The sequence below is a fragment of the Vespa velutina genome, chromosome 6 (assembly GCF_912470025.1).
Source record: "Vespa velutina chromosome 6, iVesVel2.1, whole genome shotgun sequence".
Lineage (NCBI taxonomy): Eukaryota > Metazoa > Arthropoda > Insecta > Hymenoptera > Vespidae > Vespa > Vespa velutina.
Window position 1 is genome coordinate 1,560,845 of NC_062193.1, and position 63,954 is coordinate 1,624,798.

A 63,954-nucleotide genomic window follows, 5' to 3' on the forward strand; every position below is an offset into this window, starting at 1 on the left:
AGTTCTTTAATTACTTTCCTACTAATAAAGTAAAAACCTGGAGATTTTTTAGTTTTTATTGTATTTATCAATTGCTTCATTTCTTTTTTTGTAGTCTTGTATATCAAGTTGTTTTGATCTTTGCTTTCAATATTATCGCATACAGTTCTAGCATTTACTGTCGTAGCCATCCTATTTGGCTGAAAAGTTTGATACAAGTGATTAGCAAATGTCTTGGCTTGTTCCATGGACGTTTTTGCCCAAAATCCGTATGATTTTCGTAATACAGGAGTCTGCATTATTGGTTTTTTTAATTTTTTTATTGCCTTCCAGAGTGAATAGTTTGTATCTTCATTTAGAGTAAAGTTTAAGAGATATTTGCTAAACCCGGAATTACAGTATTCTTTTATCATTATTTTAACCTCTCTTGTGAGTGCATTTAACTGCCTTTTATTTTCTTCTTTTTTATGCCTTTGGTAATTGTATTTAGCTTTTCTTTTTTATTTAATTTTCTGCAAAACATAAACTGGGTATGGACAGCTCGTTTTATTTTCTTGTATATTAGAAGTATAACCATGCTGACTCTTGAATTATTTTTGTTATGTAATCCACAGCATTCTCAATATGTTCTGATGTTTTTAGAGAGATTTTGCAATTTAGTTTTTCAACAATAGTTGACCTAAATTTATCCCAGCCTGTATTTCTATTGTATAATTTGGATGTAGTTTCTACGTGGATTGATTTTTATAGAAATTCTATCAGTATAGGTGTGTGATCAGAGCTCAGTTCTGTGTTTGAGATTAATTTGAAGTACGCCTTGTTCAGTCCTTTGGTTATAGCAAAATCTAGAAGATCTGGTGATTTATTTCATGCCGCTGGCCGATAGGTGGGCTCCCCGGTTGATAGTGGTGTTAATAATTTCTGTGTGATTTCGAACAGTTTTTTACCCCTAGGCGAAATTCTTTTTTTGATTTTTCCAATATTTGTAGTTAGCATTGTAGTCTCCTACTGCTATAAATTTGTTTGCTAGACATTCAAAAAAATTTGAATATTGCTCTTAAGTAATTTTATGTTTTGGTGGTGAATATATAACCAATATTTGTCTTTCTTCAGTTATAGTTTCTAGTGTAATTATTGTTGCTTGTAGATAGTCAGGTGAAGTGTTGGCATATAGATGGTATTTAATATTATTTTTGATGATAATCGCAGAATCCCCGTGTGCTTTTCCCGATGGGTGTTTGATGTCATATACACTGTAGTGTGGTATTTTTATATAATTTTTAACTGTTAGATGAGTTTCTGAAATTGCCATAATATCAATGTTATGTGTGCAGATGAAAATTTTGAGTTCTTGAAATCTTTGTTGTAACCTATTGCTGTTTCAAACAGCTATTCTGATTGATCCATCCATTATTTGTAGATATTCAAGAATTTTGTTAATTTTGTTAAACATGACGGTTATTTGGCATGTTTGTTGTTGTAACAGTAATGTTTGTGTTAAGACCATATCTGTTATGAGTTCCATATTTTTAGCAGATTAGATTAAAAGTTGTTTAAGTTCTGTATATTTATTTCCAGGAGAATTTTTTAGGCAAGTAGGAGGTGTTAAGTTTTGTTGTTGCGAGATCTGTTTGGCTGTTACTTGTGCATAGGTTTTGTTATTCTTGTAAAAGTGTTTAGTATAGTTTTGAGAAATGTCTATTTTTGGATTGTATTCTGTAATATAAGAAATATGGTTATTGTTAGTTTCAGATAGTGTTCTTCGTCTTAGTGGAGGAAATGTTTTATGTTATAGTTGTTTACGTACCAAACAACTTTTATAACTTGCTGGATGTTTACCTTGGCAATTAAAGCACTTTACGTTTATTAGTTTACCCTATTGTGAGTAAAATATATTTAAGTAATTACCTATTTATATATCTAAATAATTGCACATTTAACACAAGCAGGTAACCTATTGCTGTAATTCTTCATATGACCGTAGGTTTGGCAGCGATAGCATTGAGGTATGTCACGTTTCGGTCTTAGAGATTCGAATTTAATTAATGTGTTGAGTAGTTTTTCTATGCTATATATGTTCTTGTTATTATTATTTGGTTGAAGTTCAATAGCAAATAGAAGTAGTGGCTATTTAGTATCATATTTGACTAGATTATTAATCGACCTAACAACGTATTTGTGTTGCTTGAGTTCGTCAATGATTTTCTGTAAATTTGTTTTTGGATGAATTCCACGTAAAATTACTTTGTACCTTCTTTCAGCTTTAAGCTGATAGGTGTGAAAATTTGCGTTTTTGCTTTTCAACGCGTTTATTACTTTCTTATAGTGATCCGAGGATGATAACTGGATTTTTGTCTGATTATCTTTGAGTTGCTTTAAAGTAAAATTGTTGTTATCTGCTTGTTGCACAAGTAATTCTATCAGCGATTCAATTATTTGAACCTGAATGTAAATAGGAGAAGATTTATTTTCTTCATTTGTTTTGGTGTCTTCATTTATTTTGATGTTACCATTTATTTTGATGTTGGTGTAGCATTAGGTGTCTTCAAATTTTGAGATTTTTAGCTTTATTGGTGACATATTTGAGCCAGCAGCCATACGATCTACGCTTACTGTCTCACCGCGCCGAGATAATACAAGAAGTCGTTAATGTACACTATAAGAACTATAAACAATTCGCGAGTGATAGGAAATACGTCTATCCCGTATTAAGTTAGCGAGCAAACTGTTCTGAACTTAGTCCTGAAATTTTTTTGGTTACTTTGATTCTTACCTGCCTGAGTAAAAAATCACACGTTTTTATGATATTACGCCAATTCTTCGTTGCATTATGTATTTTTCCTTCGCAATCAAGCCGTATTCTTGTTATCTTAGTTAAGCTGCGTTGATAAAATCCATTTTCGGTTTAATCGGATGAGAATTCAACTTTCCCAGTTTCAACAATAGGCAAATAGAAGAGAGTAGGTTTAAAACGAAATAAAATACTATGAAAAATCTCCAATCCGGTTCATCAGAGACTTGTTTATTTTTTTTCTTTTTTTTATAATTTTATAATTCAGTCTACTGAATATAATTCAGTCTGCTTCTTATTTTATAATTCATTCCACTGAATTGTTTGACAACATTTCATGATCTGTGGCACAACTGCAGGAGTTATTTCGATACGCATATATCACAAAGAAGAATGACACGTTTTTGTTATTTTACTCTATTTTCCGTTGCAGCATGTATTATATCTTTGAAATAACGTTATATTCTTATTAACCTAATTAAGCTACGTCGACATAATTTGCTTTCAGAGGAATTAAACAATGTCTACGATTTGTCCTGTTCAGATTATTGGCAGAAAATGCGAGAATAGATCTGAAACATAAAAAAATATTATCGAAACGACTCCGCTTCATCCGATACTTGTTTCTTATATTATTCATACTGCTGAATAGTTTTGCAACATTTCTTATGGCACAGCTTTTTTCGGAGTTATTTCAGATCATACCGCTCTGTGTCAAAAATTACACGTTTTTCTGTAGTTACTCCAATTCTCCGTTGCAACACGTATTGTATCTTGACAAACATGTTACATTCTTATTACTCTAATTTAACTGCGTTGAAAGAATCCGTTTTCGGAGGAATCGGAAGAGATTTCTGCTTGGAATGAGCTGATGATAGACATATACTGACGAAAAAGAATAATTCTTTTCGAAATTATTCGTTTCGTAAAAAACTTCAAATCCAATGAAAACGAAAAATAATTTCTATGTAATGCAGTTTGCTGAATTGTTTGATATCGTTTCCTGAACTGTGGCACCACTTCTTTTTGAAATATTTCATATCTTTCCAATCTTGGCCAAGAGTTGCACATTTCTATGATATTCGACGCAAATTCTTCATTGCTATTCGTATTGTATCCTGGCAACCACATTATATTTTTATGGCTCTCTTTATTCTCCGTTGATAGAATCCGTTTTTGAAGGAATCGGACATGATTTCAACATTTAATTTTTCGACGATGGCCATACGGGTAAGAGACCTAAAACGTACTGAAATGATTTCAAAAACTCGTATCTGTTTAAAACGAGACTTGATTCTTATGTAAGGCAGTCTGTTAAAACATTTGGTAACATTTCTCTGAACAGTGGCATAAGTTCTTTCGGAGTTATTCCAAGTCTTACCTATCTGTGATTACATTGTCTTCTATTTTTCGGATATTTCAAGCCAATTTTTTTTTGTTCTTATTAAGCAGTGTCGATCGAATCCATTTTCGGAAGTATAGAACGAAGTTTCAACTTTTCATGTTCCGACGAATGGCGTAAACGAGAAAACAGATATGAAACGTAACGAAATACCATAAAAAATCTCCAATCCGTATCAACCGAGAGTTTTTTCTTATGTAATTCAATCTGCTGAATCGTTTAGTAAGATTTCCTAAATTATGTGGAAAAGTCTATAACTTCTGTTATAAATTTTTCGATTCAAACCTCCCTGAGAGTGGAATCGCACATTTTCCTCGTATTACATCAATTTTCCGTCCTAAGTACGTTATATTCTTACTGCTCTCATTAAACTGGGTCGATAGAAACCACATTAGAAAGTATCAGACGAGATCTCAACTTTTCATGTTCTGACAATAGGCTGAAACACGAAACTAGGCATAAAGTGTTACAAAATGCTATCAAAAACCTCGAATTATTTTCAACTGAGATTTGTTTATTATACAATCTAGCCTGCTAAATCGTTTGATAACATTTCTTGATTTATCACACACCTTTTGTAGAATTTGTTTCGATACGTACCTACCTAAGTAAAGAATCACATATTCTACTGATGTTATTCCTATTCTCTGTTGCATTACGTATTGTCGCAATCAAGTAGTATTCTTGTTCTTCTCATTTAGTTGCGTCGGTAGAATCAATCTTCATGGTTTTAACTTTTCATGTTCCGACGAATGGCGGAAACACGAGAATAGTAGTAAAACGTAACGAAATTTTATCAAAAATATTCAATCCGTTTCAACTGATACTTGAATATTTTGTAATTCACTTAGCAGAATCGTTTGGTAACATTTTCTGAACTATAGTACATCTGTCTGAATTATTTCAATTCGCAACTATCAGAGACAAGATTCTTACTTTTCTGTGGTATTACTCACTTCTTCCTTGTACCACGTATTATATTTTCGCATTTATGTTATATTCTTGTTATTCTAATTATGCTACTTCAATAGAATATGTTTTTAAAGGAACCAGCAAAGGTTTCAATTCGTTATATTCAGATTATTGGCAGAAAATACGAAAATAGACGCAAAGCGTAACGAAATACAATCAAAAACCTCAAACCCATTTCATCAAGTACTTGTTTTTTATATAATTTATTCTGCAGAATTATTTAGTAACATTTCCTGAACTGTGACAAAACTTATGTCATAGTTATTTCGTGTCTTTACTTTTACTTTTTCAGAGTTAATAATTTTACTTTCTCTGTTATTACATCAACTCTCACTTACTACAAGTATTGCATTTTCGCAAGTACGTTTTATTCTTGTTACACTCATTCAGCGGCGTCGATAAAATCCGTCTTCGTAGTTTCTGGACAAGATTTCAATATTTCACATTTCAACAATGAACGGATATGTAAGAATAGAAGAAAACGTAACAAAATGATATCAAAAACATCGAAACCGTTTCAACCGCGACTTATTTTTCTTTTATAATTCAGTTTGTTGAATCGTTTGTTATTATTCCTGAACTTTATCATAACTTTTGTTGGACTTATTTCAATTCTTACGAATCTGAGTGAAATTCTCGGAAATTACGAAATTCTTTTCTACAAATTGTATAGCTTCCTTGTAAGCACATTTTATTCTTGTTACTATCATTATGTTGCATCTAAACAATCCGCATTCGGAGAAATCGAACGAGGTTTTACCTTTTCTTGTTCCGACAATTGACGGATACGTGTGAAAGAACGAAATACGTAACGAAATGCTATGAAAAACATCGATCCTGTTCAATTATGGCTTGTTTCTTATGTAATTCAGTCTGCTAAATCGTTTGGTAACATTTCCTGCACTATTCGACCATTTCTGTAAGAGTTATTAACATAATTCGCTATTACAATCAAGAATCACACGTTTTTCTGATATTATGCCAATTCTCTATTGCAGTATGTCTTGTATCTTCGCAATCAAGTTATATTCATGTTACTCTCATTAAACTACGTAGATATTCCGTCATCCGATTAACCGGACGATATTTCAACTTTTCATGTTCCCACCATTTGCGCAAACACGAGAATAGGCATATAACATACAGAAACGCTCTCAAAACCCTCGTTTCATCTAAAACATATCTCTTATGTAAAATCAGTCTACTAAATCATTTTGTGACGTTTGCTATACATTGGTACAAATTCTATCGGATTTATTTCAATTCTTACCAACCGGAGTCAAGAATCGCACGTTTCTTTGATATTAAACCAATTATCCATTGCAACACTTATTGTATTCTTGCAAGCACTATAATTCTTATTACTATCATTAAGCTGCGGCGATAGAATTCGTCTTCAAAGAAATCGGACGAGATTTCATCTTTTCATATTCAGATAATATAATAATATATTCAGATAATAGTTAAGAGAAAATAGAAGTAAAACGTAATGAAATGCTATGAAAATCATCGAATCCGTTTCAACTGTATAATGTTTCTTGAGTAATTCAGTTTGCTAAATTGTTTGGTAATATTTCTTGAACTATTGTACAATTTCTATCAGAGTTATTTCGTTTCTTTACTACCGGAGTCAAGAATCACATTATTTTATCGTATTACGCAAATTCTTCGTTGCAGTACGTGTTGTATATTCAAAAAAAAAGCTGTGTTCTGTTTACCATCATTAATGTAAGTCGATAGAATCCGTTTCGGTGGAATCAGACAAGATTTTAATTTTCATGATCTGACGATGGCTAGATACTAGGGAATAAATGAAAAACATAACGAAATGATACCAAATACTATGATATCGTTTCTACTGACACTAATTTCTTATGTAATTCAGTTTGCTAAATCATTTGATATTATTTTCTTAATTAGGCACAACTTGTGTTGGAGTCTTTTCGATTCATAAGAAATTAAATTAACAATTACACGTTTTCTTATATTATGCCAATTTTCCATTGCAATACATATTGTATCTTTGCATAGTCGTATACTTGTTACTCTCATTAAGCTACGTCGATAGAATACGTCTTCGGAGTAACCGGATGAGATTTCAACTTTTCATGTACCGACAATGTGTGGAAACATTAGACTAGATGTAAAACGCAACGAAACGCTTTCAAAAATCTCGAATCTGTATGATCGGAGACATGTATCTTACGAAATTTAGTTTAATGAATTGTTTAGTTACATTTCTGGAACTGTGACACTTCTTCTGTCAGAATTAATTCAATTCTTACCATCTTGAGTCAAGTATTCCATGTTTCTCTGATATTATGCAAAATCGTATAAAATCCTACAAGCACGTTTTATTCTTGTTACTCTCATGAAGCAGCGACGATAGAATCCGTCTTCGAGAAATCAAAAGAGGTTTTAATTTTTCATGTCTCAACAATAAGCGGATACACGAGAACAGAAGTAAATTGAAAGAGAATGCTATGAGAAACATCGAATCGTTTGGTAACATTTCCTGATCTGGAACACTACTTCTGTCGAAGTTACTTCGATTCTTTTCTATCTTAGTCTAAAGTCGCACATTTCTCTGATATTATATAAAATATTCGTTGCAGATGCTATAATGTCTTTGCAAGTAGGTTATATTCTTATACACTCATTAGATTGCATCGATAGAATCGGTCATCGGAGGAATCGGATGAATTTTCAACTTTTCATATTTCCGTTGGAAACGCGAGAGAAGAAGCAAAACATAACGAAATATTATCAACCTCGAATCAGTTTCTACTGTGATTTTTTTCTTATGTAATACAGTTTGCTGAATCGCTTGATAATATTTCATGAACTATAGAACAATACCATTCGATTTTATTTCGATTCATAACTATCTGTGTCAAGAATCTCACGTTTTTCTGAAATTACTCCAATTCTTATTTGCAACACGCATTGTATCTTCGCAAGAACGATATGTTCTTGTTACCCTAATTTAGCTCTGTCAACTGTATCTGTTTTTAGAGGAATCGAACAAGGTTCAATAATGAGCAGAAATGTGAGAATAGGCGCGAAATATAACGGTACCAAAAATCTCGAATCCATTTCTACCGAAATTTGTTTGTTATGTCATTCAGTCTATTGAATTGTTCAATAACGTTTCCTGAATTCTGGCTTACTTCTGTCGGAGTTATTTCGATTTATCCCTATCAGAGTCAAGATTCAAATCTATTTCTTATTTTACTCCAATTCTCCTATGCAGTATTGCATTTTCGCAATCAAGTTATATTTCTGTTAATATCAATGTGTTGGATCGATATAATCTGTCTTCGGAGTAATCTTACTAGGATTCAAATTTTAATTTTTCGACGATAGGCAGAAACATGAGAATTGGCGTCAAACAAAACGATATGATATCTAAAAAATCGAATTATTTTCATCTGATACTCATTTCTTATTTAATACAGTCTGCATATTTAACTATTATTTAACACAATTGTTTGGTAACATTATCTAAACTATGGGACAACATCTATTGGACTTATATCGATCCTTACCGACCTGGTTCGAGAATAATATTTTTCTCTGATATTACAGCAATTCTCCTTTGCAACACGTATTGTATCTTCGCGATCAAGTTTTAATTTTTTGACCCAAATTAAATTGCATCGATAAAATCCGTTTTCAGAGCAATCGGACAAGGTTTCAATTTTGCATGTTCCGACAATAGATGGAAACGCGAGAATGGGTGCTAAACTTAACGAAATGTTACTTAAACCGTGAATTCGTTTTAACCGAAATTTGTTTTATTCTTATCTAATACAGTCTTACGAATCATTTGATAATATCTCATAAACAGTATCATAACATTTGTCGGTATTATATCGATTCGCTCCTATCAAAGTCAAAAATCGCATGTTTTTTCGATATTACTCCAATTCTCCTTTCGAATACGTATTGTATCAAGTTATATTCATGTTACTTTCAGTACATTGGGTCGATAGAATGTGTTTTCGAAGGAATTATACTAAATTTCATCATCTCTTGTTCTAAAAATAAACGGAAACAATAATAGGTGTAAAACATAAAGTAATATTATCAAAAACCTCGAATCCGTGTCTACCGAAATTGTTTACCAAAATCAAGTATAACAAATTTCTATGATATTACAGTGCTTCTTTACAGCACGCATTTTATTTTCGCAATCAAGTTATATTCTTGTAAGTTTAATTAAGCAGCAACCATAAAATCCGTTTTCAGAAGAATCGGACAAGGTTTCAGCAATTCATGTTCCGTAAATTGGCGGAAACGCCAGAATAAGTGCGAAACTTAAAGAAATAATGGCAAAAATCTCAAAGCCATTTCAACCAAGACATGTTCTTTATGTAATACAATGCTAAATCGTTTGGTAACATTTCTTGAAATGTAGCACAACACGTTTTGCAGTATTGTATATTACATCCTTGTTACCTTAATTAAGATTTATGGATAGTATCCGTTATCGGAAAAATCGGGCAAAACTTCATCTTTTCATGTTCTGATAATAGGCGGACACATGAGACATGCGTAAAATATAATGAACTATCAAATACCGCAATAACTTTTCCACTGGGAATTATTTCTTAAGTATTCAGACTGTGGAAACGTTTGATAGCATTTCCTGAACCATGATACAACATTTATTGGAATTATTTCGATTCACTTCTATCAGATTAAAGAATTACAAGCCTTTCTAATATTGCGCCAAATCTTTGCAGCACGTATTGTATCATCACAACCATGTTATATTCTTGTTATCCTGTAGAGCTGTGGTGATAGAATCCGTTAACGGAAGTATCGAATATGGTTTCATCTTTTCATGTTCCAACAATCAGCCGGAACGCAAAAAAGACGTAAAACGTAACAAAATGATACAAGAAATCTTGAAATCGTTTCAACCGAGTGTTTATTCATATGTAGTTCAGCCTGCTGAATCGTTTGGTAACATTTCCTGAATTGTGGCATAAATTTTATTGGATTCATTTCTATTCTCACCTACCTGAGTCAATAATTTCACTTTTGTCAAATATTACGTCAATTCTCAGATGCTGCACGTATTATATCTTAATAAGCACGTTATGTTCCTATTACCGTAATTTCTATTACTCTGATACGATTGTGTCGATAGAGTCTGTCTTTAGAATAAGATTCCATATTCTCATGTTCCGACGATGGGAGAAAATGCAAGAATAGACGCAAAATGTAACGAAATACAATTAAAAACTACGAAACCGTTTCTCCAGGTACCTGTTTCTTATGTAATTTATCCTGGTCAATCGTTTCGTAAAATTTCTTGCACAGCGGCACAACATATGTCATAGTTATTTCATGTCATTATTATCAGAATCAAGAAATTATTACCCTAATTAAGCTGTTTGGACAATATCCGTTATCGGAGGAATAGAAAAATGTTAAAATTTTTCATGTTTCCACGATTGGCTCATACGCAAGAATAGATATAAAACGAAATGCCATCAAAAACCTCGAATCCCTTTCTACCGAGACTTGTATTTTATGTAATTCAGTCTGCTGCATCGTTTAGTAACATTTTATGATCTGTGGCACATTATCTGTCCGTGTTACTTCGATTCGCTACTATCAGCGTCAGAAATTAGATTTTTCTGATATTATGCCAATTCTCCGTTGCACGTTATATTACTATTATCCTAATGAACCAGAGTCTACGGAATTCGTTTTCAGAGGAATCGGACAAGATTCCAACTTTTATTGTTCTGACGATGGGCAGAAACTTTCGAAAATAGGCGCAGAACGTAAGGAAATACTATCAAAAACTTCGAATTCGATTCAACCGAGACTTGTTTCTTATGTTATTCAATCTGTTGAATCGTTTGAGAAAATTTTATGAACTGTGCCATAACTTCTATTCGAGTTATCCTTACTTTATATATATATATATATATATATATATATATATATATATATATATATATATATATATATAAAGTAGTTATATTTCTTATATAACTACATTCTCCGTTGCAAATCGTATAGTATCTTTGCAAGCACATTATATTCTTGTTACTTTCGTTAAGCTGCACTGATAGAATTCATTATCGGAAGTACTAGAAATGGTTCTTATGTTCGACAATCAACGGGTACGCATAATAGACATAGATGAATGTAATGAAACGATACCATAAATCTCTAAACCGTTTCAGCTGAGAGTTGATTTGTATGTATTTCAGTCCGCTGAATCGTTTGATAACATTTCCTGAACTGTAGCACAGGAGATAGCACTATTGGAGATATTTCGAATCTTTCCTTTCTGAGCCAATAATCTCACATTTTTCTGGTATTACGTCAATTCTCCGTTGCTGCACGTATTGTATCTTCTTAAGCGCGATATATAATTGTTACCCTAATTAAGCTGAGTCAATAAAATCCATTTTCAGAGGAATAAAACGAGGTTTCATCTTTTCATATTCCGTCAACGGGCATATGCAAGAATGGATGTAAAACGAAGTGCCATAAAAAATCTCGAATCTCTTTTAATCGAAACTTGTTTTTTATCTAATTCAACCTCATGAATCGTTTGGTAACATTTCATAAACTTTGACATAATATTTGTCGATTTTATTTCGATTCGTAGCTACCAGAGTCAAGTATCATACTTCTTTCTAATATTACGTCAAGTCACCGTTGCAGCACGTATTGTATTTTTCCAAGCACGTTTTAATTTTGTTACCCGATGAATTCTGTTTTCAAAAGATTTGGACAAGGTTTCAACATTTAATGTTCCGACGAATAGCATAAACGAGAGAATAGGCGCAGGACGTACCGAAATACTATGAATAACATCAAATTTATTTCTACCGGATCTTGTTTCTTTTGATATTCTGTCTGCTGAATAGTTTTATAACGTCTACTGAACTGTAGCAGAACTTCAATTTAATTATTATCTACCTGAGTCGAAAATCACACGTTTTATTGATATTAGTATACTTCTCTGTTGCAGCAAGTATTGTATCGCAAGCACGTTATAACCTTGTTACTCGCATTAAGCTGTCGTTTTCGGAGAAATTGGACGATAATTAAACTTTTCATGTTCCGACGATGGGCGGACATTTCAGAATTAGTGTAAAATATAACGATATGCTATCAAAAATACCTAATCCGTTTCAAACGTAACATGTTTCTTATGTAATTCAGTCTGCTGAATCGTTTGATAATATTTCGTGAATTGTGTCACAACACCTAACTGTGTTATTTCGATTCGCAGCTTTTAGAGATTCAAACGTTTTTTCTGATGTTACTCCAAATTCTCCATTCCACCACGTATTGTATCATCGTAAGTATGTTATATACTTGATAAAATTAGTCTTCGGTGTAATCGAAAGTGGTTTCATTTTTTATGTTTCGACATTGGGCGCATAAATAATAATATGTTTAAAATAAAGCGAAATGTTATGAAAAACATCGAATCCCTTTCAATCGAGAATTATTTCTTATGTAACTCAGTCAGCTGTATCAACTGAAAACATTTACTGAACTGTGGAACAGCATCTGTTGAATGTATTTTAAATTCTTGCCTAATTGAAACAAGAATCACATGTTACTCTGAAATTATGCCAATTTACCTTTACGGCACCTATTATATGAACACATTCAAGTTATATCATTGTTATTCTCAATGTCTTGCATCGATAGAATCCGTCTTCAGAGGAATCGTACGAAGTATCAAATTTTCGTGTTCTGAGGGTAAACGAAAAAGCGAGAATAGACATAAAACATAACGAAATACTATCAAAAACTTCGAATCCGATTCACCCGATAAACGCTTCTTATGTAATTCGGTCTGCTGAATCGTTTGGAAACATTTTGTGAATTGAGGCGCAAGATAATTCTATATTATTTCGATTCAATGGAATCAAAGTCAAGATTGAAACATATTTGTATGTTGCTTCAATTCTCCGTTGGAACACGTTTTATATTTACGCAAGCACATTATATTCTCATTAGCCTAATTAAACTGCATTTATAGAATCTATTTTCAGAGGAATCAGACAAGGTTTCAATTTTTCATGTTTTGAAAATAGCTGATACGCCAAAATAATCGTAAAACGTAACGTAAACGTATCAAAAACCTCGTATTTGTTTCAATGGAAACTTGTTTCTTAAGCAATTCAGTCTGCTAAATTTTTTGGTAACATTTACTAAACTGTGGTACAACTTTTGTTGGAAATATTTCGACTCATACCTATCTTTGTCAAAAATTGCACGTTTTTCACATATTACTCCACTTCTTCATAGAAGGACGTATTGTATCATCGAAAGCTCGTTATATTCTTGTACTCTTATTAAGCTACGATATTAGAATCCATTATAGGAAGCATCAAAAATGGTTTCTACTTTTCTTGTTCAAGATGAGTACGCGAGAATAGATATGAAACATAAAGAATCGTTATCAAATATGTCGAATCCGTTTCATCCGAGACCTGTTTCTTATATTATTTAGTCTACTAAAACGTTTAATTATATTTCCAGAACTGTGGCACAACTTTTGTCGGTGTTATTTTGATTCGTAACTATCACTGTCAAGAATTATAGGATTCTCTGAAATGACGCAAATTCTCTGTTGCAAATCATATTGTATCTTAATAAACACGTTATATTCTTGTTTTCCTCAATAAACTATGTCGACAGAATCCGCCTTCGGAGAAATCGGACGATGTTTCAATTTTTCCTGTTCTGACGATGTTCAGAATAGGAGCAAAACGTAACGAAATACCGTCAAAAAAATCGAATCCGTTTCAATCGAGACTTGTTCTTTATGTAATTCAGTCTGCAGAATCGTTTTGTAACATTCTTTGGACTGTGACACAGCTTCTGTCGGAGTCATTTCTATACGTAATTATAAGAGTTAGTAATCAGACGTTTCTGTAGCAAAAAGCCAATTCTCCGATGCTGATCATATTGTATCCTCTAAAGCACGTAATATTTTTGTTATTCTCATTAAGTTATATCGTAAGAATCCGTCTTTGGAGTTATCGGATGAGGTTTCTACTTTCCATGTACCGACGATGGGCGGATACGCGAGCATATATGTTTAAGATAACGAAATGATATCAAAAACCTCGAATACGTTTCAACCGAGAATTGTTTCTTATGTAATTTAATCTGCTGAACAATTTGATAAAGTTTCCTAATCAATGACACAACTTCTATAGAATTTATTTTGATTCGTAAATATCGGAGTAAATAATCGCTCATTTCTCTGATATTCCGCCAATTCTCCGTTACAGCAGAGATTGTATTTTCGCAAACACGTTATATCCTAGTTACTCTTATTAAGTTCTGTCGAAAGAATCCGTTTTCGGAGGAATCGGACTAAATTTTAACTTTTCATGTTCCGATGATGGACAGAGAAACGAAAATGGTTGTAAAAGTTAAATAACTGAAGTTCAAACCTTTCCCGATTCCTCGGAAGATGAATTCTATCGCGGCAGCTTAATGAGACTCATAAAAATATAACGTGATTGCAATTTCTGTCAGTATACAGATCTGCAATAAAAAATGTTAAATAAACGTGCAATTCTTGACTCAAATAGATAAGAAGCGGAGTAACTTCGACAGAAGTTGTGCTACAGTTCAGAAAATGTCACCAAATGATTCAGCAGACTAAATTATATAAAGTCTGGTAGAAACGGATTCGAGTTTTTTAATATCATTGTGATATGTTTTGTGTCTATTTTCGTAAAGTAAAAAGTTGAAACCTCATCTGATTCCTTAGAAGATGGATTCTAACGACACAGCTTAATAAGACTAAGACGGATATAACCTGTGTGAAGATACAATACGATCTGTAACGGAGTATTTGCTTAATATCAAAGAAACGTGCAATTTTTTTCTGAGTAACGAATAAAAATAAATCAGACCGAAGTTGTGTCACAGTTCAAGAAATGTTACCAAACGACTCAGCATGCTGAATTACATAAGAAACAAGTCTCGGTTGAGAATTGGCATAAAACATAACGAAAGTTATGTAAATATCACAAATCTAGAAATCGTTTCAAACATTTCTTATGCAATTCAATATGCTGAATTAATATGTAACATTTTCATAACATTGTCAGAAATTGTATCGAATTAATACAATTCTTACACATCTAAGACAAAATGGCATATGTGTCCTAATGGGTTGTTCGGAAAGTAATTTCGTCTTTTTTGTGAAAATGAAAGACAATTTTCGTACAATGAACAAATATTTTATTAAATTATATTATTGGCCATTCTGATCCAATACTTTTTGCCATCTTTCTGGTAGTGGAATTTGATAAATTTAACCTCTCACCGATCTCACATGTTGTTATTCCCCGGTTTACATCAACTAATGCCTTTATCGTGTCTTTATTAGCTTCAACCGGCCTTCCAAAACGTGGTGCACCTTCGATATCAAAATTGCCGGATCGAAATTTTGCAAACCAGTTCTGGCATTGGCATACTGTCAACACATCTTTTCTATACACATCGGTTAATTTCTTTCTGTCTTGAACAACATTTCTACCTTTTCTATAGTAAAAAAAGTGAAATATGACGAAAATGCTGCTTATTGCTCTCCATATTTATTAAAAAGGGCACCAACCAAAAACTACTGCGTAAAATCAATTGGACTTTTTCACACACAAGCCTTGCTATATCAGCTTTCAAAACATATAATGATTATGCGACTTAAGTGTGAAGTTGGGTGAAAAAAATACAATTAAATCCTCTGTCGGGAAAAAAAGAAATTACTTTCCGAACAACCCAATACATTACGCAAATTTTTCTTGCCAGCTCGTATAGTATCCTCGCTTGTACGTTATACTCTCAATGTACGTTAAGCCGCAATGATAAAAACATATTTTGGAATAATCGGACGAAATTTAAAATTTTTATATTTGTTGACGACCTAATACGCCATAATTGGCTTAAAACGTAAAGAAAGAATATCAAAAATTATATAATTAAAGTCTTTCAAATTAATTAATAAAATTTTCATAACTATGTCACTTAACTTGTCACATAACTTCTATCGGAATTATTTACATTCTTACACATCTAAATACAGAATGGCACGTTTCTTCGACATTACGCAATTTCTTCGCTGTATCTGAAATAGTTTTCTCGCGAACACGTTATATTCTAGCTAATATCGCTAAGCTGCGTCGATCGAAACAGGTTTCGTAGAAATCGGAGGAAATTTAAACTTTTCGTGTTTTCCGACATCCGCTTAGGCGAGAAGAGTTGTAAAATGTAACGAAAGGATATCAAAAATAAAAATAGAAACCGTTTAAACATGATTTATTTCTTATGTAATTCTATCTATTAATTCGATAGGTAACATTCTTATAACGTGTCACAAATTGTTTCGAAGTTTTTTCCATTTTTACTTATCTAAGAATGTATTGGCACGTTTCTCCGACATTACGCAATTTATCCGTTGTAGCTCGAATAGTTTTCTTTTATGTACACTACATTCTTATAACTCTCGCTAAGCCACATCGACAGAAACATCTTTCAAAAAAATCGAACGTTTTTCAGCCAATTTTTCGTGTCCTGTCAGAATAATTGTGAAACGTAACGAAAGAATATCAAAAATCTCGAAACCATATCAACCATGATTTATTTCTTACATAATTCTATCTATTTATTCTATTGGTAACTTTTTCATAACTGTGTCACAACTTCTGAAGGTGTTATTTCCATTTTTCATAAGTACAGAATGACACTTTTCTCCAATATTACGCATATTCTTTGTTGCAGCTTGAATAATATTTTGACTTACATGTTGTATTCCTAATATTCTCATTAAACCACTTAGATAAAAACATATTTCGGAATAATACGATGAGATTTCATATTTTCGTATTTGCCGAAGAATGCATACGTGAAAATTAGCATAAAACGTAACAAAAATATATTAAAAAGCTCAAATTCATTTCAAACAACAGTTTTTTCTTATGCAATTCAGTCTGCCGAATCGGTAACATTTTCATTACTGTATTATAACTTCTATTAGAATTACTTCCATTTTTACCTATCGAATAACAGAATGGCATGTTTGTCCATCATTACGCAATTTCTCTGTCGTACCTCGATTCGTATCCATGTTATATTTTTCTGTATTTTCATTAAGCCACACCGAGGGATGCAGATTTCGAAGATATCGGACGAGATCCAGATTTTCATGTTTTACCGACAACCGCTTATGCGAGAATCGGTTAAAACGTAATGAAAGGATTTCAAAAATCTCCAAACCATTTCAAACATTGGTTGTTTTTTACATACTTCTATCTGTTGAATCGATTGGTAACATTTCTATTAATGTGTTATAACTACTATCTGAATTATTTCTAATCTTACCCCTTTAAGAACAGAATAGCAAGATTCTCTAATATTATGCAAATTCTTCGTTGCACCTCGATTATTATCCCCACATGTACGTTATATTCTTGTTACTCTCACTAAGCGACGTTGATAAAAACAGAATTCGTAGAAATCGCACGAGATCTCAAATTTGTGTGTCTTGTCGACAGCCGCTTTCGTTATAACAGACGTATAACATGACAAAACGATACCAAAGACTTCGGAAACGTTTCAAACATGTATTGCTTCTTATATAATTCAGTTTACCGAATCAATTAATAACATTTTCATAAGTATGTCACTATATCTGTTAGAGTTATTTCGATTATTTTCCATGTCAGTACAGAATGACATGATTATCCAACATTACGCAATTTCTCCGTTGCAGCTTGAATAATTTCCTCCTGTGCACGATATATTTTCGTTACTCTCACTAAATAGGCCGAGATGTCAACTTTTCGTATTTTGCCGACGGCCACTTACGAGAGAATAGGCGTAAAACGTAACGAAAGGATATCAAAAACCTATAATTCGTTATAAACAAAACTTGTGTCCTATGCAATTCAATCTGCCAAATCAATTGGTAAAATTTTCATAACTGTTTCATAACTTCTACTAGAGTTATTTCCATTCTTAACCATCTAAGTACTTTATAGCACATTTCTCCGACCTAATGCAAATTTTGCGTTGCAGGTCGAATAATATCCTTGCATGCACGTTATATTATTGCTATTCTCGTTATGCTGCGTCGAATAATCCAGGTGTCGAAGGGATCGAATAAGACTTCAAATTTTTTTTCCTACGCCCGCTCACGTGAAAATAGACGTAGAACATAACGAAAGGATATCAAAAATCTCTAAACCATTTCAGACATGTCTTGTTTCTAATGTAACTCAATTTGACAAAACGATTGGTAAAATTTACATAACTGTCTCACAACTTGTGTCGAAGTTATTTCCATTCTTACTCATCTAATTACAGAATAGCACGTTTCTTCGACAATACGTAAATTCTTCGCTGTGATTCGAGTAGTATCCCCGCATGCACCTTATATTCTTGCTATTGAGGTAATGTCGTAGTAAAATATGATTCTAGACGCACGTAAGTAAGGATCTGAATAACTCCAACAGACGATGTGCCACAGTTCCGGAAATGTTACTAAACGTTTCGATAGTCTGAATTACAAAAGGAACAAGTGTTGTTTGAAACGTCTTGGAGGTTGTTGATATACTTTCGTTACATATTATGCCGATTCTTGCGTAAATCTCCGTCGACAAGACTCAAAAAATTGGAATCTCATCCGATTGATCCGAAACATAAATCTTTCGACGCGGCTGAACGAAAGTAATTGTAACATAACGTTCCTGCGAAGATACTATTCAAACTAGAACGGAAAATTAGCGCGATGTCGGCAAAAAGAACAATTCTGAACGTTCTTAAACGCAAATAGATAAAAATCGAAATAACTCTGACAGAAGAGTTTCCACACTTCTCCAAATATTACCAATCGATTCGGCAAGCAGCATTACGTAAGTAACAAGTATTGTTTGAAATGGATTTAAGGTTTTTGATATCCATTTGTTACGTTTTACACCTATTTTCGTGTAAACGATCAGCACGAAAACGGTGAAGCACGAGAAGGTGAAATCTCGTCCGATTCCTCCAAAATCTATTTATATGAGCAAGGCTGAAGGAAAGTAACATGATTATAAAGTACATGTGAGTATACTATTCGAACTGCAACGAAGAATTCGCTTCATGTTGGAGAAATGGGATATTCTAAACATAAATGAGTAGGAAAGGAAATAACTCAGACAGAAGAAGCGACACAGTTTCGATTATATTACTAATCGATTCACCAAACTGGACTACATAAAAAACAAATCTTATTTTAAACAGATTTGATGTTATTGATATCAATTTGTAACATTTTGTCCGAATTCTAGCGTAAATGGCCGTAGGTTGAAATCTCTTCCGATTTTTCCAAAACTTTTTACAATCGTCACGACTTACAAAAAGATCAATAATATTACGTGCATAGGAATATACTATACAAACTGCAACGAAAAATTTACGTAATGTTGGAGAAACATGCGATTCTCAATTCACAATTATGTAAGAATCGAAATAACTGCAGCGGTTCTAGAAATGTCAACATTTGATTCGGCAAACTTAATTTCATAAGAAAGAAGAAAACTTGGTAAAAAATTATTCATGAGTTTTTATATACTTTCCTTAAGTTTTACACCTTATCTCGTTTAAGCGGTCATCGTCAAAACATAAAAAGTTGAAATCTCGTTCAATTCCTCCGAAATCTTAATCTCTCGACGCGACTAAATGAGAGTAACAAGAATATCACGTGTTTGTAATGACATTATTCGCACTGCTATAGAAGATCGACGTAATTTCGGAAAAGCGTGCGATTCTGGACGCACATTGGTAAGAATTGGTATAAATCTGACAGAAAATGGGCCATATTTCTATAAATGTGACCAATTAATACAGCAAACTGAATTAAATAAAAAAGCCCTTTTCTTCCCTTAGGAAAGGGAATAAAAAGAACGGAATTGAAATATAATCTGGATTAAAGTATGAACATAGAACGGGAAGAAAAAGATGCCTATTTGTCGGATTTGGGTTAGGATAGTTCGTTAGAATATTTAAACAATTCTATGTGTACTCTTTTGTTCTGATGATCGTGTAGATTAGATTTTCTTTTTTTTAGTAGACTAGATGGTGTTATGGATATTTCAAGGCTAAGGTATGCAACCCTTAAGTCGTCACGCCTAAACATCTACTTTCACTATTCATTTATTGGCCGGCTCGATACATTATTAAAAACTAAGTACTTTATTAAAAATGCCTAAGTTCGGACAAAGATGGCAAAGAGTTTTTTATCTATGCGCTTTCTTAGCAAGTATCCAATGGTATAGTGGGTATCCAGATATTTCTAATAGTAATATATGTGCCTTAGGAAAAAGTACTATGAACAATTGAGGAACGCACACGTGCGTCAACACAGAATATCTCTGACAGAAAATGTGACATATCTGGGTGTATCACCAATCGATTTGAAAAACTACATAAGATAGGAGAAATCTTAGTTGAAACACATTCGAAATTTTTGAAATATTTTCGTTACGTTTCACATCTATTTTTGCGTAAGCAGCCGACGAGAAAACACGAAAAGTTGAAATCTCGTCCAATTCCTCAGACACCTAAATTCCTCGACGCGTCTTAACGAGACTAATAAGAATTTAACATGCTTGTGAAGATGCTATTCAAACTGCAACAGAGAATAGGCGCAATGACGAAGAACCGTTTAATTCTGATCGCAGATAAGTATGAATCGAGATAACTTCGTCAGAAAATATGTTACATTTTTGGAAATGTCAACAATCCATTCGGCAAACTGAATTACATAAAAAAACAGAAGTCTTGATTGAAACATATTTGTGATTTTTGATATATATTCGTTAGGTTTTACACCTATTCTCGTGTAAGCGGCCATCGACAAAACACGAAATGTTGAAATCTCGTTAGATTCCTCCAAAACCTGTTTCTATTGATGCGTTTTAACGGGAATAACAAGAATATTACGTGCATCTGAATATACTATTCGGACTGCAATGGAAAATGGGCACAATGCCGGAGAATCGTATGATTCTAGACGCAGAAATGTAAGAATCGGAATAACATGTGCCGACAGAAAATGTGCCACATATCTGAATATTTCACCAATCAATTTGGCAAATTGAATTACATAAGAATGGAGAAGTTTTAGTTGAAGCACATTCATAGTTTCTGAAATACTTTCATTAGGTTTTATGTCTATTCTAAGTGGCAGTCGGAATATCACGAAAAGTTCAACGCTATTTTTATTCCTCTGAAACCTGAATCAGTCGACTCGGCTGAACGAGAGTAACAAGTATATAATGTACATGAGAGGATACTATTCGAACTGCAACGGAGAATTAGGGTAATGCCGGAGAAATGAGCGATTCTGGATGTACATAAGTAAGAATAAGAATAACACCGACAAGAGATTGGCCACATTTATGGAAATGTCACCTATCGTATCAGTAAACTGACTTAAATAAGAAATCAGAAGTCTTGTTTGAAATGTATTCGAAATTTTTGATATCTTATCGTTAGTTTTGATGTATATTCTCGCATAAGCGGCAATCGGGAAATCACGAAAAGTTGAATTCTCTTCCGATTCTTCCGAAACTTGAATCGCTCGATTCGGTTGAATGAAAGTAACAATAATATAACGTGCTTAAAAGGATACTATTCTGATACTAACTGCAACGGAGAATTTGCATAACATCGGGAAAACGTACGATTCTATATGCAGAGAGTAAAAAATCATATTAATTAATAAACAAGTCTTGTTTGAAACAAATTAGAGAATTTAAAAATTTTTTTTCTTACATTTTACGGTATTCTCGCGTAAGCGGCCGTACGTCGGTAAAACGAAAAATTGAAATCTCGTCCGATTCCTCTGAAACCTGTTTTTATCGACATGGGTTAACGAGAGTAAAAAGAATATAATGTATTAACGAAAATACTATTTGAAGTGTAACAGAGAAATATGCAATTCTTGACTCAAATCTATATGAATCGAAATAGCTCAAACACAAGTTGTTCCACTGTTTTGGAAATGTTGCTAATCATTAGTGCAGACTCAATTACATAAGAAACAAGTCTTGGTTGAAACAGATTCGAAGCTTATGATATTCTTTCGTTACGTTTTATGTCGATTCTCGCCATATATGGCCATCGTCTAAAAATAAAGAGATGATATCTCGTCCGATTCCTCCGATAACGGATTCTATCTACGCGGCTTAATGAGAGGAACAAAAATATAACTTGCTTGCGAGGATAGTATTTGTACTATATTGAAGAATTGATGTAATGTCGGAAAAACGTGCAGTGCTCAGATGAATTGAAATTGCTCAGACATAAGTTGTATCACAATTCTGAAAATGTTACCATTCGATTGGGCGAACTCAATTACATAAAAAACAAATCTTGTTTGAAACGAATTCGAGTGATTTGATATATTTTCGTTAAGTTTTACTTCGATTCCTGCGTATTTTGGCAATCGTCAGAGCATGAAAAGTTGAAATCTCATCTGATTCCTTCGAAAACCAATTCTGTTAACGGTTTAACGAAAGTAACAAGAAATTGTTACTTAGGATCGTAAAGCGATGCGTGGAATTTATGAAGATGGTATACTACATGCACGTCATATCTTCGGCATACATTAAAAGAAAAGTAAAAGGAATTTCGCTCGTGCGGCTCGTTCTCATCGATAACGATAATGAGAATTTGGAGAATATTATCTGTGTGGCTCATTCTCATCGGTAATAATAAAAAAAAAAAGAGAGAAAATCACTGGTGCGGCTTATTCTTACTGATAGTGATTGCCCGTGCGGTTATTCCGCACTGATAGCTTTAGGAAATATTAGGTATGGATTAAGATTTATAGGAGTGAAAGTAGTATTACGTATAGAATTTGTCGATTGTGTCACAAAAACTGAAATTCTGCCTAACGGAATTCAATTGGATAGTTGCATTAAATTCTCAAGTCGTAGATTTAAGAAAACGTTGCAGTTCTAATCTGGACTTACTTAGAACGATTTAAGAACTAACGCGGTTCAAGAAGATTTCACCGTTACTACAAGTGCAACCGGGATTATTGAATGAACTCGAGTTAATAAGAACTTAAATTTATTATTTAAAAGAAAGAAAATTATAAGGTTCACAAAAATAAAAAATATTCGCAGTTTTTATGTTGAATAGTCGGAACAAAGTTAACTCGTTGAAAAATCGAATGCAATAATCGTGAAGGAGCATTGTACAGCTGCTTATATTGAGTCCGCTAATTAATCAGCGTGAAAAAGATGAATCCTGCGTTCCCATTGGCCCTCTACTCCAGGTGAAGAGAGGACAGCTAATAAGATAGCGTTAGTCCGTGCTACTATTAGTCCAAGTATCGTGCATAGAACTACGGCGCATCGCATTGTTAGAGGATGGAGTTGTTGCATATGGAATCGTAGGAGAGCCTATGTAGCATAGCCTATGTTGTGAAGCGTCCTGAGCAAGGGCGTAATTGCTTTTTCTTACTTATTATTTGATCGAGATACCGCATGAGATTTTTGGAATTAGCGGTGAAAAACACATAGTAACGTGTCTTGTGTTTTTTCTTTGTTACTTGTTCTTCGGTGATGTAATCACGTGATGATGTATCTTGTTTGTCCCTCCGTTACCTGCGCTTTATAGATGGAAAGACGTGATGGCACGTCCCGCTTCTTCCTTTCTATCTGCTTTTGATGACGAAAGCGCGCGTTTACCTACTGTTTATTTTATTGACGCCAATTATCTGGTCAGTATCAGCTGTTTTATAACGTTCTTGTATAGTGTATTCGGAAAGATACAATAAGTCATTCGAAAGTAAGATTTTGTATTAATAAATATATATAAATATATAAGTGTGTACAATGATGTTAGTTAATAATTACTAATATTATGTATGATTTCAGAAGAGAATGACTCCCTGTATAGTGAGATGAGAAAAGTTGTATGATATTGATTAACAAGTTGATTTCCTATATAACAGACGCGTGATAAAAAATTATACTCGCTATTTACGTAAATGTGAGAATGGCGTTGAACATATAAATTGATAACACTTCCAAAACTAGGGTACAACTTCGATTTTTAGATATTTGAGTCCAGAATCGCTTTTCTGACATTACGCCAATTCTCCGTTGCAGTTCGAATAATATCTTCGCAAGCGCATCATATTTTTGTTATTCTCGTTAACCTGCACCGATAGAAGCCGTTTTCGAAGAAATCGGATGAGATTTCAACTTTTCATATATTGATGACGGTTATATATACGAGAAAAGAGGTAAAACGTAAGAAAAGAATATCGAAGACTTCGAGTTCGTTTCAAACAAGAATTGTTATTTATGTAATTTATTCAGCCCTATCAACTGGTAATATTTCTAGTACTATGGCACATCTTCTATCAGTTATTTCAGTTCTTAATTATCTCAGTATAGAATCGTTCGTTTAACTGACATTACGCAAATTCTCCGTCAAATTTCGAATAGTATCCTTGCTAGCATTTCATATTCTTGTTTCTATCATTATGCCACGTTGATAGAATCCATTTTCGAAAATATCGGACGAGATTTCAACTTTTCATTCATTAAAGACGACCGGTTACGCGAGAATCGACTTAAAACGAAAAGATATGAACAACATCGTATCTCTTTCAACAAACAATATTTCTGATGTTATTGAATCCGCCCTGTTCTAATGCATTTTATTTTGGTAGAAAAGTGACATAACTTCTGTTGGTTCTTACCTATCTGAATCCAAAATAACAAATTTTTCCGACATTAAGCCAATTCTCCGTTGCAGTTAAAATAGTATTCTCGTTAGCACGTTATACTCATGTTTCTCTCATTAAATCCAGTCGAGAAAATAGGGTTTTGTAGGAATCAAATGAAATTTCAATTTTTCATGTCCTGACGACGTCTGATTCCTCAAAATTGACGTAAAACGTAATTAAACGACATCAAAAACTTCGTTTCCGATTCATCCTAGACTTGTTTCCGATTTAATTGAATCTGCACTATTGATTGGTAACATTCTCGGAACTGTGGCACAACTTCTGTTGGTGTTATTTCGATTCTTAACTGTCTGAGTGCAGAATCATAAGTTTCTCTGACATTACGTAAATTTACCATTACAGCTCTAATGGTATCCTCGCTATAGTCAAGCTATATTCTTATTACTCTCATTAAGCAACGTTCATAGTATCAGATTTCGAAGGAATTAGACAAGATTTCAACTTTTCATGATTTGACGACTATCTGTTATGCGAGAATCAACGTTGTTGCGTCTTAATGGCGTAACAACGAGAGCGTTTCCAGTTATGTGTTTCGCATCAGACTAGCAATGTTAATCGATTTGCACGGAGAAAGTTCCCCGACTCTTTCTAATAGTCAGAGTTACGGACCCACTGATCATGATGAATAAGGGCGATGTATTCCCGCAAATTAAAAGGAGAACGTGAATTCTTTCGAAGGATCCCGTGGAACTCGTGAGATAGATGCGAGACAGTAGATATAGTGTGAATTGTAGTTATTACAAAATATTTGTCGTAGTATGATACAATTATTAACGTGTTCTTGTATAGTGAATCATATTGGTTATTTCTGAGCCAGTAATGTAATAAGACTTCGGAGGTCTGGATGTTGTGAGTCTGAAAGATATAGATTTGACTGCTACAATTTAATTTCTGGTAGATACTTCTTGAGGCATAGCCAGTGATATTAGTAAGACTCGGATATCTTATTGGTGAATGCGATTGTATATAGATTTTTCTCGAACTATCCATGAAGGCATTAAAGGATTAGGAAATGGAAATGGAAAGGAAGGAATTTAAATAAAAGTATTTGGAACAGAAATGCAATATTCTTATTGGTAGTCGGTTGCGTCTGGGTTACATCTGGATTCCACCCTTCGATTAGTAACATTTTCAAAACTGTGGCATAACTTCTGAAGGAGTTATTTCGGCTCATACCTATCTGAGCTCAGAATTGTACTTTACTTCGACAATACGTCAATTCTCCGCAGCAATTCGAATAGTGTTCTCGCTAATATGTTATATTTTTGTTACTCTCATTAAATCTCATCGATAGAATCCAGTATCGAAACAATCAGACAAAATTTCAACTTTTCATGTATATACAAATGCCGACAAAAAAGCAAGAATCGACGTAAACCGTAACGAAACAATATCAAAAATTTCGGTTCTGTTTCAACCGAGATTTATTACTTATGTAGTTGAAACCGCCATTTCGATTGGAAAAGAGAGAGAGAGAGAGAAAGAGAGAGAGAGACAAAGAAAAAGAGAAAGAGAAAGATAGTGAGAGATGAAGAAAATAATTTGTGCTTTTGTATTTTATTCATTTTTAAGGATTTTAAATATTAATTTTCTCAATGAATAATTTCGTGCATAGAAGAGAGATGTGAGAGAGAGAGAGAGAGTGACAGAGATATATATATATATATGTATATATATATAAAGAGAGAGAGAGTGAGGGTTATTGAATGATTGATTAGACTTTATTTAGCTTTCTCAACTATTACATTACAAATTAATATAAATATATTATTCTAGCATTCTTTTAGATTCTCGCATTGCTTAATTTCAGCTGGTAAAATGTTGTATATTATTGTTCCATCATAAAATAGTTCTTTTGCGCAATCTCATACGAAATTGCATAGTCATGTGTGTCTTCCGTTTTCATTACCTACTATTTCTAACCTATTATTTAATTACCTAGTTAATAAATTCCTCTTCATCGTAAAAATAAATATACACACATTATAGCATAGCCTCTGTCTTATTGATGTTAACTGCAACGCTTGCAATATATATTCCGCTTTGTATCTATTGCATTGTAACACAACTCTCATTGCTCAATATTGCGCTATTTGCAACTTATCCAGTTGTCTCTCCCATATCCATGTTGCACAACAAAATCCATAATAATGTTGCACAATATTCAAAATGCAACGTTATAATGGATTTGTATCTAGTATATCTTGCATATGCTATTAGATAATTGCTTATTCTATTTGGAATTTTAATTTTTTTACTTATTCTAATTTTTGGAATATATAATCATGTTTCTTAAATCTCTGGTTATCATCTACAATTACTCCTAAATATTTTATTTTCTTTACGTTCTATCTCGATTCCACATAAGGATTTCAAAACAGTGTTTCCTTTCTCTTTTCTTATACTTCTATCATGTATTTTGTCATTTCTGAATTCATTTTTAATTTATTCATATTCATCCATTCTTCTACTATATTAAACGCCTTATTCATTTCTAAATCTAACTGCATCCTTCTGGGCATATTGTAATTATATCATTCATATATAGAATAAATAATAAGGATCCCAATACAGATATTTGCGGCACTCCGTATTCAATATTAATTAATTCAGATCATTTATCATCGAAAAGAACTAGGTTTTATTATTTTTATATGATTTAAACCATTCTAAAAACATCCTTCTAATTCTTTCTAAAACCTTCTGTCTATATTGATATAATTTTTCTGTTAACCTTTTTCTGTCTACTATTTCAAATGCTCGCTTAATATCTATGAAAGTAACTGCTGGCATTTATCCCTCGCTAATTACTAATTTCCATTCGTCAACAACTGTCTGTATTGCCATTTCACAGGAATACTGCTTTCTAAAATCTAATTAGTTCCAAATACTCTTCAACTTGTTTTTTTATGACTAATTCCACCACTATCTCATAAATTGGTAGCATATTAATCGGCCTATGTTTACTTGCTTTTTTGCTTTTGCTATTTTTAGAACCAGTACTATCGCTAATGTTTTCCAATTCTCTCGATAGCAATTCTCTCGATTTCAATTCTTTTTTCAACGAGTTATTTATTATTTCCACAAACTTCTCTTTATTGTAGAAAACATCAACTTTAATATACTAATCGTTATTACCTCTTCAGTTTCTTTTTTCGCAATTTCATAACAAATTTCTTCTAAATCTTTTACATTAATCATTGTAATGTTCTTTATATTAACCTTTTTTTTTATTAATATACACAATTTTTTACCCATGCACTTTGTCTTTTCATTATCTTCAGATTTACTGTTATAATAAATAAATAAATTTAATGTTATTAATACTTTTTATGTAATATACGTTAAATTTATTAGATAAATTATATCCATTATTATCTAAAAACTCAAAATTTATTCTATCTAGATTTTCCTTGATTCTCCTCTAATAATTTCTTTCGAAGTTCCCCACATTTTGGTAAGATCTTCTTTATTATTATCTATCATTTTTTCATTGTATGTTTTTTTTATTTTTTTTTATTAACATAATCACTGCACTTCTTCGAGTTTTAAATTATAGACAATTCTATTTCATTTACCCGTATATTGCCTTCTTATACGCTTCATCTCTTTTATTTGTCACCATTCTCATATCTTCTGAAAATCATTTCCCTTCCCATACCTTTAAGATTTATAACTTTTTCTTCGATGCTATGCTATTCAATGCCTCCATTATATATCCACAAATTTTTTAGCTTCTCTATTTATTTCAATATTCTGGCCTTATTTTCTATTAACCTAAAAAATTTATCTGCACTAAATTTTCTATAATCTCTAACAATGAATCCTTTACATCTATTTCCAACTTTGATCGTGTATCAGATCTTAGCCACGCATGTCTGTTATTTTATGCTTATGAACTACTTGTACTTGTACATTATTATTAGCAAATAATAGATCTATAATTGTTTGTTTGTCTTTTGTAAATCTTGTCGACTTATTGACATATTTGTTTCATACTTAGAGAATATTCATTTCATACTTATGTATGACATTGATTTTTGTAATTTCTTTACATAGAACAAATCTACCATAAAGTCTATATTAAAGTCTTTCAATATCATACATTCTCCTTTTATAGTTAGAGCCTGTGCTACATGCTCTAAAAAACTCACAAAATTACCATGTAATGCACTCGATGAATGATATACTACCATTATCGTGTCTTTACATAACTTTTCTTTTAGTTCTATCGCAACACACCAACTATTCGACACCATTTTTTTTGTCATTACTATTTTATACTTAACATCATGTCTTATATATAAAATTGTTCCTCCTGCATTTCTATTTTCTGAATCGCATTTGATCATATTATAATCCGACACATTCACCCTTGATGCTTAAAGAACTAAGTAAATCATAATTAGATTGTATGTACATATCATATGTCATATAATATTAAAAGATATTATTTAAGGTCTCTAAGTTCGAAAGACACTATTGCTATGTCGGAACTTCATCTGAGAAATGCATTAAAACGAAAGGATGATTTAATGAACACTTAGGCTTCGAAGACGGTATCGGCTATATTAGAAACTAGTCGACGAACTTGTCCAAAAAATTTTCTTTCTTGTGGACATTGAAGAATCTTATTTTGGGTTAATTGTCTTGGCTATTATTTACCTTCTGAGAACGTGGAAGATGTTACCTGTCATCTGTTAGATGCTGGCCGACGTTTATTTCATCCTTAGTAATTTTCATAAATCATTTTTCTTTTTTTTTAGTTTTATTTTCTTTTAAGGTAGAACGTTTATTAAAAGATAGTATTTACAGAGAGTAAATTTGTTGTATTTCCGTTCAGATTAACAGCTAAAGCACAGGTAAATTGGGGTGCGTCTAGGTTGCGTCTGTATTGTCTACTAAAATGATAAATAAAAAATATAATCAACAATATTTTCGTTAGGAGAGTTGGTAATACTGAGTTGTTACTTATTATCAAAGAGGAATGGAAAAATAATATCATAAATGCAACTGCTAAATATGCTTGAATGGCCAAATTAAACAGACAAAAATTACCTCCCATCTTCTACAAATGATCGCTGATAATAACTATTTGTTTAAATTCTGACCTAATTCAGTTTAAGATTATTATCACAAGATTATTATTAATTGTATTGTACATAACATTCATTCTCTATAATTATTTATTACAATGAATATTAAATAGATAAGACGCCTGTTTATAACATTTCATACTCCATCGGTAATTAATTATCGACCGAATACAAAAAGTAGTCTATTAACAGATGCGAAGCAGGAAAAAAATCAGCTGCCAGATTGACTACAACTTTCTCGTCTTTTCTATTCATTAATTCAGAACCTGAACGAGCTAAAACTTCGATGAAAAGTACTATTCAAACGGCTGATATCGATGGTGGACCAACGATAGTCTTATTCCAGGAACATCACATGACAGAGAAAGAAATGTCTATCTTGGTCAGTGTTATTGTCGCGAAATGTAAACTTCCGGGACTTTTTTCAACCGACGAATTGGATGGTATGATAGCATCATTCATAGATTTGTCAAAGAGAGATTTTCCTGGCACTTTGAAAGAATATTTTTATTATCGTAAGTAGTCCATTAAAATGTCTCGAACTTTTTAATGGAACATAAAAAAAAATAAAGAAAGGAAAAAACAAGATTTGATCACATCTGAGGTATCCGCAATTATCTTTGTATAGTCATAATTTGAAACAATGGAGACATAAAATCAACATTATTATCATGTTCTGAATTATTCAGATATTGTGCAATTATTGGTCCAAGTATTGGGAGTACCATTGATTGAATTAGCAATTAAATATAATTCAAATTAATCAGAAACTTCTGAAATATTATCTACGGACACACAAATTATGATTAAAGCTCATCTTCAAACTCTTAAGCAGCAGCACATTCTAAACAGTTTTTTAGTGCTACCTTGTACATTCCAACATTTTCGTGAAAGTGAACAAGTTGAAAGTATACTTGATAGTCTCGGCGCTGATATAAGTAAATTGAGAGAAACCGGCAAATATGTCGCTAAATTGGAGGACGAAGCTTCTCAACAAAGACAAGGTCTTGAAGTGTTAATCTTTGTTTCCTTTTGGTCTCTTTTTTCTTTTTTTTTTCTTCATCCATTTATCTCATTAAAAACAGATTACATTTCCTCGAAAATTACGAGGATGATGATATAAGAATATACAATTCTAATTCATTAGATCGAAAAAGGAAGAGCTAATTCGGCTTTAGAAAAGATTACTGCAACAATGAGAGGTACTACAGAGCAATATGGCGAGAGGACTAATTTAAAAGCTGAGACCGAACGAGAAAACGCTGAGATAGCATAAAGAAAGCTAACATTATTCGATCTTTTCGTGTATCCTTACATATAAAGAAAATTTGACGATAAAAATTATATTTTTAAAAAAGGTTGATATAGAAAAGGAATTGAGCAAGGTTGAGCCATTTATTAAACAAGCGTCATACGCTGTTGCTGATATCAGTTCCAATGCTCTTGCCGAAGTTAGATCATTAAGAGCACCAAAGGTACTTGTAAGAGACGTCCTTAAGACTTATGGGTATCAAACATATATCTTGGAACAGTATGAAGACTTTTTTGGCAAAACGTGTGATCAAAGATGAAGTTAGGTAAAAAGTTTTATATTAAAAAAAAGTTGTCTGATAAATAATTCATTTTTTTTTCTAATCAAAAAATCTGGAACGCAAGCAAAAATACTTCGGTAAGTTTAGAAACGGTTGAGAAATCCGGTCAAGGAAAATCTCGACAGTTTTGAAGAGAAAATCATTGGCAAGCTGAGTACTTGCTAATTTACAAAACAGACAAATTCTTCAACAGGGTGCATGATTGGAACGTGAACAATGTTTATTGGCCTAGTATAATTTCCTCTAATAATTAAATTTCTATTTCAGAATTCAATTTTATTATGAATATATTATATTATAAAAGTAAAAAAAAGAAAAAAATATAAATTGTTTATAGACTATTATGAGCTGCCGAACTACAGCTTGGAAGATTGGCGGCTAGTCTGAATACCGTGAAAAGTCATGTTGCACAGCTTCAAGAATAGGCTGAACATTCGCGCAGTGCCGCGACTTTGCAACTGAGGACGAAAACAACCGAGGCTACTTTGACTACGGCCAGAGCACTTTTGTCGAAACTTGACAAGAAACAACGTGATTGGTAGGGACAGTACGAGGAATTGATTAAACGTAAAGCAAGATTGAACGCCGAAATTGCCAATGTCGCATCATTTTTGATCTATCAAGTAAGTATTGTCGATTTAATGTCCTATATACATATATATATTTATATAATTATATAAAAAGCAGGAAAAAGTAGAATAACTTAACAAAATTAAAATATATTTCCTTTTAGGATCCGGAAAGAGGCGACAAGTAGAAAAGGTCGGCCGTTGAGTTATTGATTAGCGAACGAAAAAAATTACTTTGATGAATTCAAGGATTCTCAGCGGACACAGAAAATCTCGTTAATGCTGTATGGATTCCTTTGGAACTTATCTTTCTCGATCCATCGGGAGATGCAATCATTTGATTGAAATCAAATCTGGGATTGAAATTGAAGATAACAAATGCTGAGGATCCTAAGTTATTTACCGCTTTGGAATTAGCTGTAAGATTTGGGAAATCCTTTTTGGTCGAGTTAATAGTTGAATTTCCTAATATTCTGTTGCCACGTTTACGTAAACGACCTTTGAGACTCGGCAAACGTATTTTGCCAGTTCAACAAGACTTCAAATTCTTCTTAGCAACGAAAAGAAATTGATTGGATAATATATCGCAGAAACCTAACACTTTTCTGTTCAAAATTGCTCTTGGCGTTGGAACGAGAAGCTTGACCGAGAAACTCGTCGATAAGATCAGTTTTATAAAAAATATAATAATATAATAATATAATAATAATAATAATTTGATTCTTTCAACGATAATTTAGACAATTTATTTTTCTTTCCATTATTCTTTTTTTATTATTTTACAAAACATTATTTAGATAATCCAGTTTCTATCTCTCTCTCTCTCTTTTTTGATATTACCAAGAGTATAAGAATTTTCTTTAACTTTAAACTTATGATACTCGATCTGTTTTATTTTTTTGTTTTATATTTCTCAGGTTTTGTTAAAGGTAACTCTAGGAATCGACTAAAGAAAAAGAGAAGCTTTAGAAAGAAAAGAAAAATTTTCTGGCGAACGAGATGCTGCTTTAGTAGATTTATTAGCGCAATTGGTTAGAATCAGAGAGCAAAATCTTTTGCAAAAACCTCTAAACGACCATGATGGCGGCGGTGGTAGTAGTGGTGGCGCTGGTGGTGGCCTTTTAACTTCATTGGAAAATACTCAGACAAAGACCAAGGAGATTTTAATGGCTCTTGAAGAAAGTTAACATAGCCTCGAGGATATTTCTAAGTAGACTTAAAGCTCTCTTTAAAATTTTCTAAATATATTGCAAAATTTCATTGATTTCGTTTTAATATAATATGTACTTATATAGATATTATAATAAAAAGAACATCTTTTTTTTTAATTAATGCTTCAAAATGTTATATATATATACATATATATATATATATATATATTATATATATATATAAGTTATATACGTGCACAAACATGTTTAACACATAGATACATACGAAATATTAGTACGTAGAAATGTTTGTATTTATCACAAAAATGGAAAGAGAAATAAAATAGGAGATAGTGTCTCATTATAAATATTAGATCATATAAATGTTTATGAATTTGGATTATATTATTATTATTACTTTCTTTTTTTAAATCGATGTCAAACGTATCGATATTTTATTAGATTTATTATTCGTTAAATATTATTTATATTGATGTTATATTAGAATTTTATTTGATTTGATATTATTTATATATTTATTTATTTTACTTTTTGTTTTTCTATCTTTCTCTTTTTATTAAGTTGGCAGTACGCCAACAAAAATTAAAATCGATTAAACGAAGACATTTGAAAGACAATAAATATTATTGTTATGTAAGATTTTTATCTAATCAAAATAAAAAGGAGAAAGAGAGAGAGAGAGAGAGAGAGAGAGAGAGAGAGAGAAAGAGAGAGAGAAAGAGAGAATTTGTTTATTAGACTTTTTAGATACATATACGTGCTCCTTGTATATTTGTGTGCGTGTGCGTGTACATGTGCGTGTTCTTTCTTTCTTTGTAATTTTTTTTTTATAATAGAATTAGAAGAATATACATATAGTATATATTTCAAGGTCCCTTCTAATTTTTGTCGATTCTATGATCACTTGTTTCTTAGTTATTTCTTTTTATTTTTTTGTTTTCTTTAACTTACGAAGATCTAAGCGCTCTAGAAAACTGATTTTTCCATGTTAAAATCGCGGAGAATAGTCGCAGATTCGCTTTATTTGCTACTCCAGACGGGCAATTTGAATTTCTTAAGACACTTCTTGAGTTGTGTAATAGCCATACCGGTTTTCTAAAATTTATTGATGAGGACTTTGGCGACCTGGTGAGGAAGAAAGTAGAAGATGATCTCATTATTCCAGGTATTGATAACGGGAATGTGTGTAGGAAGCTAAAAGAAACGTTGTAAGTTGCAGCTCGAAATGGATTAATTATAAATTGGAAGAAATGCAAATTGCTTCAAGAAAAAATTGAATTTTTAGAACACGTAATATGAGATGGAAGTATTTGCCTATCTCCGATGAAAATAAATGCGGTACAGCAGTTTTCGGAACCAAAAAATAAAAAGCAAGAGCAGAATTTTTTAAATCTAACAGGTTATTTTCGTAAACTCATTAAAAATTATGCTAAGATAGCAAAATCATTATCAGATTTGTCGAAATCAAATAAGGTATTTATTTTTAATACAGCTGAAAGAAAGTCGTTTTCGCAGTTAAAATATCTTTTATCTGAAGAATTAGTGCTTCGTATTTATGATCCCGAAACAATAACAGAATTGCATATAGATCCAAATATAGATAGATTTGGTACCGTTCCAACGAAAGTTATTATCATCCAGTTTATTATATGAGTTTTAAAACATCAGATACCGAGAAAATATATCACTTATACAAATTAGAAATTTTAGCGATAATTAAGGCCGTTCAGAAGTTTCGAATTTAATTGTTAAGGATTAGATTTAAATTAGTCACAAATTATCAAGCATTCCAAAAAACGCTTAAAAGGAGAGATTTAGCATCGAAAGTTGCAAGATGAGTTGCAAGATGTCATTAAAAGAATTTGATTTTGAACTTGAACACCGCACGGGAAAAAGATTGAGGCACGTGGATGCGCTCAGTAATTCTCTAGATAAATGTATCAAAGACGTACTGTTACAGAATATTAGGAAGAAACAGGAAGAGGAGGAAAGATTACGCGTTATACATCACGTAATAGAAAAATAACCGTATGGAGATTATCTTTTAGAAAATAACATTTTAATGAAGCGTGTAAACGATAAAAAAATAATAGTTTTGGCTACGAGCATGCAAGCTAATGTAATTAAAAAGATTCACAAGAATGGCCATTTTTCCGTATGTAAGATAGCTGAAAGAATCGAAGAGAAGTTTTATATACCAAACCTAAACGAAAAGATAGAAAAAATAGTTGTTGCATACGGTGTATATAAGCAGAACGTAAGCAAGGAAAAAAGAAAGTCAGTTAGAGCCGATACCAAAGGTTTAAACTTATCATAATGATCATATAGGGCCGATGAGAGCGACAAATAAGACGTACAAGCATATTTTAGTTATAGTAGACGAATTTTCTAAGTTTGTTTGATTATACCCAACTAAGTCGATTACTTCATGGGAAACGTTAGACAAACTAACAAAATTGCAAAGAACTTTCGGTAACTCGACACGTATAATAACAGACACGTATAATTAGGAACAGCGTTTACATCGACAGATTTTAAAGAGTACTGTATGAAAGAATCGAACATATTTTAACTACTACCGGTGTATCAAGAAGGGACAAATTGAAAGCATTCATCGTATTATTATTTCGGTATTAACCAAATTGTCGGTAGATGCACCGAACAAATGTTATAAACACGTATATAAGGTTCAAAAAGTGACTAAGGCTGTTTACTACCTTTTGTTCAAAACATGTGTGACTTCAGCGACAGATATAGATAAAATATGAATTACAAATACAAGCGGGAAATGCTGTCCCTACCATGCCTCTATCATATCGGTCTATAAGCTTGTGTTGTTGATTATTCCTCTCTCACGCATACATAACAATTGGTTTTTATATAACAATTTGTAAACTAGAGTAAGTAATTTAATAGACTGTGAATTCAAACTTTTCAATCTCTCATAAGTATATTTTTCTCTGATGTTATCGTACGTCTCGCAGTGATCCATGCTAAATACGACGTCGGTATGCACTTGTTTTACGATAAATGCATAAAAAATAATAAATACAATTGATACATATAAGAATTAGTATATAATTCGGTGACAAAAATAAGAATTTGTCCAATTTCTTCTTAAAAATAATTAATGAATACTTATATATTATATTTTTTTAATACAAATTAAAATATGAATTCATTTCCACACTACCTATGAAATAGACTCACAGCGCTTTTTTTTACGTGGTTGCCTCTATAGGACTAGTTCACTCTATACTATAGCTATTAATACTACTACTATAAAAATATGCTATTATTACTGTTACTGATGATGATAATGATGATAATGATGATAATAATAATGTAATGATAACGATGATGATGATGATGATGATGATGATGATGATGATGATGATGATGATGATGATGATGATGATGATGATGATGATGATGATGATGATGATGATGATGATAATAATAATAATGTAATATAATGTAATATAATGTAATATAATGTAATATAATGCAATATAATGTAATATAATAGAATATAATACAATTTAATAATAATAATAAAAGTTACTTTTGCTATAGAATCATCTAGCCGAACGTCATTAAATTGATCGAGTGAGTTGTTACCGTAGCTTCTTCGTGCGAGCATCGTGAAACCTATTTCTTTGAATTTGGAAAAGTTCAAAAAACCTGAGCATCAGCTATTTATGCACACAACCAAGCAGACTATCGCTACTTCACGGACATAAACATACATCATTCAAGCGTGATATGAAAATCAGTAGTGAGGGTATAAGCTTCATCTCTTTTGCCACAAATTTCGAGAGGCGCCACAGTACTAAACGTTTTCTTCGCGAAAAATATCGAAAACAGTATTTCATTCATTTCACTATTAGGAAGAATAGAAGTAATTCTCGACCAATTTTGATGAACAAGGTCTCATTTTAAAGACGAAGATTTAATCTACGATGCTTTTTCAGCGGACTTTTGAAACAGCTTTTTATTTGTACATAAACAATTCTTGAAATAATATCATTTTTTAACCCGATTTTTTCAATGAAAATGAAGCTTTTTCAAAATTCCAACTGAACAGCACCGTAGATTAAATCTTTATCTTTAAAATGAGACTTTGTTCATTAAAATCGATCAAGAATTATGCCTGATCTTATTAATGCCATAAACAATTAAAATACCAGGGATAATGAATAGCCTTAATAAGTATATTAATTTATATTAATAATTATTAATGATTTATTATAAAAATAAGTAAATAAGATATAAATAATATCTAAATATCTTAATTAAATATTATTTATATTAATATTTGTCAAAAATTGTATTTATTGTGAAAGTGATCAAAGCGCCCTTATTTTTTCTGTTAGACTCTGCTTTCTGTGTTTCTTAAATTTCTTTCTCGAGTACTCATGATTATATGTAGCTTGTTTTCATGTTGACTTCAATTAGTGTAATAAATGCTTATTATATATCATATCGCATCTTATTTGTATTATTTACTGAATCTTCTAACAAGATTTTGAACCTAGAAACAATATAAGTAAATGATATACATTAATTTAAAACTAACCTCTAAACATAAATTTAACTGAGAATACTCAATATATCAAGAATCTAAACGAATCAAATCATGAATAAAGGAATTTTAAAAATGGAAAAACTGATTTATAATGATCTGATGAAATTATAATTCAAGATGAAGAAACCAATTTGAATTAACAAGTAAGACAAATAAAAGTACTAGCATTGATGCTATTATCTATATCAAAGAACTAATTGAATATAATCAAGAGAAGCAGAATGTAAAGAGATATATGGAATTAATTAAAAAAAATACATGAATCGAAAAGACCTCTAAGAAAAGTTTTGTACAAATATTTGTATGATCCTAGGGAAAAACCTATTCAAAATATGATGTATAATATAAACAATTTTTTAATTAAAATAGAACAGTTTGAAGAAGTATTTTATTTTATTATTATTGTATTAATTTTACTACTTATTTTTAATAGTTATTCTTATTAGTTAATATTAATTATAAAACACAAATTGTGTTTTGGTTAAATATTTTAAACTTTTTATTTAGATATAAAAGACACTTGCTAGAGATTGATCTATATTTACTATTAAAAAAAAAGTAATCCAGGTAATCGTTTGGAAAATCGCTTCATTAAAATCTGGTAAAATTGAAAAAAGTATTATGTTGATTGATATAGCTTTAGCGTTATAAACAGATCAGATAAAGTTTAATATATATTCTATCAAATAAATAATTTTATGAGTCTAATCTTATGTATAAAAAATGTTACGTTTTTATAAATCTTTTTCTTACTTTTCTCATAAAAAAATGAGGTGTGGTAGGTGTTAAATAAAATATTCACATTAAAAAATAATCTCTCACCTTGTTTTAATTAAGTTTAAATTATATTGATATATGACAATAATTTCTATGTTTCAGAATTGCTCAACCGTTACATTGCTCTGATATATTGTTTATAGAAATCTTTTACAGAAGTCTGCTTCAAAAATCTCTTACATTATTCAAACAAATAATAAGTTGATCCAGTAATGTATTTCTCTTTATAAATTGTTTCATTTTCCATTTATCTTTGCTAAATTTTTTACTTCTTGAAATGGAAATGAAAATAGCCTGTTACACTTTGATTTATGGAGAGATGTTTAGAAAAAAGGCTCAGATTATACAACCCGTTTTTCTTTAGTGGAACAACAGTTGGTAAGAAATATTAATTTTCCTTTGCTAATTTCTTTAATGAGAGACAAAGTAGGTTAAAAGTTTATTTAAAGATTGAATGGACAAAAATAACTATAACATCTTACTTTTGTTTTAATTGCTTTTAAACCTATATAAAATAGTTCCTACAATAAACAGTTATAAATTAAATTGTTGAAAATTGTTACATTCGTCTCCAATCATTTCTTCCTATATAAATAACATACATTATAATTTATTATTTATAGATTATATAATTATAAATTATATATAGTGATATACGCGCAAAATTATCGAAATAATCAAATAAGTTTATTAAATAAAATAATTTATAAGCCATAAAGAATGCTTGATTATTGCCTATATTCTCTATTGAGAATTAGATTGGAATTTTTTTCCTTTTCAAGATGAGTACATTTCTTTTTCAGAAATCTAGAAAATGATCATACTGAACAAATTAATTTCCGATCATTTTAGAGTACTTTGGAATGAAAAAAACAAAGCTGATAGTGTTACCAACCAAAGGAACAGACGAAAGATTACGTTTAATAAACAACCAAATCATTGAGGTACAGATCGTAGAAATTAACGTCTGGGAAATACTTTTTCTGCGAAAATAAGGAAAACAGGAAGTAAGCATTTCATCAATGGTTATGATTATTTAAAAAATCAATATGTCCTATAGTGTATTTAAAATAATATTACATATAAATACTTAACCATCTACTTAATCAAATATTCTTTTTTAATTATATTTCAACATCAATTATTCTTTACTCTTTTAGGAAGGAAATAAATACGATAAAGAAATACTCCATAGTGTAACAAATTAGACTAAAGTTATATATCATATGTCTATTTGTTCATATAAATTCTGATGTATGTTGTCACTTTTAATTACGTATAGTAAGCCTTCAGAATAACGCCATTTCTTAATATTCGTTCGAAGCTCCATGACATATATGGATCAAGTATTCATCAGTTAATTGAAGATCTTGTATCAATGCCTGATATCAAAAAATTCATGACATTAATGCATGCACAGATTAAAAAAGAGAAAGACTCAAGAGATTAGATCACATAAAATGATACTGAATAATGTAACGGTTGTAAGCTATGAGAGCAGCGTAAATATAATCAATTGTATGCGTTAGATTAATAGAAATCGTGGAGAAGATATATTCTGGAAAAAATACTTTACTACAAATGATACTTCAAGAGAATATTTGCTTCTTTAATCAGACAGAACGTAATCTTTGATCGTAGCATGAATAATTCTTATTGCAAGCAAATTATTTAGGCCTGCTAATTGAATGAGAATATTGTTTTATTTTTTTATAATGATACAACGTTAGAAGAGAGATAGGTTTGAGCAGTGACCAATGTGCTCTTATCAATTTCACTAGAGCTGTCTATGCTAATGTGGATCTTTATCTATTGTTGGAAATTCTTCTTCTTGTTCATAAGTTTTAATTTTGCATTGCTAAAGACAAACCTCATCTAATGCTTTCCAATTCTGTGATAGATTTATTTAATTGCTGTCTGCTGTTAATTTAGTATCATCTTTCTATCTTTTCTGGAATCATTCAACATTTCTTCTTTTCTTCCATCATATCTATTTGAAATTTTAAGCATTGCATATACGGATATCTGAAAAATAAAACTAAAATTTTAGCTTTATTTTTAACGCATTAGTTGCAGTTTCTATAGTGTACAGGTCAAATGATCGCATGGCTTAGTTTAGAGCGGTGTACGAAAGTCTGAATTTTAATAGTCTCCAAGCTTCCAGTATTGACTTCATCAAATTTATGATAGAGAAAATGGAACTCGAGAAGAATGAAGAATCCACATATGGAGGGGAGATCGAAGATTTGAAAGGCATGGTAATTAAAAATATAAATGGATCATCTACGAAAACATTGGTACTTGTTGATATGGTAAAAGTCATAGGTCTATTAAGCCTTACATCTTTTATTTCAAGACGAGTAGGAGTGTTTTGTTGCTATTGATGGTTATACTCTTAGTTTTTTTACGAATAGCTATCAGTAGTGCCAACATCGAGGAAACATAAATTTGACCTCTATTTGCATGGAAAGGATCGTTGGATTACATAAAAATAATTTATGTCTGTAGCTTTAAAACAACGGTTTTTATAAATGTTTTCTTACTATAGAGTTTGATTACACGCTTCCAGAAAACTGCATGCCAGCATATTTCATAGAATTATATGCTCAGTCGTATCTCAGACAGGTAAATTTATTGAATATTCTTTTTCAACGTCAATAAATTTTTAGTCTTCTTTTAAATTTTCCAAAAATACTGGTGTCCTTGATATAGCATGTCTTATTTTATAATTCTTAGTATTGGACTGATAACGATAATAATAATAGGAAGGATAAACTCATTGGCTTCTTCTAGATTTTTATATCAATTATAAAGTTAAACAATTGAAAGAAATAAGTAGATTAGTGTAATGCTAATATTTAAGTTCTCTCATTAATTGATTATCTTCTTATTTCCAAAAACTTAATCACCCGTATCAGATTAACGCAGCGCTTCAAAATTTACCAACAATTAGAGCATTAAACACTAAAAAAGTTTTCATCAATGAATTCGAAAACTTTCAAGAGATCTGCTTGCTCCATTTTCATTGCTGTGTTTCATGTGCTTTCAACATTTACATCAAATTAGTCTCTTTGGTTTATAACTCGATCATAATCGTATTCCTTCTCTTGAAAAACATAGTAATCAATGATATTGGATTATTGATCACGTAAATGATTATACTTGTGAACATGATACGGAAAGATGTGAAACAGACGATCAAAGTAATATATCTGATTTCAATCTTGATCAAAGGAATTCTTGAGTATAATCATTTACAGGAAAAACTAATGTTGAATAGTGATCTAAAATACAAAACAGTAAAATATTGACCAAAGTACGGCTTTGTCAAATTTAAAAGCATGAGGAAAAAGTACAAAACTATACATTTTAAAGGTTAGTTTAAACTGATTTTAAATTGAAATTAAAACTATTTATTACCCTCGATTTTATAATGATTTACACCATCAATAAGCACAAGCACAATTTTTGTCCAATTTTAATGAACAAGGTCTCGTTTTAAAAACGAAGATTTAATTTATCGCGTATTGTTTTCGAATTTTTCGGAAAATACAAATAAAAATAAAAATTTTTTAACAAGATTTTTTTTCAAAATAAATAACCCTTTGCACTCGGAACCATTCTGGACGTTGGCTACCAGCTACTCGATGCTACTTTGTGGCAGAAACGTGCATTTACAGACCCTCGTATTATTTAGTATAATTTTGGAACTAACTAACATATTATAATGATATTGGACTTATATGAATTGGTTGAAATCGAGAAATGTATATTTGCAAAAAAATCAATGTTTTATTTTTTATAATTTTGTATAGAGTGATAAACTCTAAAACACTCTCCAAAATGCATTGCAGGCTGATTAGTGTACGTTTGACAATAATATGTTATTAGACGCCTGCCACCAGGTGTTTTCCTATCAGAACAAACAATACAATTTCGTTTTCTTTGTCACACATCAGGAATATGTAGTTTATTGTCTAATCTATTGTCCGCAGAAGATGTGAATGGACGCGTTCTCGATTCACGAAAATCACGTCTCAACTGGTCAATGATTATAAATCTCATTATACAGTACATGCTATGTTTGCTTATCGACCTTTCTTCTAAATCTTGCCATATCGCTCTTTTCAAGTAACGCCTTTGAAGTGGTCGGATCGTCATGAGCAATTTTATAGCGTTTTCGTACGACAAAACTCGCTGATATTTCTTTTTGTATATCTTAGTAGTTTTACTATATTTTGATTTGATTTCTTGTGCCATTTCAAAAGAAAACTTCAGGGAAGCATGCATGTCTCAAAAAGTTGCGCTGAAATAACTCAATTAGCTATAATCACTAATCAAATTTAATGTCCCATAAGAGGGGACATCCGAGTGATATGCTAGAATTACGATGTCCCACAAGAAGGGTCAACCGAGTGCAAAGGGATAAAGCTTTTTCAAAAATTTGGAAACAATACGAAAGAGAGATTTTTAAAAAATTTTTTTTATGTGGCTTCGTATATCTGTATACGTGTGCGTTTTTTTTTTCTTCATAACTTTTTTTTTATAATAGAATTAGAAAAATAAACATATAGTATATACTTCAAAGCCCTTCTAATTTTTGTCGATCCTATTATTAGTTGTTTCTTAGTTATTTCTTTTTTTTCTTTAACTGACTAAGATCTAAACGTTCTATATTCTTTAGTTAAGGATCGAAAAATCGAGTATCATTTTTTTACTGCGACTTATATATGTATGTATATACATATATGTACATATATGTGTATGTGTGTATATATTTAAATACACACAAAATTTTGCATCCATATTTATTAATAATCGCCGTTTAATCTTCTAAGTTCGTCATTCATAAAAATACGCGTTAATGATCGAACGTCGAACTTGCGAAAAGAGATTAGAAAAGACACGCCTAATCTCTCTTTCTCTCCCCCTCCCTCACACTCTCTCTTTTCTCAGAATAATAGAGATATAAAAATAAGTAAATAGTTGAACAGTGGCGATAAATCGTTTTATAAAAGCTAATTGGTATTCGTACGTTGATTCTCAAGAATTTGTCTAGCTCCTACCCTTCAAATATCAATGCAATACTCATGGGTCCACACGGTCTTCAGGACAAAGGACGACGTATGAGATTGGTCAAACATTTCGAACGGACTATGCACAGTATACCAATAAGAATATTGCTTTTCTGTTCGAGATACTTTTTACTTAAATTCCTCTCTTTTCATTTCACTTTCTTAATACATTAATATTTTCGTTGATAGTTTGAAAAAAATCTAGTCAGTCGCATCTAAGCATTCAGACTCATCAGTAAGACAACCAAGTCTTAACAATATCACTGACTATGCCTCAAATAGAGGTATCCAGCACAATCTAAATCGTTATTACACAATAACACATCACAATTGTATCTGTACTTCAATAAATATACTTTATTGAAGTGATAACTTAAATTCACGTTATATTCATTAATGTGTATCTACCTCACAAACTTCACGGAATCCTTCAAAAAAATTCGCCTTCTTCCATTAATTTGCGGAAACGTGGCGAGCAATATTTTACTGACGGCCTTCATTGGTATACTAGACTTGTTCCGCCGCCCTTATTCTTCGAAACCAGTGGGTCTATAATTCTGATGATTAGGAAGAAACGGATGAAGATTCTCCGTGCAAATCGACTACCATCGCTATTGCGGTTTGAAACGTATATCTGAAAACTGTCTCGTAGTTGTGCCCCTCATACGCAACATATATATATATATATATATATATATATATATATATATATATATATAAAGTATAATGAAATATAAAGTATAATAAAATATATATATATATAAAATAACTTTATAGTGTGTGTGTGTGTGTCAATACCATTAAAAATCAATAAGACAATAACAATATAACAACTCTGAAAAATGCTATAGATATTAATTATCCATTTTATAGTACCTTATCTAAGAAACAAAAAATCTATCCACTTAAAAATCTATCAATGAACACTTCAGCAACAAATAACGAAAAATTGTTAAGGAACGTGCCTCACCAAAACTCATTTAACCTACTGTAAGATAACATAGATGAAACTAATTCATCTGTTTCAATTTGATTTTAGAAATAAATTTATTACTATTGAACAAATTCACAAGGTAATAAATAAGATCACTCACGCTTTCAAGGAAAAGAAATATTGCACTCTTCATTTTTTAGACATAGGCACATCAATCTGGCACGTCAATCTCTTAACAAAAATAAAGCAGAACTTTCCTTCATCATACTACAAACTCATTAAATCATATCTAGAAAGAACATTCTTTAAATCTTTACAAAGAATGTTCTTTTCAAAGAAAGTTCAATATCGAACATAAATAATATTGAAACAGAAGTTCCAAAGGCATTTTATTCTTTATATTCCTTATACGATTGACATTCCTACTACACGTCAAATTACACTGTACATATTTGTTAATGATAGTCATTTTGTCCACGCATGAAAACCCTAAAACTGCATCATCTATATTTCAACAGTATATTCTTACTCAGGGCTAAATTAATGGAGAATAAAAGTTAATACTGATAAATGTAAGCATATAACGTTCACCTTAAAGAAAAGTACTGTTTCAGCTATAACATTAAACTATGGCACCTCAAATGGAAATAATAAAATACTTGGATATGTATTTAGTAACACGTAACATGAAACTACCATATACAAAGTAAAATAAAACTCAAAGTTAAATATAGATAACAAATTTCTGATATATAAAACAGTAGTTAAACTCATCTGGACTTATGGAATTGAATTGCAGAGTATGGCAGCTAAAAGTCATATGACTAATGATAAACTAAACTTGCAATGCAATCAAAAATATTTTGTCAAAGCATAGTTGTCAAAGCACTTTGATATGTACTTGATAATCCTTTCTTCTTTTTACTATCTTTCTCATTCGTTTTCTTCCTTGCTTTTGTCTCTAGAAAACCTTCCATATGGTTAATTCTTTATTTCTTTCCACCTCTTATATTGATTATTATTAATTATTTATTTTACTAAAGTATATAAATATATTAGTATATTCCTTTATCAAATAATATTAATATTTTTTTAAATTAAATCATGTCAAAAAATGATATTTTCTCAAGAATAGTTTATGCATAAAAATAAAGCTAACAATAGATTTTGACGAAAATGCCATAACATTTTGGAAAAGAAAATCGATGAACATGGAAGATAAAATGGAAAAGAAAAAACAATTTATACAAAATAAGGAGATAAGATCTTTTTATATTCAAAAACAGATACTAAGCACTGGCATGCAAATACGATCGTGATTCAAATGTCGAGTCGTATAAAACCGACAATGATGATTTGGATGACAGTATAAAAAATAAAAAAATAATTAATGTAAAAAAACCACTTCTATTAATTGAGCATGACAAATTAAAGAACATATTACATTTTTAAAGATGTTAAATAATATGTTAAAAAAAGAATTCCACATTAAATACCACTAGGAATTCACAGAAATATTTACTTCAAGTCAAAACGATTACGAAAAACTGGAATCAATCTCGCAACAAAGAAATGTATCTTTTCACATGTATACAAATAAAAGTATCAAGAGAAGAACATAGATTACATAAAAGGACAAACAATGAAGATATCAAACAGCAATTGGAAAATCTGGATTCAGCAAAATATTAATCTAATGAAAAATACTAAACAACCATTATTTATGGTCGCTTTTATTACAAATATACAACTAAAATAGCTTAGATAAACTGTCCAATCCACAGCGTGTACCAAGATCACTTGGAAAAAATATATAAACTAAAATAAACAACTCAATGTCAAATATCAAGTATTATATGCAAATGTGTGCAAAAGTATCTTAACAAATATAAGAAACCATTGATAATCGATAAAATATTTCAATTATAGAGCTCATCCAACCAATGCCTCCATATACAAGAAATATATAACCAGGCTGGAATGGCACCAATAATTCTGTGCACCAACATAACATAGAAAAAAATACTAAGGAATTCATCAAATTCACCATTAGAAACTATATCAAATTCCTTAGTGTAAGCAAAATATAAAAGCCAAGAACGACTACTGGCAATAATGTCAACTATTCAAGCACTGTTACGTTACAAATACAAGTCAAAACCAAAGATAAACAAATGTAGTAAAACAAACAGTAAACAAAGAAGTAGTAAACACCAAAATAGCAATAACAGTAATATTCTTAAAGAGTTTATACAATTAAATAAAGAAATAAGAAATATAAATAATATTATTAGCATGAATATATGTGAAAAATATTGTTGAAATATAACAATAATATATTAATAGAGAATTCTCATGAATATTTCACTAATCCAAAAGAATTAATTGAGATAATAAAAAAACTACCAACAAGAAAAACAGAAATAGATAATATACAAAATATAATGTTTAAAAAATTCACGAGAAAAATAATATTAATAATTAATGCATCCCCTAAATTATTCTATTTTATCACACATTGGAAAATTGAATATATTGTTCCAATACTGAAACTTAGAAAAAAGGATCGAAACAAATAGTTATAGGCCAATTAGATTACTCTGTACGTTAAGCAAGTTAACTGAAAATATACAAATATACAGAAGACTGAATAACTTCGAGAAAAAAGAAAAAATTGTAATACATAAACAGTTTGAATTTAGAGAAAATCATAACACAGTACAGCAAATAGCAAAAATAATAAGCCAACTATTATTAATCATCATTAAAATTAATATCAACAAAATAACGATTATGGCTTTACTAGACATAGAAAACATATATGAAGATCGATAGTATTCTCTATAAAATGATATTACATAAATACCATAATATATTTATTAAATTCATTTACTAATATCTAAATAATAAATATTTAATCCTATCAGTAGAAGAAAAGTTAGCAAATAAAAAGTTAGAGTAAGCATGTTTTATATATGAATGTTCTTTTTCTGTAATAATAGCAATAAAACTAATACAGAACACATACATCAACTAGAAGTTTATTACAAATATTGAAAAATATCAGTAAATGCAGTAAAAGCAGAAATAATAGTTCCTGCAAAAAGAAAAGAAAGGTATCAAAATCTTTCAGCTGATAACAGTTTATAAAAATTTAACATCATATATATATAACTTACTGGTCTTTGTTAAAAAGAAAAAAACTGATATATAAAATCCTACTGAAATCTATCATAGCATATATAGCACCAGTTTAATATAACCTAGTTTAATATAAGCTATTATAACGCAATTATATGAAACATCTCTAAATCTTACAAAGTAAATATCTGAAAATGATTGACTATTAGTCAACAAGTATACATCAAGGTTATCAATACCAAGAAGCAGAATTTGAATGCATAGATAAACATATTAAAGGGTTAATATTCTATCTTCTACCCTTTCTATTAAAGGATTAATAGAAAGATTTTATCAAAATCAGTTAAAGCACAATGAATTACTAAAAAATATTACTAATATAAGAAGCTACAATATAGCCTTCGAGTACAAATATAAATTGCTTTATGACGAACTATTAATATTTAATTTATATAAAGACTGATTTCTTTAGTACTTAATTTAGTACTTAAAATAATTCCTGTAGGTAGACTTTTCTAACTTGTTTTTCTATAATTAAGACATAATTAGTACATGTAGATTATACATATACATGTTATAAGATAATTAGTATTATGTAATACCAGAGATGTGATATTTTTATACTATATATTATATAGTATAAAAATTAGATATTATAAAAATTCCAAAACTACAGTTACATAAGTAGATAGAGGTCAATAATTAAGTAGGTACTACATTTTTAGACCCAAAGACTATAAATACCTTTATATATTTAATTTTTTAAATATATAGATGTATATTTTTATTATATTGTTAATAAAGATTAGATATATACATATATTGCGTTGGCAACTAAGTGATTGCGGATTTTGTCGTTTCCTTCTTATTTGCAATCCGGCAATTACTTAGTTGCCAACCCAATATGTATATATATATGTATAAACAAAAACGTAATTCAGGAATCGTAGATTCGAGACTGGACGATACCGTCAGTTTTCCTTTTATTGCATCGATATAAACGAAAGTAATATTTTGCAATTATATTTAAATTCTAATTCAAATTCAAACACAAAAAACAAATTATTTATTAGTTTGAAATACACACTATCATTTTTATATTTACTTTTATATACTATGATTGTATACATATCTTTATATATATACATAGTATTTCTTAATACAGTTGAATAACGCTTAGTAAGCTTATTAGTTTAATCTCACAAGTAATTTAAAAAAAATGCTACCAAGGAAAGAAAACATTGCCCTACTTAGGTTCATAAAGTACTTAAGTGCATATTTACCAGTATGATTTCCGGAGATGTGGTACATAGTAAAATTAATGATAGATTGTCAAATAAAGATACAGACAACTTTATTTTATAATATGTAAATAAAAAAAGTCGAGTTCGCAATTCGAAAAAAAGAAGAAATCCTCGGCATCCCATTAAAAAATTTTCCTTTCATATTCATTGATTTATGTAATAAGGACTCAATGTATGCTAAAGAACAATTTTTAGAATTATTGAAAAAAGAGAACTCATTCAAAATCGAGCGTGAAACTCATTAATAAAATATATCATTTGAATGGAATGAACAGTGTCGAAAATAATTACTTTAATATTCAGAGCGATATATAAAAACAGGTCGCGCACTTCATGTTCAAAATTAGTGGTCAATTCGATATCCCTACTTCAAATAATAATACCAGCTGGGGAATTGAAAAAAAACCATTGGCAATTAGATAATTCTTCACCGAATACGGACTCGATATTAAAGGCAGTTTAATAATTGATGAAAATCAAACATTTTGACGACTTCTGCCGCTCTAATCGGTACCGATATACTCATCGAATGATCAGCTTCAGTGAAGAATATGATACCAATAGAAGGAATTGAACATAGAAAGATTACATTCATGCACCTCTAATATAACATGCCGAAATTAAATAACTCTGACAGTATCAAGTATAGGGTCTTTCATATGTCACTCAAAAACAATGGTGTTATTTTAATATTTATACACCAAAAAGATGATTGTTAAAAAAAATCACTTTTGCGATAACGTCACATTAAATTACGAGTTGACTAAAAATTTCATAAGTTGAGGAGACCTCTCGTCCGAAATAAAAACTCAATTATTCTGTTTCGTTAAACTCATTCTCTTATACCTAATCGGTCAGGAAAGTCACAGGGTTGATCGCGATCGATGTTTCGTCAACTCTTTTATATCACAAACAGAGATTATATCACAGGCGGCTACGCTTTAGCGTTAACGAATAGATTCTTGTTGTTTCATAACTTAGTGACCGAAATTCCACGGTATTATACCACTAATAATAGTGCGACGCTTTTTATTTTGACCATTGAATTATTTTCGGATCAGAAATACGTACGATAAGAAATAAGCACGAGGGAAGAAGATAGAGATACAAATTTCGTTGGATCGAATTGTATCATTAAATGCCTGTGTAATAGACTTTTTATTCCGCGACCTAATGTTCTTCCGAGAATTTCCTACGAAATCTCGATCTGCTTATCGGCTACGGGGAAAAATGCAAAATCTATGAAGACTCTTGTCCGAAACGAATTAATCCTCCTACATTGAATTCTTAGTTATCTTAGAATAATTTCAATTTCATGCGGAATTTGCATTTTGAACCAGAGTACGATAATCCATCATAATCGTGAAGAGAACGATCCGCGCTCATGTCTTCTCGCGGCAAAGGCACAAATAAATTTAACGACGGGCGTAGGAACACACGTGTCTGAAACTAACGTCGAGCAGTGTCCTTTTGAAAGTTGAATTAGACGGAATAATTCACTTTCATCTTGCGATGGTTCGATTTTACTCACGGCTTGGCTTCCGCTGGATGTAAACGAAATCAAATATATATTTGCTCTCCTTTCATCTTACTCATTTATATTTTCTATCGAAAATAGGATTTACATCGGCATTATCAACTAAATGCACGATAAAGTCGTCGTGCGTTAACGTCCTATTCGACGGCGAATGTCATAGTAGCGCGCGAGGCTACTTGTGATCGATATCCGATGACCTGGTTTGCAGATTAAACGTGAAAAGCGAATACGACAAGTTGAACTTTCATAAAGGCGCGATTAAATGTCCGTTACAGTGGCTCGATCATAAAATACATAAGGGTGGATTCGCATCGAGCGATTTCAATTAAAATTATCTCGAATGAATTGGATAATTTGATATCTGAAATGAAAAATCGATAGAACAATTGAAAAGGTGGATTTAACTATATACATTTCCTAAAAATTCTCTCTCTCTTATAAGCAAGCGGTCCAAAATCAACATTCGCTTCATTGATCCGAATGCGGAAACTGCCGTGTGGAAACAGAAAATAACTGATTATGGAGTTAAAATAGAAGCACGCTTTGAGTCAATCTTGCCGAATATCGGAGATCGAATGGAATACGTAAACATCAGATCGTTCGATATAGATCATCGAGTTAGGAAAAATTTAATGCGTAACGTTTATTAATCGGTTTTCTTTTTTTCTTTTTACTTTTCTTCTTCTTTTTCTTCTAGAAACGTATTGGTGAAATAGCGAGCATATGAAGGAATTAATGCTCCGAAAAGCATTTAGATGTATCGAAATCTAATGGATGGTTTCTTTCCTGTCTTATAATTGCGGCTAGTATGTTTACCAAAGGAAGAGAGAGAGAAAGAGAGAGAGAGAGAGAAAGAGAGAGAGAGAGAGAGAGAGAGAGAGAAAGAGAGAGAGAGAGAGAGAGAGAGAGAGAGAGAGAGAGAGAGAGAGAGAGAGGCGATTTCGTGCTGTAATTAACCGTTTGCGTACTACGAGCCACTTTCGCGCTCTTCAGATTTTGTGTTGAAAAAACTCAAAGCATTTGGCCGAAACAAATAAATGACGGTCCCGCCCGAAATTTGTCGAAGCGCGCTCAGCCTTTCAGATGCATGTACGTCGCATCGCTATCAGTAAACCAATTTGTATTTTGTTGTTACCTATTCTAAATTGCCTATTCTAAACATGAGAAGCGCGGCCTCGTTGTTTACCACATTGAACATGACAAGCACTATCGTGCTCTTCGGCTTTTTTCGATATGTAATCGAAGAAGCGCGATCGCGCTCCTTGACGTTTTTCGATCATGTTTTGTCAAAACCCTCTGGTACGTAAACGGTTAAGTTTACTACCTTTTATTCAAAGCGTATGTGACTTCAGCGACAGATATAGATAAAATATGAATTACAAATACAAGCGGGAAATGCTGTCCCTACCATGCCTCTATCATATCGGTGTATAAGCTTGTGTTGTTGATTATTCCTCTCTCACGCATACATAACAATTGGTTTTTACATAACAATTTGTGAACTAGAGTAAATAATTTAATAGACTGTGAATTCAAACTTTTCAGTCTCTCATAAGTATATCTTTCTCTGATGTTATCGTACGTCTCGCAGTGATCCATGCTAAATACGACGTCGGTATGCACTTGTTTTACGATAAATGCATAGAAAATAATAAATACAATTGATACATATAAGAATTAGTATATAACTCGGTGACAAAAATAAGAATTTGTCCAATTTCTTCTTAAAAATAATTAATGAATACTTATATATTATATTTTTTTAATACAAATTAAAATATGAATTCATTTCCACACTACCTATGAAATAGACTCCCAGCGCTTTTTTTTACGTGGTTACCCCTATAGGACTAGTTCACTCTATACTATAGCTATTAATACTACTACTATAAAAATATGTTATTATTACTGTTACTGATGATGATAATGATGATAATGATGATAATGATGATAATGATAATAATGATAATAATAATGTAATATAATGTAATATAATATAATACAATTTAATAATAATAATAAAAGTGTACTTAACACTTTACCGACCGATAGCCTATTAATCGGCTTTTTGTTGCCAATGCTTACCGACCGATAGCTTATTAATCGGCTTTTTATCGCCACCCCTACCGACCGATAGTCTATTAATCGCTTTTTTCTCGGGGCTACCTAAAAATAGCCTATCACGGTTATTGAACCATATGAAACCATATGGCACCACATTTATCAAGATAATTATTATAATAGCGTCAAAATGGCTAAAATTCTACTGCGAAATAAAGTGCGAGTGTGCGGAACCATTCGAAAAAATAGAGGTTTTCCTTCATCACTACAAACATTACGACTTTCAAGAGGTCAACACGAATTCCGTAGGAATCATCAAATTTTGTTAGAAGTATGGAATAATGGCAGAAGAAATGTAAATATGATATCTATTATACATTCTGCACAATTGAAGGAATCCACAAGCAGAAGTAAAAGATCAAATGCCCCAATACAAAAGCCTAGATTATAAAAGCCTAGATTATAGATTATAACAGATATATGAAGGGCGTAGATCGTGCGGACCAATATCTTGCATACTATTCCATTTTCAGAAAAACAAAAAAATGAACTAAACAGATGGTAATGTTTTTTATAAACTGTGCGCTTTTTAATTCATTTAAAGCAATACACAGTTTTAGACGGAAAAACTATTACGTACAAGAATTTCCTGTACAAGGTTGCACTTTCGTGGATAATGAAACTAATTGTATGAAACAAGATGACGATATACCCAGTTCTGCACTCACAAGGAGAGCACCTAAATTAGACAATTCCGGAAGACTCTCGAATTTCAGAAAACATAAACTTATAAATATAGTAACTAGCAGTCGAAGTGTGAAACCCCGAAGACAATGTAGAGTTTGTGCTGTTCAAAAAAAAAGAAGTAGAACATGTTTTGTTTGCAAATTTGGCAATGTTCCACTGTATAAAGTTAGCTGTTTTGAACGGTATCATACCTTGAAAAAATATTAATTATTTCTTATTTCAAGTATATCAATATATGGATTATGATACTATTACATAATTATTAAACTGAAAGCCATTATAATAGATAAAATAAATGTAATTTATCATTAATATCTTGAAAATAAAACATTTTATTAAATCTAATTATCCTGTAATATATCCTATAATAACAGAAAGCGGACAATTCTATCTGAGTATACGAAACGCACAAATACTCCCGTGCGATGATCTAGACCGAAAAACAGCCGGCGCCAGGGAAAATTTGCGGCTGAGCGGCCGGTCGGACGTGCATATGCTGTTGAACCGCTAGCGGTCGGTAAAGTGTTAAATATTATTTATATACATCTAGATATTATATAATATATTTTATATTATAATAGTAAAGACAATTAGCTTCGACTGATTATGATCAAGAAATAATATGAAAACAAATGCATTATCATAGAGCATTATCATCAACAAATCATAAAGTGGGAAGGCAAGGAAAATAATAGCGAACGAAAACAAAAGAAACGTTTTGTACTTTTTTTATATGTCGTTTGTATTAGATGAACTGTCATGTATCGAAATTATCAAGGACATAATTTGTTGAGAATTTGTGCATCAACCACTACGTAAATTGATATATTTTTCCTTCTTTTGTTATCATAAATTACCATGATCATATATGTCATGATGTATATAATATAAGTATATTCTTCTGTTTCTTCTTATTACTTTTCATATTACTATATTATTATATTACATATTATTATTATAGTAATAATAGTAATAATAGGAATAATAGGAATAATATGAAGTGAATTCCTACAGAGGAAAGCATAACAAAATAGCACTGGGAGAAAAATCTCGTAGATAATGTGAAAAAGAACTCGTGTTTTGATCTTTATTAAAAATAATATATAATATATATATTCACAAATTATTAATTTTGAAAAAATAATTGATAAATGTATATACTTTATATGCATTTGTCATCGAAAAAAATTATACTATTGCTGTGTCCTATCTAGCACAGATCACCGCGAAATTTACATCAGCCATCACTGGAGGAAATAAATATAAGATTTTGGATAGTAATACCTTACTAAATTATCAAATAAGGAAAAAAAAGTAAATTAGTACATTATTTTTGTTTACATTGATACAATAAAAAAAAACCACCGGAATTATTTAGTCTCGAATCTACAATTTCTGAATTATGAATCCAGACACTTTCCAATGTACTACACATTGTTTATAGAATCTCTATTTTTTTAGTCTATAAAATCTAAAAGAAACTATAATTTTTTCAAAAATTTAACAATATTTTAGAAATTCAGATCCCTTACATAAACGATTGGATACGTATTTTCTTACTTTTGCTATAGAATCATCTAGCCAAACCTCATTAAATTGATCGAGTGAGTTGTTACCGTAGCTTCTTCGTGCGAGCATCGTGAAACCTATTTCTTTGAATTTGGAAAAGTTCAAAAAACCTGAGCATCAGCTATTTATGCACACAACCAAGCAGACTATCGCTACTTCACGGACATAAACATACATCATTCAAGCGTGATATGAAAATCAGTAGTGAGGGTATAAGCTTCATCTCTTTTGCCACAAATTTCGAGAGGCGCCACAGTACTAAACGTTTTCTTCGCGAAAAATATCGAAAACAGTATTTCATTCATTTCACTATTAGGAAGAATAGAAGTAATTCTCGACCAATTTTGATGAACAAGGTCTCATTTTAAAGACGAAGATTTAATCTACGATGCTTTTTCAGCGGACTTTTGAAACAGCTTTTTATTTGTACATAAACAATTCTTGAAATAATATCATTTTTTAACACAATTTTTTCAAAGAAAATGAAGCTTTTTCAAAATTCCACCTGAACAGCGCCGTAGATTAAACCTTTATCTTTAAAATGAGACTTTGTTCATTAAAATCGATCAAGAATTATGCCTGATCTTATTAATGCCATAAACAATTAAAATACCAGACATAATGAACAGCCTTAAAATGCTGATATAGGAACTTACTCTCGAGCGGTTCTTAATAAATCATACATCGAAAAAGAGGTGTTTAATATGTTGTGAAAGTTAGATCTACCTCGTAACCAATTTATGCAATGCTCGTATTTGACAACTATGAAAAAGGTGAAGATCGAGATTAATGCGAATAATTTTTTTACTTTTTTAATGTTATGATTATGTTAAATTCTTAATCGTACTAATCTCTCGTTTGAATAAAGTAACTTCCGATCGAGTGATTCGTCGTTAAGTAAAACGATTTAGTTATAAGCATATAGCAATAATTTAGCTTTACATATCTTGAAATGGTCAACTATATTCGATTTTTCTTTTTATAGAGGAAGTAATCGTAATATCTCACGATTTTTACGTTTTGTAGTATCAAACATGTTTAACCGACGGTATGTCATTTAGACAATTATAAATAATTAAAATAATTAAACAATTATAAACAATTATAAGCAATTAAAACAATTAAATTTTTATTGTTTATAATTGGTTGTCTTTCAAATGAAGAAAACATTTATTGTGGAAGCAAAGCAAATAGACAATTACACTTCAAAATGAAGAAGAACAATGTTGGGAAAATGATATTAAAAAGTTGGAAACAATGGATGATAAACAATTAAAAAAAATGGCAAAGATAAAAGATAAAAGTTTTCAATAAAAATAAACAATCCAATTTTAATGACGGATAGTGAAAGTCCAAAAAGAGAAGTTGTTCTGGATGATATCTATATAGATAAATTTAAAGTTAGTAATAAAAATTTTTCCGAGTTTGTGAGTTTACTTAAATATAAAAAAAGCAGACAAATTTGAAGATTCTTTTGTTTTTGAAGGTCTTTAATAAAAAGAGGGAAATAAAAGAAGCAATGGTTTAAGCACCATGGTGACTGTTTGTAAAAGGTCACTTCCTGAGAGAACCTAAGTCAAATATAACGCGTAAGTTTTTTAAGTAATAAATAAGATACTATAATAAAGTTTATTATGCTCGCTTCTTTGTATTTGGAATTTGAAATATTATTGTATGATAGTATAGCATGTATTATTTATGATTAAAATATTATTCATATGTAACATATAAACATTGCATTTATATAACTTACTAATATTTAATCAGGATGGATCATCCTGTCATTCATGTTTCTTGAAATGACGCATTCTTATTATTAAGATGCACTACATGATCACATAAATGCATATATCAACAAAAAATTAGTCATTAGTAAAGTGGAGAAAATTTTTTAATAATCTATTTTCTTCTAGTATTTTTTTTAATCTAATATTAATCCATTAGATTTAAACTTGAATTATATATTTTCAATTTAAAGAATTTTTGTGTCAATAATAAATGCAAAAAGAGAAAAATTAGTTAAAATGATTTACATTTTTTTTGTAACTTTTTTTCCATTGTGACAATAATTCACTTGATTCATAAATTTGTATTATATTTCCTGAAACCTGTTCCTGAAACTCAAATAAATCATACATTAATATAAATACATCAATTGTTGCAAAGTAGAGCATTACAAAAGTAAAGCATATTTAAAGTAATCTATATCCTTGCAACTTTTTTCTGAATTTAATGCTAATCCATAAGATTTGAACTTAAATTAGATTTTGTTTAATCTAATCTTGTGATCCAAATGACATATTTCCTTAAATGAATAGATATGTAGAGAAAGCTCAGGATGATGAAGACTAGGTATTCTTAATATGAATTATCTAATAGTTTTTATGTCTGCATTCTAGACACCTTAAAATATTTTATTCCTAAAACATACAAAAGAAAAATGTAATTACATGATAATTAACAAATTGATAATGAAAATATCACAAATCATGTTTGTTACTATTCAGCTAATGGGTAAAATGATGAAAACATTTTATGAAACATTTACGAATTGTGAAAGAGTTAATATTGAAAATCGACAAAAAACTAATTACGTCAAGAATAATCTTGTCGAACGCGAAGAAAAACAACTATCAGGATGATAGTTATATCATTGCGTCTAAGTTGCGTTGGTTATTTCATACAGCTTCATCTGTAACAGAAGAAACATCATACAAGTATATCATATCATTTATATTAAATTAGTCCCAAACTTTAATAACTTTTATCTGTACATATCTGAAAATGGTAGCAATATGCAATATTCAGTGGATCATGTATGCTTTGAAATTTAAAATTATAAATATTACACACACACACACACACAGAACAGACACAAACGCTGTGGAAATTACACCATGTACTACTACTATCAAATATTTGTCAGTCGTTACAAAATTTATCAATGAATGAACAAATATATACAAAATATCAGTCTTCATTCATACGAGTAGCATCTGGACACTCGAATGAATTCGAGCGTACATGTAATACAAAATGGATGAGATGCTTGTGTACCTGAAAAATTTGAACTATGTAGATTAATTATTGACATTTTTTGCTTGAAAGTTAGCAACTTTATTTCAATTTTTGTGCAAGGCTATATATAAAAAAAGAAAAGTAAATAATAATATAAAATATTTTTACAATATTTTATGAGCACCTAAAAAAGAAAATGATAATAAATTCATTATCTCTAAATTTTATTAAAGTGGAAATTCAAGTATGAAAGAGAGAGAGAGAGTGAGAGGGAAGGAGGGAGAGAGGTGGAGAGTGAGAGAGGTGGAGAGGGAGAGAAAAATATGTAAATATATCAAAAATTACTTTTAATCTTATAAGAATGTAAGATATACAGAATAATAATATATTTATGTCTGATTTAAAAAAAAAGAAAATTAAAAGAAGAGATCTTATTCAAATGTAAATAGAATTATATTAGAACATTAATAAATAAAAATCGTTTCAACAGAAAATTTTGCTTGTCGAGAAATGCCTTCTGGTCCGTATATTGTTTATTCATATTTTCATTTAATGATGATGAATAAAATACTTAAAAACGAATAAATAAGTAAATAAAATTTTTGTTTTCTTGATTGGAACAAAATAGAGGCTTTTCTAAGCTGTATTGTATAACAAAAATTCATTGTCATTGTTACTGTTGCTCGTCAATATTATTAGGCAACCCGTGCCAATTCAGACCTTTTATCCTTCGATATGATAGGTGATACTCAGAAGAATATGAATAATTTACTCACGATTCTTTTACATATATATTTCACAAGATTTCGTTGACTACAGGAACGTAGCATATGATATTGTTTCCTATTTCCATAATTTTGAGTCTGAAAAATAAATATGTTTTGTTAGTTCATAAACTGATGTGACAATTATATTATCATTTGATATTTTATTCTTTCTTAGTTTATATGATAAATATATAAATACTTATATATGTAGATCAGCTCCTATTCACGATCCTGAAGGTTAATTCTAATTGGTACTTACTTTTTCCTTGACTCTTCAAGATGCGATTTTTCAATAAAAATATTTACATTTGACGATTTACGATTTAGTAATCGTACCGATCATTACAATTACCTGATTATAAATAATGTAGCATCGAAACAAATACTGACTCTATTTGGTGCGCGCGCGAAACAATAGTGAAATTATTATTAGACAAAAGGAAACAAGAAAACGTTCAAGACATATCTAGGACATATCTATGATTGAAAGAAAATGTAATTTAACTGTAAAGAAGTTGTAATAGTCTTTATAATACGAAATAAAAAGGAAAGAAAAGAAAACAGTAGAAAATAGAAAACAACGGATAATTCATTCACAATTTCGTATGAAAGTAGCCATAAAAAAATATATTTTCTTTTGCAACCTCAATGATTATTTTCATACATCGACAGTTGCAATAAATCTGAAAAAATAATAATAATAAAGAAAAGTATAATTATAAACATTATATTCATCCAAGAAGTATTGTATATATAAATTATAATTATACAAAAAAATAAAATAAAGAAGAAACGTGAAAGCGTTTATAAGTAATATACGTAATACGTATTAAATGAAGAAAAAAAATAATGACAAAACGTTGTTATTCAAAAATAAAACCGATTAAAACCCTTCGTTAATTTTTTTACTTTTGTATTTGCAAGTTTATCCATAAAATTCCATTAAAAAATTCGAAGTTTTCATTAATTGATAAATAATAAAATTATTCATTATTAACACGTGTAATTTGAAAATTGTATCATTAATAATATAAATGTATATATAAACACTGACTTATTCGCACTATCTTTTTCAATCAGTTTGTTAATCTTTAGAATTTTATTCACACTATACAGAAAATGAGATTCTCATCTCGAATGTGTGATGTTCCAACGAAAGAAGTAACTCAACGAAATATTAAACCCAATTTCAGCATAGAATACATAAAAAACTTTTTACTTTAATTAGTTACATTGAACGGCAAGTAAGTAGATATTTTAGCGATACATGTGATCTGAAAATAACATACAGAATACATTTTATAATGAATGTATCATCCATGTTATATGCATGTTTATTATAACTGAATAGTTTTGTATAAAAAAAAAATTTCATTGTCAGTTCAAATATGATGAAAATTTTTTTTATCTTTGATAATATATTATTAACTTCGATATTAACTATAGTCTCATAAAAAAGGCATTAGTGTTGACTTAGTTTAGGAAAGGACTAGTATAAGACTTTTTTTTATATCTTTATATAAACAAGACCATTTGTACTAGTCGATAATTTTTTTTAATTAGAGATAAAAAGAATAATAAAATTATAATTTTTATTTTCGAAATTCTAAAAAAAATAATCTTTTATGAATCTCTATCAGTATCAGACAGTGCTTTTTTTTTCATAAGATCTTCTAAATATTTTAATATTCAATCGATTTTCATCAACAGCTTGTCATTTCAATTAGTCATTTCGGTTTGCTTAGTCGTATTTTAGTTTCAAAGATTAATTAGAAATTAGAATTTTAAAAAATGTTCATATTCAAGCATATATCGATTCCGAATGTATGCATTTTTACTATATGTTTTAGGGGAAGAAAATAATAGCTTAAAAAACTTTTTTACATGTCATCTCCTGACTCGATTTTTTATCTTTCGATGAGTTATTGTTTACAAAAGTCAATTAAGAGAATTACGAGCAAAAAATTTCCAAATGTAAATCCACGTAACTCGCATTAATTACGCACATTTTGCTTTTTTCGTGGAATTGCTTACATGCACATACACAAGAAGGAACACGGATTTATCTTATTGTAATCCAAACATTAAAATACGTATGCCTTATAAATCCGTAGTTGAAGGTATATTTCGTTTGATCGACACAAACGATAAGAAGGTGCTATTGTGCTTTTCACAAAATTGCTTTTCACGAAAACGATTATATACTAATCTTTCGTTAAAATACGTATGTACTTATGTTTTATTCGAACAAAATATTTTACAGAATTTTTACAAAAAAAGGGCACATTTAGCAAGATTCTTGATTCAAGATGAAAGATTATTCTCATCAAATTTATCGAAAGAAATTCCTTTCCGTATAAATTTTTCCCTTTAAAATTATCTCCTTTTAGATACAATTTCATAAAGAATAATCTCAAATTTTTTTTTTTTAAAGAAGATCTTCAATTCATGTCAAAAAACAATTTTTCACATAAATATACAATTTTAGCTACTGATTCTTTTGTTAAAAGAATCGTTTTTGCAGCTTGAAGAATTAAAAATTCCGATAGATTTATACAGTTCGAAAACAATTGCTTTGTATTTATCTTTTAACTTTAAAGGGAAAGAAGCGGCATGGAAATTTGAAAATAACAATTGAAAGATTAAATACAAGTTAAAAAATATTCATCTATCTAAGTAAAATAATTTTTTTATTTACAGATTAGTTAAAATAAATAATGTGAAAAAAATATGTTTAACGACAAAGATGAGAGTTTAACCGATGACATAGATTTTCGAATTTTTGAAAAAGCTTTATTTTTATGCATAAATTATTTTCGAAGACATCATTTTTTGGCTTGACTTTTTTTCAAAGGAAATAAATCCTTTTTAAAAACTGAAAAAGTTAAAATGATAATTAATATCTCTAATTATATTTCAAGTATTCGTCAAATTCTCAACTATAGTAAAATCAGGTTGGTTATTTTGATATTTTAATCAAAATAAAATTGTTCTATTGTTGGTTCTTTTGATGTTTTAGTCAAAATAGATTCCAAATAAATAATATAACAAATTTTTAATTGAATTTCCAGAATCCTTGACCTGTTATTAACTGTTTTGGTACAACATTGTTGACTGCTAATACGCTGCTGCTGCATAGAATAGTCACATAATTGGTGAGTGTAAACTTTGCAACGAAGTATAACTTCTCGAAATTATTATTATAAGAAAAATATTGGTGTTCCATTTAGAAGTTCATAAAAAAATGTAATTTTAAAGAATTTGTTCAAAGACAATATCATATGTATGATAGGAAGACAAAATATTTTAATGTAAAGAGAAACATTTTCTTGAATATCTTACATTAAGATAAAGTACAGTTATCTGCTATATCGAATGAAGATTCTATCTTTGAAATAATTCTCGTTAGGCGAATTAAAAGTATTGAATTCTTTTTATCGACAGTATTTTGTCAAATATTTACTCGCCATCGATAACTACTTCTTATATAACTCCGTTAGATGGCAGCATCTAATACAAAGAATTTTCTTACCATATTACTATAGTACTCATGTCATGAATACATATATTGGTTTGTTTGATTTCTCAAATATTATTTGTTAAATATCTGTAGATCACTTAAAAGACTCGTAATATCAGATGATTCATGGAAAAAAAAATAATTAAGATCTTGTTTAAACATTTAGCAAATAAAATTTTTAATGAAATTTATATATTTTAATATTAATCATTAAACATTATTTTAATTGTTGAATCATTTAATTTAATTATTTTAAATTTATAAATGATAGATCTTTTATAATATCTTGATAATGAAAATTTGCTCTTTATATGTTTACAGATTTTCTTAAGGATAAAACATCTTCGAGGAAAATCATTGCAAGGGATGCTCCCCTTTTCGCGTCGAAGCAATTTTCTCTTTGAATGTCGACGCATATATCGAAGCCTTTAAGAAGGCACAGGACCCTTAAAAAGCGCTAGTCCCTTTGACGTTGGATTTTACGCAACGGTAAATTATGGAAAGATGCTTCTTGTTTAACTCGAAATTGAGTTCGCCTGATGGAAGTATACATTCCGATAACGAGACAGGTTTGCTTCAGAAATTAATTCGTAGATGATATAAAGACATTCCAAATATAATTACAAAATAGTAATTGGTAACTCGACGAATACTCTTCTACTTCCAATGAAAATCATAAAACATTTCTTTAGCTATAAGGGTAGTTATACTATAAGTTAGTTTTATAAGATTAATTATGTAATTACGCACGTAACATATGTTACATCAACTATAAAAAATATATATATATATTTAAGTATATATGGATTAAGTATACGTATAATTAAACATGTAATATCTCTAACGAAGGAATCATTGAACATTTATTTTTGTACTTGATTGATAATTTTCCTATAATTATTTAACAATTACGTTGTATAATGTCTATTGCGATGGCCGTCAGCATAGCTATTGATTTTTGGAAAGAGGGAGAATGAGAGGCAACGAGCGAGGAAATGTAAGGGGATAAAGGTAGCCCAATAACTTTTCCTGACCATAGCTTTATTTTCTACTCGCGTTAGACAATTTTTCCGATATTTTTATCGTTCGACAACTTTGCATCTGTAAAAATTTGATAACAAGTCTCGTTACAAAATCAGGAAAAAAATGTTCAAATATTATTCGTACAAATGATACAATAAACAAGTCTTATCATTCATTCTTTAAAAAAAAGGATTACGTTTTTAACATATGTACATTTTTCCTTATGAAAATACACATAAATTTAAGACAATCTAATATAATAATCACTGGTAATAGCGTAAGATTAATGCTATCATCCTCAAAAGAAAATTACAATTTTTTTTCAATCGAGAAAATAAAAAATATTATAAAGCTGATAAAAAGAAACGTTTATTGTATGTGGTTATATGAAATAAAGTAAGCTCTATTCGATTCACTTCCAGAAAGAGAGAGATCTTGAATAATCCTTAGGTACACGTGACTAGAAAATCTGATTTTTTTTTGGAGTTATCTAAC

General features: G+C 30.5%; 4 long non-coding RNA genes across 10 annotated transcripts; 3 read left to right on the plus strand and 1 right to left on the minus strand.

The window, feature by feature from the left end:
• Window positions 1-30,383: 30,383 nt before the first annotated feature.
• On the plus strand, window positions 30,384-33,547 carry LOC124949663. 2 transcript variants are annotated; one of them, XR_007101124.1, is made up of 6 exons: window positions 30,384-30,669; window positions 30,755-31,069; window positions 31,151-31,637; window positions 31,995-32,280; window positions 32,391-32,645; window positions 33,144-33,547. It is a non-coding gene; the product is annotated as an uncharacterized LOC124949663 (long non-coding RNA). The 2 variants fall into 2 exon arrangements; XR_007101123.1 differs by lacking the exons at window positions 30,384-30,669; window positions 30,755-31,069; window positions 31,151-31,637 and having other exon boundaries at window positions 31,670-32,280.
• A 4,202-nt stretch (window positions 33,548-37,749) lies between these two features.
• Window positions 37,750-42,344, plus strand: LOC124949690. Its single transcript, XR_007101132.1, has 4 exons — window positions 37,750-38,129; window positions 38,866-39,141; window positions 39,567-39,770; window positions 39,924-42,344. It is a non-coding gene; the product is annotated as an uncharacterized LOC124949690 (long non-coding RNA).
• On the minus strand, window positions 39,190-46,777 carry LOC124949691. Of its 5 annotated transcripts, none has more exons than XR_007101135.1 (5): window positions 44,933-46,776; window positions 44,247-44,472; window positions 41,673-44,136; window positions 40,634-41,552; window positions 39,190-40,145 (listed from the first exon to the last, which is right to left on the minus strand). It is a non-coding gene; the product is annotated as an uncharacterized LOC124949691 (long non-coding RNA). The 5 variants fall into 5 exon arrangements; XR_007101137.1 differs by having other exon boundaries at window positions 40,634-40,788; window positions 41,307-44,136; window positions 44,933-46,775; XR_007101136.1 differs by having other exon boundaries at window positions 40,634-40,788; window positions 41,105-44,136; window positions 44,933-46,775.
• Window positions 46,778-55,707: 8,930 nt separating this feature from the next.
• Window positions 55,708-56,991, plus strand: LOC124949744. Of its 2 annotated transcripts, XR_007101161.1 has the most exons (4): window positions 55,708-55,904; window positions 56,117-56,179; window positions 56,295-56,531; window positions 56,618-56,991. It is a non-coding gene; the product is annotated as an uncharacterized LOC124949744 (long non-coding RNA). The 2 variants fall into 2 exon arrangements; XR_007101160.1 differs by having other exon boundaries at window positions 56,117-56,531.
• Window positions 56,992-63,954: the final 6,963 nt, after the last annotated feature.